Source organism: Peromyscus leucopus, chromosome 7, assembly GCF_004664715.2.
Source record: "Peromyscus leucopus breed LL Stock chromosome 7, UCI_PerLeu_2.1, whole genome shotgun sequence".
Lineage (NCBI taxonomy): Eukaryota > Metazoa > Chordata > Mammalia > Rodentia > Cricetidae > Peromyscus > Peromyscus leucopus.
In genome coordinates this window covers 87,023,436-87,095,279 of record NC_051069.1, presented here as the reverse complement: position 1 = coordinate 87,095,279, position 71,844 = coordinate 87,023,436, and the positions used below count along the sequence as shown (strand labels likewise).

The 71,844-nt window shown below is 44.0% G+C and overlaps 2 protein-coding genes across 2 annotated transcripts; one reads left to right on the top strand and one right to left on the bottom strand.

Annotated features, from left to right (window-relative positions):
* Positions 1–27,263: 27,263 nt before the first annotated feature.
* On the top strand, positions 27,264–39,770 carry Mrps22 (mitochondrial ribosomal protein S22). Its single transcript, XM_028866054.1, has 8 exons — positions 27,264–27,461; positions 30,013–30,176; positions 31,354–31,518; positions 32,077–32,220; positions 33,102–33,185; positions 35,050–35,195; positions 38,266–38,374; positions 39,517–39,770. Exons 1-8 carry the CDS (start codon positions 27,272–27,274, stop codon positions 39,610–39,612), a joined length of 1,098 nt encoding a protein of 365 aa, XP_028721887.1. The 5' UTR covers positions 27,264–27,271; the 3' UTR covers positions 39,613–39,770.
* A 222-nt stretch (positions 39,771–39,992) lies between these two features.
* Positions 39,993–63,244, bottom strand: Copb2 (COPI coat complex subunit beta 2). The gene is made up of 22 exons (XM_028866053.2): positions 63,121–63,244; positions 58,388–58,525; positions 55,987–56,073; positions 55,658–55,784; positions 54,787–54,935; positions 52,816–52,962; positions 51,697–51,796; positions 50,904–51,046; positions 50,466–50,665; positions 49,500–49,610; positions 48,382–48,470; positions 48,192–48,298; positions 47,427–47,570; positions 46,676–46,806; positions 46,225–46,432; positions 43,304–43,414; positions 42,230–42,444; positions 41,247–41,339; positions 40,977–41,157; positions 40,740–40,808; positions 40,531–40,599; positions 39,993–40,338 (listed from the first exon to the last, which is right to left on the bottom strand). Exons 1-22 carry the CDS (start codon positions 63,121–63,123, stop codon positions 40,243–40,245), a joined length of 2,718 nt encoding a protein of 905 aa, XP_028721886.1. The 5' UTR covers positions 63,124–63,244; the 3' UTR covers positions 39,993–40,242.
* Positions 63,245–71,844: the final 8,600 nt, after the last annotated feature.

Sequence of the window (71,844 nt, the reverse complement as noted above, 5' to 3'; positions counted from 1 at the left end):
TGAGACAAACTTGTAGGAGCCGCCTGAACAGATGAGCTTTGAAGAGATAGATAGTGCCATTAACTGAGTACTTATAATGTGCTGAGTGCCCTGCAGACATGAAAGCAAGCAACCCTCAGACCACTGCAAGGACAGGCTGTGACATTCTTGCATGTTGAATGGGGAACATGGCTCAGAGAGGTTCTGGAGCTTGCCAAGGCCACCCAGCAGATTGGTGAATGTGGTTACCGTGAATCAGGACAAGCTGGATTTGCTCTCCAGTGACCAGGCTAAGACCTTCTGGAGGTGTGCAGTCAGCAACCTGAAGCCGGAAGGATGAATTCCAGAGAGCTAGCTGCAGGGGAGCAGCTGAGGGGGAAGCTCGGCCAGAAAACAGGTCTATTGAAATGGAGAAGGCAGGGAAGAGAAGGAAAGACCGTTGCTATCCACTGGTAAGACAGCAGGGGGCGCTATTTGTGGCTTCCGGTGGCGTATCGAACAGCTGGAGTTGGAAGACAGTCCTGGCAACTGGTGGGCACATCTTTGTAATAGCTAAGAGGGTGCCTGAAGAGCCTGCAGATGCAGATCTAACTGGAAGGCTATGTGTGAATGCCTCTCAACATATATCCCAACACCAGGACCCAGCTGCTTCATTTGACCCCTCCCATTGGAAAGTCAGAGTCAGATAGTTGGTGCTGCAGGATGAAGAGCGGGTACAGACCAGAAGACTGACAGCCTGGGAATCCCATCAGACAACAGGGGAGAAAAATAAGTCGTATCACCCAGATTCCCCACTGTCCCTCAGGAATCCTAAGAGAGACCTGGTATAAGGACACACAGGTAAGCCCGAGGGTGAGTCTGATTTCAGGGCTTATCATTATTACCATGGAAACAGATGAACTTTCTCAGAGAAATATAGCCACCAGAGAAAACAGCCTCAGGGCTGGACCAGGAGACCACAACCCCAGTGATGGTCTTGTCCTGGAGCCGTCCACAAGTCCTACCAAACAATGTGAGAAGTGGGAGGTAGGGCTGTGTGGGGCTGCCACCGTGAGGGTAAAGATGGTCCCACAGAACAGGGTAGACTGAGAGGGTCAGTTGGTGCACATGAGGAAGGATGGACCAAGACAGTCCAGAGATTCCAGAGGGCAGATCTTCTCAGACCCAAGTATGAGAGGCAGGTGAGAGGGGCAAGGAAACAACCAGGCCTCTGCCTCACTTTTCACAAGCCTCTCTTTTCTTTTCTTTCTTTCTTTTTTTTTTTAAAGATTTATTTATTATGTATACAGTGTTCTGCCTGCACATATGTCTGTAGGCCAGAAGAGGGTGCCAGATATCATTACAGATGGTTGTGAGCCACCATGTGGTTGCTGGGAATTGAACTCAGGACCTCTGGAAGAACAGCCAGTGCTCTTAACTGCTGAGCCATCTCTCCAGCCCGACAAGCCTCTCTTTTCACCAGAGGAGAATCATCACCTTCTCTCAACTCATCATCTACGTGCTGTCCCTAAGGACCATTGCTGTAAACACCCAAGACAGCAGCCCTTTAAAGACAGTCTGTCCTACTTCTTCCTTCAAGTGGGGAGTGTTCTAGCGATGCCCTTATCTTTTCATTCAAACCCCAGCACACCTTCTAGGGGCAGGTGGGAGAGAATGAAAGAATGTGGTGGCTTTTCCAGCTCTCCTGGCTTAGCTGCTGTCCCCATAGGGCAGGAGCACAGACTGTCGTCAGCATGTTGGTCAGAGCCTTGTAGATAGTCTGAAATAGTTTTTGTTGTCTTAGCTTTAGGGCTGCAAGTAACTAAGAGAGATTTGGAAAACCTGACTGTGTAGCAAGAAGATGAATCCAAAGCCAGTTTAATGACACAGAGGTCCCATTAAGGATCAAAGCTCTTTTGGTGGCATTAACGCCCCATGCATGTTGCCTCATGGCTACAATATGGCAGCCACAACTCTAGACATCACGTTCTCATACAGCCGTGTTCAAGCCTGCATCCTGTGCTTCTCTCTTCTGAGAAGAACATTTCTCCCAAAAGGTTAGCTAGGACCACTTTCTCTAAAATCAAGACACCAGTCATGGAACCAGTGAGGCAGGTTAGGGTAACTTCAGGTCAGGAAACCAACGGTGTGAAACATGGCAGAGAGGGACACCAGAGCGAGGCGCTTCCTGTGGCAGACATGAAAGCCAGACCAGAAAGAACATCCCAGGTGGCCGCTGCTGAGCTGAGCGGATGGTGCTGAGGGTGCCCGCCGCAGTGATGGTTGTTGACGGTGGAAACAGTGGTGGAGGAGAAGTTTCGACAGAAGAAACTGAAGGAGGATGTGTTTACGTTGGCTCGTAGTTTGGGGACACAGTCTCCATGGTAGGAAGGCATGGTGGCAGGATCACGTAGAGGTGGCTGGCCACATTGCATCTGCAGTCAGGAAGCAGGGAGAGATGAATGCCGGTGCTTACTCAGCTCGTGTTCTCTGTTTTATACAGACCAAGAACTCAGCACAGGGAATGGTGCCACCCACGTCCAGGGTGGGTCTCGCCTGCTCCGTTAAACCTTCCTAGAAACACCCTCATAGACACGCCCAGGGTATGTTTCCATGGTGATTATAAGTCCCATCAAGTACACGATCAAGAACAACCATGACACCGAGGATGGATGGTCATAGCAGTGGAAGTGAGGGAGATGATAGAGCTGGGAGCTACAAGTTATAGGACACAAAACTTTACGTCACACTCAATCCTCCTGATAGTCCCACTGCCTCCTTTAGAAGGGAGCTGAGGCTTGGTCTCAAGTGTTAGCAGGTGATGGAGCTGAGATCTTTTCTGTGTCGTACTGGCTGCTGCTGCAGGCTATAGGGAGCACTCCGAGGCACTGCCATGCACAGGTGCACAGACGCCTTCTTTCTTCTGTCATAGACGTAACCAGTCTCCAATGTCTTTCCTGTTAGGCTCATCCAACACACCGGCATTCTTGGGGACAGAGGAGAGGGAAAACACAAGGATCCTTCTCCCACAGAGCTACCTTCCAGCAGGATGCAGGCATGATAATAATTAACTAATCAATAAATGGAAACAGATCATAATAAGGGTGATGAGGACATTGTGACCAGTTAGTGCCACCAGAGTGCTTGGGGACACAGCCTTGTTTATGAGTCTGGGAAAGAGTGTCTGAGATGGTACTGGCTGGAGCTTCATGGTGAGATGGGCAGCATGGGAGACCCAAGGGAAGGGAATTCCAGGCCCAGGGATCTTCAAGGGCACAGGAAGGTGGGAACAAAAGAGAAAGAACTTTTGAAAACCAAAAGAAACCACCCTGGCTTTGCAGACCAGGAACTGGTGTGTGCTGGCGTGGAGCCTGGGTTTTTATTTCTAGTGATAGGAAATGCAGTAGAGACTCCAACCGTAGAATGCATGGTTTGCTTCATGCTTCTAGAAGAGTTCCCCTGGGCACAGCATGGCCCTTTTGAATGGCACATGCTCATGCTCCTTGCCCCATGCTTCTATCCTGCCTCCCTAGGGCTGCATGTTCATGAGGCAAGAGCTGAACTTCCCTCCCTTTGTACCTGTCTGAGGCCATCAGCAGTGAGCCTACAGAAGGGGCGCTGAGTGCCCAAGTGTTGGACGCCCCCGTGGTTCCCTGGAGGAACCTGAAAGCAATGGCCCTCTGCAGAAAGTGGAAGGTACCTGCTTTTCAGAAGCTCCTGGGCCTACAAAAGTAGCAAAGCAGACTTGGAAACCTTTCTGCAGGTCTCAGGGTTCCTCTCTGCCCTGTCTTCTGTATCAGCAGCACTGGGTCTCATTAGGAGGGGGGTGTCAGTGGGGGAAGCTCAGTGTCCGCCGGGTCATTCCTCCAATGATACCTGATAGGTAGCAGACGTGTGTGCTGGGGGTGACCTGGCATGCAGTCATCCCTCTGCCCCTGCCTGCCAACCAAGGGGCTCCCCTGCCCCTACAAGGTGCTCTGCAGAACTCAGCTCCAAATACATGAAACATGAGGCCATCCTCATAATCAGAGCTGACTTGTGGGAAAATTAAACACAGAAGGGCACGCCAGGCCCGAGCAGCCTCCCTCTCTGCCTTCCTGGAGGCACAGTCTAGGGCTGGGCACCTTGAGGAAGAGAGGCTGACCGGCTGTCAGCCAGAGAGCTGTGACCTCGGGTGGCAGTTGCATCTAGATGACATGTTTGTATCAACTAGGACAGGGAGACTAATAACAAAAGGAGAATGAAAGGGTGAGATCTTTTTTGTTGTTGTTTAGAATGCCCGTCCACTCTCCTTGTTCTTGTGGTTGGATATCATTTGTTTCCATTAAGTTTTACCAGGTGAGTCCGTTGCAAATTACATAATTCCTTCTGAACCCGCTGGAAGGAATGCAGGGTTTGTGGAAGACACCATGTGAGCTTTGGTGGAGAACTTCAGAGTCAACACAGTCGGGGCAGAAAGCTCTAGATGAAGGTTTCAGAGGACAGGCCCTGGGGCGGTAGGGGGGGGGCACATTTAAGGCAGGGCTGGTTTAAGGCAGCTCGACTCCACTGACACCTGTGTGGGTTGAAGGACATCCCAGGAGTCTTCTTTTTTGGGTGTCGTTGACCTTGTCCCCAGAGTCCCAGGATGACACTGAGCTAGAGGTCGTCTTCATGTGTCCTCACTTGTCCAGAAAGCCCTTTGAAGGCTGCTGTGGGCTCCCTTTCCACTTAGAAAGATCCGTTCTCATTAGGATTTAAAGCATATGCTTGGCTGAGGCTGTCAAAATGCATCACAGAGATGGTCCCAAACCGACCACGGAGCACCCCCTGTCCTGATCAAAGCAGAGGAGGCATCCTCCTGCTCACAGGGGTTGGAGCAGAGTATGGGAGAGCAGGTGGGGACTTGAGTCTGACAGGCCTGCCAGCTAAAGGCCAGGGGCCCTGTCCCCAGGATGTGGAACATTACAACTGGATAGGTCCAGTATGGAAGGTCTCTTTCTAAAACCAGAGCCTAGGGAATCAGTCAGGCACACACTGTTAGGATGATGGGCTAGGGATATAGATGAGTACCTATGGGCCTGGTGTGGGAGGCTGTGTGTTTATGTCCAGGAGGTTGGTGAAGGGCCAAAGGAAAGAAGATGAATCAGAACTGAGGACAGCAGCTCTGTTGCTGGAGTACTTACACTACTTAATCTTTTAATTAAATATTTTATTTAATATTCATACTTGCATATAATGTGCTTGGATCCCTCCAACTCCTCCGTTTTCCACTAGCTTTTCCCTCCCAACTTCATGCTTCTCTCTCTCTTTTTCTCTCTCATTTAATACCCCCTGAGGCCATTTAGCGCACCCTGTATGTGGCCTTCTCTGTAGGTTGCTCCTTAAGCTCTCTCTCTGCTCCAAACCCACCCATCATCACTGCACTATGATACCCTGGGATAGCTGAAGCCACATTTTCCCTTTCCCACAGTAAATTCCACCTGCCTGTCAGGCTGTGCCGAGAGTTGCCAGAGGAACCTGCAAGGCTGGAGGCAGAAGGGACCTGTGAGGCTGGAGCAGAAGGGACCTGTGAGGCTGGAGGCAGAAGGGACCTGTGAGGCTGGAAGCAGAAGGACTGGGGGGGGGGGGGGGGGGGGGGGGGAGGGGGAGAAGGGACCTGTGAGGCTGGAGGCAGAAGGGACCTGTGAGGCTGGAGGCAGAAGGGTACTGCAAGGCTGTTCCTTCTCTGTGCTTTGTGTTCCTCCCTAATGTGCATCAACTGAACTCTGCACCCCCTACCCCTGGCAGCAAGTGCTGGTTCTGCACAGTCCCACAGGCAGCCCAAGGGACCCTTTCAGAGGTCCCCCGGAAGCCTTACAGCCCCCTCTTACAAGTGTGCAGACTTTCAACCCCCAACTCTCATCTTTGCTGCTGCAGCCCCAGGGATTGCTGCTGACCTGAGCATTCCTTCTATGCTCGTGTCTTTGAAGCATCTGCTCAAGCCATTTGCCCAGTTTTTAAGAACCTGAACTGATTTCTCACGGCAGAGTTGCAGGAATCCTTTCCTTACGTATCTGTGCTGTCGTTTCCACGGTGAAGCCTCAGCTCTGTGGCTCCTGGGCAACTGCCTTGCATGAAATTTGCTGTCGGAAGGATGCATTGTCTCCTGATGGACATACCTGTCCATGCCTCCGATTTCCTAGTCATCTAAAGGGACAGGGATGTCACTACACAGCCAGCCAAGGAGATGCTTGTGAAAAGTGCATCCCAGGCCTGGCACTGAAGAAGTTCGGTAAAGGCTCAGCAGCTCCAACACAGGCTTCTTCAAGCACAGTGGTCTCTCGGGTTGCTGCAGATCGAGGGGAAACTGAAGTGTTCTTCTGGGGCCAGTTGTCTCATCTAGAAATATTTTGTTATTTTGACTGGAAAAATCTACTTTGCACTCACCAAGGCAGAGAAGAACAGACCAAAGCAGTTATTCCGCCCAACTCTGGCTTGAACCAGTGACTTGTCTGGGGTCACCTGAGAAGAGCATGGGTGAGGGGTGAGGCCTGGATGCCCCACAGGCAGCTGCATCACCAAAACACCCAAGATAGTGTGGGTGAACGCTGTGTTCGGGGAAGTTACCTACACAGTCCACCCCATAGTGCCCTCTCCCCAGGCAGCTGCCTGCTGCTCGCATAGCATGGGGGCAGGACTCCTGAGTCATGAAGCCTTTTCCTCAGCGGTGGGAGCCTCCTCCCCACCCTGCAGGACGGAACATTTCTATGGGAGGAAACAGCAACAGGACAGAAGGCAATTTTTTAAAAGAACCGAGAACCAACGCCCTGAAGGGAAAATAGTCCTTTTTTGCTTGCACAGCCTAATCGTAGAAGAGCCTTAATGAGAAATGTTGAAAACTCTCTGATCTTCCAGCTACACTGTTTAGAAATGAAAAAAGGTAAATCATAGACTTGTAGGAAACAACTCAACAATTTGATTATCAGCGATTAAAACAATTAAGCAAAAGATCTGAGCAGAGTGTTTGGGAATGAAGAGGTCGAAATTACTAGCAGGCACATGAGAAAATGCTCAGTGCATTTAATTAATCATAGGGAAATTCGAATTAATTTGAATGCAACCCCATCTCCACCTGCTAGTCTGACTGGAGAGACCGAGTGTTGGCCAACACGCGGCGCGGCCGGAACTGTAACACGTTGCTGGTGGGTTGCAAAAGTAATAATAATAATAATATAGCTGCCTCAGAAAATGGTCAGTTTCTTATAAAGTTAAACATACTTCTAATACGACCCAGCAATACCATTCGGAGCTATTTACCTGAGGGAAGTGAAAACATATGTCTACCAAGCTTTGTATGCAAATGTTCATTGATGTTTTATTCACTATGGCCAAAATCTAAAACAATCCACATGTCCAACCATTGTGACACATTAGCCCAGTGGAATATTAACTCAGCAATGAAGCCGGTGAACACAGTGACGGGGTGGATCTCGGAGCAATGCAGGGAGGATGAAAACACGCAGCAGAGAACATGTGCCATGTCTAGGAGTCTGTAGAAAAAGAATGATGGAATCTACAATGACAGGAAGTTATCCTGTGTGTGCTTGGAACCAGGGCTGGTGTGACTCTAATAGGGAAGAGCACTGGTTACTCTAGACTGAGGGTGATATTCTATACATTGTGTCAGTATGTATGTGGGTGTGTATACTTGCCACTAAAGTCTGACTAACACAGATGCATTTTATGATGTGTTAGCTGAACCTCAATAAGATTAATTTGAAAAAAAAATATCACTTTAGCATGAAGCAGTCTTCGCAAGACTGACATATGAGACAGGGACTTGTCGCCAATGAGAGGCTCCAAATGACCCCTGTTAATATGAATCCCCATTACACACACCTGTGCTGGGCACTGTTTGTACATGTCCTGCTTTGTGTCCAGGAGCCTGCCAAGAAAGGATGCCATGAACAGTCCTTACCTGTTGTTAGATGGACTGAATTGGAGTACCAGCAGGAGCTCCGAGAGGAAGGTGAGGGTGAATGTTTATTCCTCTAGCCAGCCCTGCAAGGGTGCTCCAGGCTTCCCATGTCCCTGGACTGAAGGCCCCAGATCCCTCTAGGCAGCCTGTCTAAACTATTCGAGCTTTCCAGGGTCTGGTAAGCCTGGCAAGCTCCCATTTTTCAGAATCTGTGCTGTCAGGGAGGCTGCCCGACAGCTTCCTCACACTGCCGGGCTTGTGGCTAGTTTGCTAGTTAAACCATCCTCAAATGATGCTTATCAGAATGCCATCTCTCACTTCCGGGGACACAGTTGACACTGTGTCACAGGATCTTGGTAGAATAAAACTGAGGCTTGGACTATGGCAGGAGAACCAGGGTGCAAATGCAAAGGTCGACAGCAGGACCGACCGGGAGGCCCCATCTCTCCTGTTGATATGTGAATTTTCACTCCACTGCCTATGCCAGAGGAGCTCCGGTCCCTTTTCCGGTCCTTGGCTTTATCCCAGCCCCAGACCCAAGTTCTTTCCCTGGAATCCATAAGGAGTTTATCTTTTTTTAAGTTATTTTTTTTTTAATTAGTCAACACTAATACGCATTATTGGGACCATGGATGGAGAGAAGGCTAGAGGCCCGGAGCATTGTCATTGGTGTGGGCCAGGGACGAGCGTCCAAGGCGGCCACTCCCACAAAAACCACTTTCCCCAGCGAGTGGTGGTTTCCACAGCTGTAACGATGCCCACAGTTGAAGCTGCTGATTAGTGGTAGCTACTGTGCCCTGGGTGTGAGAATGCCCCTGCTGCAACAGATTACTTCATCTTTCCTCATGCCAGCCTTGATATGTCCTCCTGATACAGACTTTGGTTTTTTAGGCATGATGCAATTAGGGATCATCTAGGCCAAGTAACTTGTCCAAGACCTCAGGGTTTACAAGAAGCAGGCCAAGATGCAAACTCCTCTGAGTGTCAGTTCAGACTCCTTGCCCTATGAATTTTGAGGTACAAATGAGTCTGTTTTGGAGGTGTGCCCATAACTGGAAGCCAAGAAAAAAAAATTACTTCCAGGAACTGCCCAGAATGCCACAATGAAACCTTAGAAACCTACACCTTACTAAGCAGTGTGTTGGGGGGAGGCGGTTCCACATCCCCATCTGGCCTCTGGGGCCTTTCATTGTGCCCTTCACTGTGCCCTGCACCTTTTCCTGTGCTCTGTAGTGGAATAGAGAGCAGAGAACTCATATCCCTGGACAAGGCACTCAGCACTGGCATAGAGAGACCGGCCATACTATTCTTTCATTTAAAACTGAACAACCAGATTTCTGATGTCTTTTAAAAGCTTTCCTGGGCATCCCCAGCAGCTGGATGCCAAGATTGGCTTCACCTGCCCCTCTCCTAGCCTCCACCTCTGTTAATTCTTCCAAATGCACAATTGCACTCTTTATTCTTAGTTTTGGAGTATATAAAGTATTTACATACAGTTTAAAGGATATAACACACACACACACACACACACACACACACACACACACACACACACACATTTTTGTATTAAACAGATCTTAGATGACCCATGTAAGCATCTGCCTACTTTCTCCCTGGGAAGGTGTCTCAAGATCAACACTATGGCATTTTGGGAAGAATGACTCTTTGGTGAATGGCAGGTGCAAAGCTGTCCCATGTTGTGGAATTCTTGGCAGCCTCCCTCATAGCATTCAGCAGATGTTAGTGGTATTCTTTTCTCTTTCCCCCTGGCCCTGGGTATCACAAATATAGCTCCGACACTGCCCAATACATCTCACATGGTAGTTAGCTGTCTGTCACTATGAGAAAATGTCTGAGAAAAGCACGGTTTATTTTGGTTCCTAGTTTCAGCTCATCATCATCGGCCAACTGCTTTGGGTATGTGGAGAAAGCACATGGTTGTAAGACTACTCGCCTTATGGTGGCCAGGAAGCCAAGAGGATGAAAGGAGAGAGAAGTGGGAACTAGTATCCCCAAATCTTCTTTAGGGATATGTCCCAGACGCCCAGTTTCTTCCCACTAGATCCCATCTCCTGCAAGTCCCCCCATTTCTCAACAGCACCACGGGCTGATGACCAAGTCTTTCTCACAAGAGCCTTTGAGGGAAACCCTGTGGGGGGAGTTAAAATCATCCCCAGCCGAGACTCTGTCCTGGAGGAAACCACCAAACAGGTAAACCATTCTTCTGATTCAGGGAGTATCCTGGCTTTGATGTGTAGATTTATGATTCTCCCCTCCCCAGGCAAATATCCAAAAAAGCAGCATGGTTTTGCCTGACGTGCTTTGAAACTTCATAAAAATGGGGAGTCCTACATCTTCCTTGTGCCTAGCTTCTTTGGCTTGTTGCTGTGACTCCTTGGGGGCCATCTTTCTTATTGTGTGACTCCTTGGCAGCCATCTTTCTTATTGCCTGTAGCTGCCTTGGTGCGTTTGCATTGCTCTGTAGCCTTCTATGGCGTGAACTTGCCACTGTTTATTCACTCACATTCTAGTATCTAGGTGTTTCTGGTTCACAGCTGTTGAGAGTGGTGCCTGGATGCAAAGGTACAGTTCTCCTGGGGCACGTGAAGGTGTTGTCCTGGGTCACACACCCAGGGGTGGAATCCTTGGGACACAGGGATGGGCCTCTCCAGAAAACATTCTGGAGTCATTGCACTGAACTGGCCTTTCAATGGCAGGATGTGACATCCTGATTGAACAATACCTTTTCCAACATTTGAGATGGCCAGATTTTAAACTTGCCGGATATGTCTATGCATACAATATGCGTGTGCGTATATGTAAAATAATACTGATTATTATTCACAATCTCTTTTTTCCCTTTCCCCCCACATACCCTTGGGCCCTTGCCTACTCCTGAATAGTACCCCAGGGAACTCAAGCTTCCTCTGTCCAACTCTCTTTACTCAGTCATGACTACTTCATCTCTCTCCTACCCTCTGTGCGCCCTGGGCCCGAGACAGCTATGCAAGGAAAGTTGTCAATCACAGAGGCAGTCTGTGCATGGGCTGTCTCCCTATGACAAGCCAGAGAACTGCAAGATATCGGGCCAGAGGGAGGAGCTCAGGACTCCTGGGGAAGCAGGGCAGAGGCTCCTGTTTCTCAACTGTATCCTCCCCAGTGTGATACGTGTGACCTTTCCATGGGCTGATGGGACACAAGCCAAAACCCCAGACTCTGCTTCCTTATCCCTTCTCTGAGGAGCTTGGGTATCCTGCAGGCCTTGGTTGAGGATGAGCAACAATGGACTGCTAGTGTGAGCTCCTCTAGTTCCTACTGTCTGGGGAACAATGACTATCTATGACTATCGAAGGAGAGCATATCAGTGAGGTTTGGGGAGGGGAAAGCAGGCAGACACTGAGGAGGCAAGACCATGGACTTGGAATGCTGAGAGCACTAGAGACGAGTGTGGAGACCCAGTGTGAGGGTGACCCTTCCTCTCAGATAGACCTAGTGGCTGCCAGGAGGCCATCTGGCATATCAGAGCAGATAAGAGGTAGTGAGAATAGCAGGTGCCTTCAGTCAGGGCATGAGGCCTTTTTCCCCCCCCCATCGGTTCACTTTCCACTCAGAAGCCTCTTTGAAATAATGCAGACATCATTCCTGGGGAGCGGGGAGGATGCCAAGGCTCCAAGCTGGCAAGCTGTCTTTCTTCGGCCTTGCCTCTCTAGCAGAACACACCCCCTACTACAGCTGTTAAACGGACGCATGAGCCCATCTCCACTGTCCTACGAACTCCCCTTGATGACTACAGTCACAAGTCCAGGCCACAGTGACAACAGGGTTGGGGTGGGGTGTTATGGATAGAATAGTCTTCCCCCCAAAACTCACACGCTGAGAACCTAAGCTGCAGTATGAATAAGGATAAGATCTTTAAGAGGTAGTAAAGGGCTGGTGAGGGCCTAGAGTCTCCACGATTGTGTGGCCTCATAAAAAGAAGAAGAGAAGGGACCATGGAGATAGCTCAGTTGGTAAAATGCTTACTATGCAAGCATAAGGACCTGAGTTCGATCCCCAGAACCCACGTAAAAAGGTGTACCTGTCGTCCCAACACCAAGGAGATAAGAAGGCAGATCCCTGGAGCTCACTGGCCAGGTGACAGAGCTTAGCTGGTAAGTCCCACTCCCTAATGAGAAACACTGTCAAGGTGGAGGGTTCCTGGGAAATGACACCTGATGTTAACCTCTGGCTCCACATGCACACATATGAACACACATGCGCACATATGAACACTCATGCATACATATGTGCACGTACACCCATAGAAAAGAGGAAGATAATATTCCTGTTCCTCCATGAGCACTCGTCAAGGAAGGCCACAGGAGCACACAGAGAAAAGGCCCTGTCTTTGAAGAGGACTAGATTCTTTCCAGACCTCATGCTGGACCCTGACCCCGGATATCTGACTTGCAGAACTGTGAGGAGCAGATTTCTGTTGTTTAAGCTGCCAGGCCATAATAATCTGTCAGAGCAGCTCATAATGACAAGAAACCAGGAAGTGGCAGGGTAGAGAATGGCTTCAGCAGCTTCTGAGCACCCACATGGGCTTCTCCAGACTTCTGGATGGGTGTGTGTGTGTGTGAAAGTCAGAGGGAGACAGGCATGGGGAGGACAGGGGAGCCCATCAGAAAGGAAGGGATCCCAGAGGAGTGGAATAAAGAGAGGGGCTGGGGACTTAGAATGAAAGGAGCAACCCTTGACTTGCTGTAGAGTTATATTATATTATATTCTCCCGTGTTACATTCTCAAAGCGCTTTGCAGTGTCAAAGCCCCGCCCCCTCGTGACTGCTTACGAAAGAAATCTCTTGAAAGAATAAGTGTGCCAAATAAAATACAGCATGACCAGTCAAATTTGAATCCCAAATAAACGCTAGTATTTTTTAGTACAGGTATGTACTTATAGGTTACATGGGATGCATGTGGGCTGCGAGATTATTTGCTGATTATTTGAGGTTCACATGATTTGGACACATGAATCTTTCTTTGCTCAACCTGGCTCCCCTGAAAGGAAGCCTGTGCTGGCGTCATCTCCAGGTTCCTGGGAACACTGGACAGTTCCCCAGAGGGGAGTGTGGGGTACGGCTGGCACCCGGACCTGGGCCTCCTCGCTGCACACAGCTGCCACCTCTGAGAGCTAATTGTTGAACCGAGTTGCAACCTGACATCTGGGGCATGTGTCAAACCACAACAGAGCCCTTCTTCTCTTTCATCAGGCCGGGCTGCGGGAGCTGCCAGAGCCGGGGAGGGCGGGGGAGCCGTCACTTCAAAGGCCTCCTCCGCAGAATCCCAGCCTCAGCGCTCAGGTTTGCTTTGGGCCCAGCTCTTGAACTCACTTGGCTTTGGGGGCGGAGGTTTGGCTTGTGTATCCTAAGAACACATTGCTTCTTTTTTCCACTGAGGCACAGCTGAATGGCGCTGCCCTTTCCCAGATCCCCTTACATCAACCCACTAATCCTATGACAGCCCCGAACACTGCTTTGAGTGCTGCTCGCCCCATACTGCAGGTGGAAAGACAGACTGACAAAGTGTGCTTCGGGGAACACATTATTTGAGGGACACATATATCTGTCCAGGAGACCAAGAAGGGGGACAGGGAACACAGAAGGGGGCTTTTGACATTTTCCTGACTCAGAGTCTTGCCAGGCTCTAACATTAAAAACAAAAACAAAAACAAAAAAACAAAAAAAAATCACAGGACATGTCAAATTGCGCCTGAATCTCAGAATATACATCTTAAGCCTCAACTGCATAAGCCGAGTGTCCCTCAGCTTCTGCCATCAGCATGTAGGAGGTAGGAGCACCAGGCACCAACAGAGACTCCACCTTTCTTCCGGAGGCTTCCCGCACATGGATGCGTCTACAGGCCTACTCAGTTCTCCCCAGCATCATATTCTTCTCTTTTCTGTTGCTGAGCTCAGAGTCATAGTCAAGGGACCTGTCATCCAAAGCTATCCAAGGCCCTGGCCACTGTGAGCGTGGATAATCAGGAGATTATCAGCTGTGGGCAGATAAAGCGATTTCAGGTTCTTCTCCACTCCACCACTTCCCCAAACCTCCCAGCAACAGCCAAGGCCTCCGGGGGACAGTTCCAAGGACTAATGACAAGGTTGTGGTACAGGGAGACAGTGAGGCCAGGCTGGCATGTGGACATAGAATGTGTCCTTATGGCTTTGTGTGACTCCCCTTGTAGACTCTTCATTCCATGCCTGAGTATGTGTTCATGTGTGTTGGGGCTGCCCTGGGTTCCACAAACCAAACTTTCTCTTGAAATTTCTCAGGTGGACGTTGGGCTTGATTTCCTGCCTTTCTTGGGGCCAGGAGCCGAAACGTCGGGGACCCTTTATGGTGCCAGTGCAGACGGGAGCATGCATGTGAACAGCGCTGGGCTGTGTAAATGCTGTGCCTGGGCAGTCCTCCCCCTGGAGACAGAAGCATGAGGTCATCCTGACTCTTCACTCTTTCCAAGGGTCAAGAAGAGCTGGAGGAGGCGCCGTGACTCAGTCCCATCAAGGGCAGGGTGAAACAGTGGTTTCGGGAGCCTGCAGGCTGCTTCATCTCTGTCCTTCTCAGCTGCTGCAGGGTCCTTGCACAGGCTGCCTCGTTTGTTATTGAGACTGGGAATCACGGAAGTCCCTGATGGTGTCGGTACTGGGTTTGCGTTCGGATCCTGGCACCGATGACACCCCCAATTGGGCTCTGCCAGCTCCTTTCAGCCATGAAGGCTGGGTCCCACTCACCTGCATCGTTACAGTCATGGTTTGGCTCGTGGGGGTCCACTCTCCCTGCACTCCATTCTAACTTCCCGTGTCCTCCTCTGACCTCTCAGCACGCAATGTCTACCCAGCCACAGGGTGCTTTTCCCAAGCCTGCTGGAGTTGGGTATTGTGTGTGTGTGTGTGTGTGTGTGTGTGTGTGTGTGCGCGCGCACGCTCTTGCTGACCATATGAACACAGATGCCCTCAGCTCGAAAACTGGCCCAAGACTTCCACGAGACCCACTCACCTATTCACTGATCTCAGAGTTTGTGGAGCCTGAGCTCTGGTAGACTCCTGATGCCCATTCTCCCTCTCCTCCACTCTACTTTTAAGAGACCTATGACAAATCCTCTCAAATAGATGCAGTAGCAAAGGAAGTCCCAAAAGATGCAGACCATGGAGATTCATCATTAAACTTCAAAACCAGAGAGTCTATGAATTTTTGGTGTTTAGGAGATTTAAAAACAAACAAACAAACAAACAAAAAGTTGTTGCAGTTAGGCCACCCTCTCTCCGAGAAGTATGTCCTTGTGCCCTCCAGTTCTGACACTGGGACACACCTGGCCTCCGCCTGGAAGGAGGGAAGAGTTAGTTGTCTGTCCTCCGGGCCAGTGGAGAAGGTAATACGAGACTGAATATAAAAGGATGCTCCATGTCCCTAGGGAAGATGCCGAACTTGGAACTTAGAGCAAGCAGGCCTGCTGAGGCCTTGCCTGGAAGGGTGCCCACGGCTGAAGCCTCCTGGGAGGCCCCTTGGGCCAGCCTAGGTACCCACAGCGGTCCCACAGCGCCACCTAGCGACACTTTGGGAGAACACGGCTGAGCACTGAGGAGTGAAACTGATCTGCCCCGTGCAGTCCCTCCTAAGGGGAGGACCACAACATTCTCCGCCCACCTCTAGCATTGCTCCTTTGTGCCTCTCTGTCCCCCACCTGTGTCCGTGCCCTTTCCCACTATAAAGTTCTTTGAGGGAGGCAAACGAAGGCTGTAGTGAAAACGGGTAAAGTACCCTATTCTACTGGACAGTACTAAGTGCCATTCGCTAGAACCTTCCCTGCACCCAACAAAGGCTAATCCCTTCAGGAGGGTTATCGCTTAAGCCTCAAGCGACGCTGAAAGGTGAACATTATCAAACTCACTTTATGGGAGAGAAACTGACTTTCAGAAAAATGAAGTCACTTCAAAGTCACCTTGCTGGTATCAGACAGAGCCGGTGGGTGCCTGGCTCCGTGATGAGAACCAAGGTTCTCATCATCTTTCTGGAGCTACTGTGGAGGAAAAGAACATGGGTTCTCTTACCACCCACATATGGGCGCTAAGCCACTCTGTCACTCAACAGCCTTGGCATGCAAGGACCCACCTCCATAGCTTTAACTTGGGCTCAGGTCCTTCCCCAGAAAGGTCTCCCTAGAGACCTCCAGTTCCCAAAGTGAGGGACTTGCCATTCCCTGCTACATTCCTTACAGTCCTCTAGCCATCTGACTTGAGAATGAGGTGCTGTCTGTAGTCCTGTTCATGTACTCTGCAGGGTGCACAAACCTGCTGCCTGCAATGCCTTGATATACCTTCAAACGTGGAACCCAAGTTCGCCTCTTGGGGAATCCAGGTTGATCTGGCTATCTGCTTTTAATGAATAAAGTGACTTAGAAACATAGTGTGGGCCTCTGAAGGCAGAATTAGAAATGGTAGTATAGTTTTGACTGCGTCTGTCCTTCTGGATGTTCCTGTTGGGATGCCGGTTCCAGAATGCTCAGGTTGAGCACCCACAGGAAGGTTTGCTGACTTACACTTCTGCTGAGATCCCTATCAAAGCCAGCATCAACTGGTAGGTGCAGAGAATGAGCCTTCAGCTGACCCTAGTCACAGTCTTAGAGCCACCCTAGCTAGTATAAGAGAGAGCAGAGATGAGCTGCCCCTCCCCCAAGCTCTGCCCGGATTGTAGAGTTGTTAGCAAAATAAATATCAGTAAGTTTTGGGGGCGAGGGGGGATCAATTACTCTGTTGTACATAACTAGGGCACGTACCTAACTTAAATGGACAATTACAAACCCCCACTGAGAACTGATCACTCACTAGGGTGAAAGGGGTATGAATGTTGAGCAGGCAGGTGGGGGAGGACACACTTTGGATACATCAGACTATCTTGCTAGAGAGGCCAGGCAAAGAAAAGAACCGTGTGTGTGTGTGTGTGTGTGTGTGTGTGTGTGTGAGAGAGAGAGAGAGAGAGAGAGAGAGAGAAGAGAAGAGAAGAGAGAGAGAGAGAGAGAGAGAGAGAGAGAGAGAGAGAGAGGCAGGGTGCTACAAAATTGCACTGATCTCTCCAGCCACTGCATTCGTACCCGCACCTGACATACAGCATGTTCCCTGACTGCCCAAGAGTGGGCATCACTGTGGTATCTTTTCTCAGCAAAGAATTTTGCTAAGCACACAGGATACTGATGGGCCCTGGGCAGGTACCTCTTCAAAGGTACAACAGTAACTGCAGATGGAGATGCTAGCAGCCAAGGGTATCCAAAAATCTGACCCTAGGCTGCAGGTGGAGCTCAATGGAGGTTCATATGAATGAAACACAGAGAACAGATTTTAAAGAATGAAAGATGGTCTATTGGCTGTGTATTAACTTCAAGAAACTTGATATACATGTAATGGAGTCACTGAAGGAGAGAGCAGGAATGAGGAACTAGGAACTATTTGAATATATTGGACAGATACATTGAGAAATTATTTTAAGATAGTAAATACAAGCTTTCCAAATGCACTGAAAGCTATAATCTACTGTTATGAAATATTACTTTAACTGGGCAAATATGTGTTACATTTGTTTATACTGCATTTGTTGAACTATGTAAAGATATGTTACTTTGCCTGCTTAAGGCACCTAACTGGTCTAATAAAAATCTGAACAACCAATTGCTAGGCAGAGGAGGGATATGTGGGGCTGGACAGGTAGAGAGAATAAGTAGGAGGAGGAATCTAGGCTTGGAAGAGAAGAGAAAAGAGAGAACTAGAGAGAAAGAGACTGAGAGCTAGGAGAGCAGGCAGTAGGACATACAGAATGAGAGAAGAAAAGCCTGAAAAACTAGATGAAGAGAATGCTAATAAGTAAGAGACATACAAGCATTAATTAAGAGCGAGCATTCATAACTAATAAGAAGTCTCTGCATTATGATTTTGGGGTTGTTACATCTGCAGATTCTGGAAAGCCAGAAAACCTCAGTGAAAGAAATATGAAGGGATATCATAAGCCAAATACTCAATGCCAGTGATAATGTGAAAACACTTTAAATAATGGTTCAGAGAAAAGACAAATTATGTACAGAACAGGAGTAAAGGTGGCAGATTTAGCATCAGAAATGGAGTGTGCACAAAGACATTGAAATAACTTCCTTAAAGTACAGAAAGAAAAAAAAACATCATGCTGGGGAAAGTATCTCCCACAAGAAGAAGGATAAATATTTTTTTCTCAGCTAAACAAAAGCTGGGAAAATTTAGCACTAGCAAACTCACATAGAAATAAATGTTGTGGGACTTTCCAGGCAGAGGCTATGATACTAGCTTTTAAAATCTGGATCAACAGAAAAAGATGAAGATCATTAGAAATGGTATCTATGTTTTCAGTTTGCTTTGGTCCAGTATTTTCTCACTATGATCCCTTCCCTCCCTTTTGGAAGGGTAATGCATATCCTGTGCCATTGTATATTGGAAGTATATGGTCTGGGTTTTTTATTTTTATTTTATAGGGGATTGCAGTTAAGAGATTGTAGTTAGAGTTTTTCTGCCTTGCCCACAGTCAGGACAAATCTCTTTCACCTGCCAGTCCCACAACCTGTCAGACCCAACCAAGTAAACACAGAGACTTATATTGCTTACAAACCGTATGGCCATGGCAGGCTTCTTGCTAACTGTTCTTATATCTTAAATTAATCCATTTCCATAAATCTATACCTTGCCATGTGGCTTGTGGCTTTCTGGCGTCTTCACATGTTTCTTGTCATGGTGGCAGCTGGCAGTTTCTCTCTGCCTCAGCCTTTCACTTCCCAGAATTCTCCTCTCTCCTTCTTTTTGCATGAGTCTCAGAAGAGACTTCAAATTTGGATTTTTAAACATTGATGAGATTGTGATAGACTTTGGGGACTTATGGTGTTGGCCTGAAAGCATTTCTGCATTATGATATAGCTGTAAGCCTATGAGGACCAGGCAGTAGAATGTGGTGGTTTAAATAAGAATGGTCCCCATAGGCTCATATATTTGAATGCTTAGGGAGTGGCATTAGGAGCTGTGGCCTTGTTGGAGTAGGTATGGCCCTATGGGGATCAGTGTGGCCTTGTTGGAGGAAGTGTGTCACTGGGGTGGGATTTGGGGTTTCAAAAGCCCAAGCCAGTCCCGGTGTCTCTCTCTTCCTGCTGCCTTCAGATCTGGATGTAGAGCTCTCGGCTGCCATGTCTGCCCATGTGACACAATCCTTCCCAAAATGAGGATAACGGACGAAACCTCAGAACTGTAAGCCAGCCCCAGTTAAATGTTTTTCTTTATAAGAGTTGCCATGGTCATGGTGTCTCTTCACAGCAATAGAACCGTGGCTAAGACAAATGTCTTTGGTGAACATAGGTAAGTGTAGAGAAAAGCCTTGTTCGTGGGTTAAAAGGCCCATTTTTACTACTAAAGCACAATTTCTCTCCAGACTGGTCTGTAGATTTGACACATTTTCATTAAAAATTCTAGGAGGAGTTTTGTAGACATCTAAAAACAGATTCTAGAACTTACATGGAAATGCAAAGGACATAAACAGATTGCAATGGCTTTAGGGAAGAGAAAGAGAATGGAGGTGGAGGAGTATTACCTGATTCTAAGAGTTACTCTAAAACCATGGTAGCTGAAACTGCACAATTGGCATAAAAATACAAAAATGGGACAATGTAGTGGAACGGAACCTCCACGAAGCCCCACACATCAACAGCCAACTGATTTTTTGGTAAAGGCAGAACACAGTTTGGCAAAGAAATGACCATCTTTTTGACAAGTGATTCTATAACAGTTGGTACACACAGGTGTATAAAACACACACAGACACACACACACACACTAATATAAAAATTTTATAAATAACTCAAAATGGACAATAGGCTGAAATAGGAAATGTAAATGTACTGGTAAGGATGCTGAGGGGACAAAACCAATTTAAAGGAAATGCAAAGAAGTCTGTGTTAAGAATCTGGAAGTAAAACCTATCACTACACACATCTGGGGATTTACCAAAGAGAAAGGAAAATACGGGTTCCAAGAACAGAAACATCCATAGGGGCAGATTATAAACAACCACAAATATGCTCAATAAGTGAAGACGTAACCATATACGGTACATCCATATGGTGGACTATTTCTCAACAATAAAAAGGAGAACAATAGGTACATGTGACTATTGGTGAAATTACTAAGGCCACTCCATTTAGTAAAAAGGAAGATTTATTTAGTGGGTAACTTACAAATGAAGGGATTAGGTAGGTCTCGCAGGGTCTGGGGAAGGTGTATTGCAGTCCAGCAGTGTTCTCTGAAGCTCTGCTCTGTCAGCCTCCACTGTCCAGGGTCCAGGAACAGAGAGAGCTCACTCATCTGGATCTCGGGTCTCTAGGGTCCTCCCTTGGCCCCTCCTTGTAGGTGTGACAGTTGCCGAAGCCTCAATGGGGGTTGGAATTTCCAGATCAAAGCTGGAATGGCTACCAACTACATGTGACTACTGGGTAAGTTTTAAAATAACTGTGCTAGGTGAAGGAAGCCAGACCAAAAGCAGAGTCCAAACCACTAGTGATGCCTTTTCTATACAACTCCAGACAATGCAAAATATCTAGAATGAAAGCGGGGGGCGGGGAGGAGTGTTATGCAGAAAGAGGATGAGATTGCAAAGGATCACGAGGAGGGCTAAAGATGGCTCAGTTAGTAAAGAGTTTCTCACACAAGCACAAGGACCTGAGTTCAAATCCCCAGCATCCACACACCAGTGCAGGCATGTAATCCCAGCTCTGGGGAGGTAGAGACAGGAAGGTCTCTTGGGCTTGCTGCTCAGCTAGATGTGGTGGTATTGTGTTCCCCAAAATATTGTGCACCCTAATAAACTTATCTGGGGTCAGAGACAGAACAGCCACAATATTAAACATAGAGGATAGGCAGTGGTAGCACACGCCTCTAATCCCAGCACTTGGGAGTCAGAGCTAGGCAGAAATCCATGTGTTCAAGGATACAGCCAAGCATGGTGACTCTCACACCATTAATCCCAGAAAGCAAGCCTTTAATCCCAGGGAGTGATGATAGAAGGCAGAAAGATATATAAAGTGTGAGGATCAGGAACTAGAAGCATTTGGCCTGGTTAAGCATTCAGGCTTTTGAGCAGCAATTCAGCTGAGACCCATTCTGGATGAGGACTCAGAGGCCTCCAGTCTGAGGAAACAAGACCAGCTGAGGATCCGGCAAGATGAGGTAGCTGTGGCTTGTTCTGGTTCTCTGATCTTCCAGTTCACCCCAATAACTGGTCTCAGGTTTGATTTTATTAATAAGACTCTTTAAGATTCATGCTACAGCTAGTCTTCCCAATATTGGTGAGCTCCAGGTTGATTGAGAGACCACATCTCAAAAAATAGGGTGGAAAGAGAGAGAGAGGAAGACTCCTGAAGTCAACCTCTGGACTCCACCCACATGCACATGAACATGCGCACATCCACTATACCCCTGACAGCCTCCAAACAAAGACAGAAACACAAGGAAGCTTTTAGGATGGTGGTTATGATCATTGCTTTGACTCTAGCTGCAGTTATATGGCATATATGTGTCAAAACTTAGCAAATTATATGCTTTAAATATGTGCAGTTTATTATATGCTAGTTTATCTGAATAATCCTGGTTGTTTGTCTGCTTGTGTATTAATTTATATAAGAAAATCTATCAGCTCCATTGAGTAATCGTGGGTATGTGTGTGTTCTATCCTTTCCTTTCCTGGGCCTGTGTGTGTTGACTAGAGCTAAGAAGGGTTGATTTCTGGCATCACTCTAAGGCACACCCACACAGAAGCAGCTCATTGGACAAGGATGCTTCCTGTGGTCATTTAATAGATGGGAACTGACTTACTAAAGCAGCCAGAGACATGTGGGTGATAGCACTTATCTGGTCATTCATTTCCCTGGAGTATAAGTTCAGATAAATTCATCTCAATATGAAGCATTTGCAGTCTTGGGCATTTTCAAAAGGAGGTGGAGTAAACGCCACCCATTAAGTTGAGAAGGAAAGAGGACAATGGTGACCGTGGTGTTGACGACTGTGATGACAGTCAGAACAGCCTTTGCTGCTTGATGGCCACTGATACATGGGTCTGTAATCCCAGCTCCTGAGGCAAAAGGAGAGACAGAGACAGGAGAATCCCTAGAAGCTTATGGACCAGCCTGCCTGGTGTACACAGAATTAAATACCAAGAGACTGTATTTCAACAGGTGGAAAGTGGAAACTGACACTGAGATTGTCCTCTGACCTCCACAAACAGGCAAGTACCTGTAGTCACACACACACACACACACACACACACACACACACACACACACACACACCCTGCACATGAGCAAACCCAGAATAGTCACACATGCTCACAATGCATGTTCACAAGTGTCCCTTGAACATGCATGTACATGTGCATATACCACCCAGCCTAATATACACACAGGCTTACATTTGGGACACTCTGAGGACATACATTTTGCCCTTCTTGTTCTGGTTCCCACAGGCAGCAGTCAAGGCACACCACTTCCAGCCTCCCTGAGACTTGGCCTTGGGAACCTTCAGAACACTGAATTCTGAAGTCTAAAGAAATCATGCACAGATCTCTGCTTTGGGAACTAGATAGAAGTCAGAGCCATCAAATGTATCAGCTTCCCATGAAAGAAATTGCCAATGGGCTTATTAACCTTTAAAAATCCCAGATCTCAGTCCAAATGACTTCCTGAGTCCAGAGAGAATTGAAAAATAGCCACATGACAGACCACCCGGTTCTGAGATGACGGGAGTTACTTTCAACCCAGGCCAAAATGTCCCTCAGACAAAATGTTCCACATACCAAACCTGACAACAGCCAGCTCTTGGGATCAGAGGAACCAAGCATCATCTATTAGAGATTATGTTCATGACGGGCGTGACATTCATGGATGGTTCTCTAGGCTTAAGTCACCTGCACCCAAGTGGCCAGAAGGATCTGGCTTTGGTACCTTTGTCATGTATGCCCCAGGACTATAGGACAGAGTGTGTGTCTGTCACCACAGACAGATGTAGCCTTGGCTGGCAAATGTGGAAATGTAGTTCAGTGGATGCTGGTAGAACAGACAGGGTTTCCTGTGGAAAACTAGAGATAGGCAGATAACGCCAGGGGGATGGGAAGTGGCTCCACCAACCCTACATTCTCACAGACACTCTTCTCTGCTTCTCCCTTCCCAGAAGAGTCTGTGCCATTTCTAGAAGACTCTGTGTCCTCCTTCACCCCATGAAACACAGAGGGAGCAGAGATTTCCTACCATAACAGCCGGAGCCCCAGATTTTTGGGGGCAGGTGCTCTCTGGGCAGGGCAGCACCTTTCCCATCCATTCCCAATCTCCCTCTCTGCTTCGGAGATCTGTTTCCTTCTCTGCAGACTGGCTTTCTCTACCGACTCGTCACTGAGCACATTGCTGGAAAAGGCTGACATTTCCCAAGTTCTATTTACTTCAAGTTTCTACCGTCGACTATAGTTTCTGTGTCTCTTCATTTGGATTAATGAGAGAAAATCTTGGTGCATGCTTAGTTTAGTAGGCTAAAAACAATCTCTCTTACTTACCCATGCCCCCATCAAAGATAAGTGCTTCCTAATCCCTGGAGTTTGCGACTGTAGTATGAAAATAGAGCATTTGTGGGAGTGGTTAAGTTAAAGATCTCAAAATGGGGAGATTATTTTGGACCATCAGCATGGGATTCAAAGGCAATTGTATATATCCTTAGAGAGGGGCAAAGAGAAATTAGGTATTGATACAACCAAAGGGGCAAAGGTTAAGTTAGAGGTAGAAACAGGAGTGATACAGCCACAAATCAAGAATACTTGCAGTCATGAACAGATTCTACCCGATGTCCCCTGAGAAGAGCAGGGATCTGCTATGCTTTGATTTCAGCCATTGAATACTGACATTGGATTTCTGACATGCATAATTTTGATAGAGCATATTTCTGCTATTCTAACCCACCAAATGTGTTCTAATCTATTACAGTGCCATGTGCAGTTAATACAGCAACTACGGGACTCATTTCCTCTTGCATTAGTGTCCACCTATTGTCCATTCATAGGGTTCCCCAGGTATGTTGGTTTGAATGAGAATGGCCCCCATAGGCTCATATGTTTGAATGCTTGGTCCCCAGTTAGTGGAACTGTTTGAGAAGGATTAGGAGGTGTGGCCATGTTGGAGAAGGTTTATCACTAGTGGTGGGCTTTGAGGTTTTAAAAGCCCACACCAAGTCCATGCCTATCTCTTTTCTCTGCCCACAGAGGCTTCCTAGTGAGACCTTTCTCAGGGTCAGAGAATCTAAGCTTGCTTTAGCAGCAGGGCTGCATAGAGAGATGATTTGGCCATGGGCGTGTTTACCAGGTGTTTGGAAGGGTCTACTCTTGACTGTATGGTGTGCTTTGATCTTGCAAGGGGGAGGTCTTTGGCCTCCCCCTTGGCATATTATAAAAATCCCTTTTTAATAAAGGACTGGGTGGCTGGGTATCAACCCAGGCCCTCCCGCAGTCATCTTGTGTCTTTGTCTTTCTTATCTTCTCTTTCTATCTTTCTATCTATCATTTTCTCATTCCTCTCTCCTCCACCCAAGAACCCTTCAAGAGGTGGGAGCAGGTTGGAGTTGGACTCTCACACCTGCTGTCTTCAGATCAGGATACAAAGCTTTCAGCTACTGCTCCAGCACCATGCCTGTCTGCTTCATGTTATAATGATCAAGGTCTAATCCCCTAAAACTGTAAGCAAGTCCCCAATAAAAACATTTTATTTTATAGGAGTTGCCTTGGTCATTGTATCTCTTCACAGCAATAGAATGGTAATGAAGACACCAGGATATAGAAAAAATAACCACTTTGGCCTTTCTCTTATCAGTGCCTATGGGAAGGAAGCAGGGGGTCAATTCACTGAGAAAAGACTTGAGATGGGAGCCCCCTGCATGCCTTCAGTCTCACTCTCTTGACACTTTTTACTACATTCAAGAGTGTTGGGGGAGATAAGCAGCTCTTACCTGAATCAAGGTCATGCCTAGGGCTTTCTTCCTCCCCTATTCAAATAGCAGAGCTCATAATGCTGTCAACTTCAGAGGGCTGGAGAGATGGCTCAGGAGTTAAGGGCACTTGCTGTACAAACATGAGGACCAGAATTCAGATTCCAGCATCCGTGTAACAAGGTGGACATCCATGTGTGCCCCTCAGCAAAGGTGGAAAAGGGTGGAGACAAGAGTATCACTGGGCCTTCCTGGCTTCCAGGCTATCCATGAAAGCATGAGCCCAGGTGTAAGAGAGACTCTGCTGCAAAATGAATAGGCAAATGGGGAATAGAGGAGGGCACACAGACATCCACATAAACTCACATTTACAAATAAATAATCTTTTAAAACTCAAACAGAATACAGGCATGAATTTCCAAAAAAAAAAAAAGGAACTTTTATTTGGGAACAAACCAAGATTAGGATGAGAAGAAACTGGGGCATACCAGCATAAACTATGATGATCTCTGACAAGTTCAACAGCAAAGAAAAAGTCATGCATTTTACTTAGACAATCAATCTCAATCACTTTGAAATGTAGGGAGGTGGTTTCTTTTGGGGGGGGCGTTATTGCTTAAGAAAGCTGGCAAGAAGCGGGAATAACTATGTACAGCCAGTCTAATGGTCACAGCAGCTCTGTTATTAGTTGCTAAGTAAAGTTTTTCTTAAAGACAGGACAGCCTTTGTGAGTGGATTGGTTTTGTGAAACATCTCTTGAGGTGTGCATGACTATAGTGTTTTCTGTGGTCCTAGACCCCTTTATGGTGGGGTATGCTAGGAATGACTCCATATTGTATAATGAATTTTCACAATGGTGAGTGGGGAAGAAAAGAGGCAAGGGTAGGAGTTAGGTCTCTCTATCCAGATAATTCGAACACATGTTTACTCAACAACTTCCTTTTGCCAGGTCTTGGGCAAAGTTCTTAGTCAGCATAATCTAGGGAAGGAGAAGACTTGCACTCCCTAGGCAGCTGGGAAAGAGCAGAATGAAATTATTCACACATCTACCCATCTATCCATCCATCCACCCACTAATCCATCCATTTATCCATCCATCCATCCACCCACCCACCCATCATCCATCCATCCATCCATCCATCCATCCATCCATCCATCCATCCATCCACTCACCCACCAATCCATCCATTCATCTATCCATCCATCCACCCATCCATCCATCCATCCATCCATCCATCCATCCATCCATTCATCTATTCTTCCACTCAACAAATGTTTGCTCTGCATATAAGCTGTACTAGGTCGGATTAAATACTATAATAAAATATGTAAAGGCATTACCACCATGTGGTGAGAAAAATAAGCAGATAATAAGCAAAATGATCAGAAAATATGGCTTATAAAGGGAAGGAATAATGTGTATAATGTGGTAGTGGTTATGGACTCAAAATGAAGATTTAATATCGGGGGTGTATATGACAGGTTTGAAAGAAGATTCACAAGCAATTGGATTTAAACCTGCAGGTGGGAGAAAAGATCTAGGCAGGCAATGCAAATCTATTATTTAGAATCATAAAAACATAAAAAGAAAAGGAGCATATAGCAAAAACCTTTAACTCTACACATAGCAAGAAACTCAAACATCTACTTTTGTGAATAAGCAGTTTGTGGCGGTTTTGCACGCGAGTGTGTGTGTGTGTGTGTGTGTGTGTGTGTGTGTGTGTGTCTCGCCTTGTATGTATGTTGCTGGGAACTGAACTTGGGGCTTCACACATGCTGGGCAAGTACTCTACTACTGCTGAGTGATATTCCAAACCCTTGCTTTTTAATGTATGTACTCTTAACATTTCTCTTAATATTTCTCATATACAAATGAGAAAACTAAGATTAAACACACAATAAGCAAATAGGGACCAGTGAGATGGCTCAGCCGGCACAGAATCTGCTACCAAGCCTAACTGGAGTTTCATCTCTGGAAGGAGAGAAGCGACTCTCCCAGGTTATCCTCTGACCTCCACATGCACACGTTCACCCGCACGCACACACAAAATTAATAAAAAGGTAATTTTAAAACTTCAGTCCCCACATCTGTAACCAGAGGGCAGATTGCTGTGGGTTCGAGGCCAACCTGGGCTACATAATTATTTCTAGGCCAGCTTACACTGCAGTGTGAGACTGTCAAAGCTCATCCCATATAGCGATCCTCTTGCTTGTAGTTATATCAGTTTCAAAACTGCTCTTTGCCTCCACCCAGACTACATTTCCCAGCATGCTGTACGAAGGCTAGCGAGCCGGAAGTCGACCTAATCGATTCCGGCGCATGGAGCGGCGGGTAATGATGGCTGCTCTCAGAAGTCCGCTGTCGCTGTGGAGGTTCCAGTTGGGCTGTCGGCGAGCGCAGAGGGTCTGTACTCGGGCCGCAGCCCAGCGCCACCCCGATGCTCTGCTCGCGACGCGGCCCCAGCCCTTCGAGGTGGGGCAGCCCTGCCGCCCGCTCAGCTCCGAGGCCGGTGAGTGACCGCTAGAGCTCCGCCGGGCGTCTGGGAGACCCAGCGCTTGCTGCAGTCGGGGAATACGGCGCGGCGGGTTCTTAGACCCAGTCGGTTTCCGTCTGTCCTTGCAGAGCTTCTCTGAGCCTTCTTCCTTTATTCATTCATTCACTCAGCCAGTTGTGCTTGCGGTGCGCTCATTGCAAAGCGCTGCACTAGCTTGGGACAGACTATAAGACTGATGGATTCTCTCCTAGTCCAGGGGCGAATGACAGCGCGGTGATCCCGGCTGCGTCCGGGGCTCACCTAAGAGACTTTCAAACTAGGTTGGACGCACAGGGATGGGTTACAGGGAAAATACAGCCAAAGCGGATCTGGCTGGCCGTACTAAAAGGTGAAAATAAGCGTTCCAAACGGAGAGACGGCATAATAAGCAGAAGAAAGTGAACGCAGGTATTTTGGGGAACCTATTTTGGAGTTAGGATTCATAATGCCTGAGCAAGTTTACAGGTTTCGATGGTAAGCAGTTGAATGGAGAGCAGTGCCAAGCTAGAGAATATTAATGGTAGGAGCAGAGTTTATTTGTTTGAGTTGGGATTGGTAAGTAGGTCAAATGAAAACAAAAACCGCAAAGAAGGCAGAATTATGCTTGTTTTGTATTGAATTTGGGGTGCCTTTGTTATTCCAGGTTTAATACACAGTTAGATACAAATTGAAGAGCATCAGAGTAAAACTAAGAGTTGGGCAGGTGAGTGAGATTGTCTGGAGAGAGTGTGGGGCTGAGCACCTGTTGTTACTGGACACTCTTGAGAGCTTGTGGGTGCCCGTAAGAATAAAACGGGATTTTGGTCTTCAGAGAATGTGCTGGCTAGTCTTATGTCAACTTGACACCAGCTAGAGTTATCTGAAAGGAGGGAACCTCAGTTGAAAAAAATGCCTCCATAAGCTCCAGCTGTAAGGCATTTTTTTAATTAGTGATTGATGGGGGAGGGCCCAGTCAATTGTGGGTGGGTCTATCTGTGGGCTGATGGTCCTGGGTTCTATAAAAAAGCAGGCTGAGCTAGCCAGTGGACAGCACCCCTCCATGGCCCATCGGGTCCTGCCCTATTTGAGTTCCTGTCTTGACTTCCTTCCATGATGAACAGTGATGATGAAACATAAGCCAGATAAACCTTTCTCTCCCCAACTTGGTTTTGTTCATAGTGTTTATCGCAGCAATAGAAACCCTAACTAAGACAGAGAATAAATCTCCTAGTGGAGGACACAGTTAAACAGTCACTGAGTTTTAAACATGAATGTCATCTTGATTGCATTTTTAGAAGGTTACCCTCAAGTAATCTTTTTGTAGGAATGGTTTATAGTGAAGTCAGAAAAGAGGCAGGGAAGCCAAGATAAGGGATAAGAATGGCCTTGACCAGAGTAGTGACCGTGGGAAACAGAGCTAAGAAGAGACATATGATGGTTAACTCAAATGCTGTATTCATGTTCCTCTTTGTAAAAGGGGGATATTGTAGTATTACTTTATAGGTGAGTTTAGTGTGAGGGTTGACTATGCTGAGTATGGTATATATTTAGCTCAGTAAGTACTGCACAGTAAATATCTCATATGTTAATACTAATCACTCCTGTCATTTGAATTGCTTTTTTTTGTCTGGGTGTGGTGGGTATGGAAGAAGGCAGGAATAATTTTAAGGTTCTGGACTGAATGACCCGATGGATGGTGCTGTGATGGGGGAACAGTAGGGAATGCAGGAATGAGACAAGAAAAAGTTGGGGTGGGTTATGGTTTGGTGGTATTGCAGTACAGACCAGATATCCATTGAGTAGTGGATGTAGATGATATTGGCTAGAGATTGGGATTTTAGAGTAGTTAGATATAAGCCACAGGAAGCTAGGAAAGCACCCAGTGAGAATATGAATAGGGAGAAAAGGAAATAGATCAGGACTCTACAAGACACCAGCATCTGTAGGACTGATGGCCAAGAGGAGCCTAGGAACAGATGGCCCTTTGTGAGGCAAAGGAAGAGGTAAACTGCATGAGCCAGCTGAACTTAGATTGGAAGTGCTTGAGGCTCTAGAACCAGTGAACTCTGCTCAGTCCTTCCTCTGTTCTTAATGGCTAGTTATCTTTATGTTAGGCTTGGTGCACTCCTTTATACCATTGGAGTGTTAGGACTTTCGTGGGGGGGGGCTGTGTCTGGCTTTTAGGAAGCGGGTCTGAGGGCCGAAGTGTAGCTTACTGATAGTGCTGTGTGCCAGGTCCTGGGTTCTGTTTGCATCATCTCCAAAATACCAACTAAAAAAGGAAGAGACAAGTCTGTGAAAGGTAGCAGTTCTTGTCATCTTCATTTTTCAGGTGGTTTCTGTAGTAGAGCATCTTCTTGGCAGACTGCTGTTGTGGTGAATGTTCAGGGAATTTGAAGTGCAAGTTGACTAAATGGGAGGATCACAGCTCACAGCGTCATGTAATTCTGAGGTGTAACCTGTACAAACAGTTTTTATTGTTCACTTCCCGTTCAGAAGTCTCAGCTTGCCATTGTCGTCTTCTTATTACTGAAATCTTTTTTAACAGAATCTGGTAGCTCAGAAGTCAAGAAACCTACATTTATGGATGAGGAAGTCCAGAATATCCTCACCAAGATGACAGGCCTGGACTTGAAGAAGACTTTCAAGCCTGCTGTCCAACCACTGAAGCCACCGACCTATAAGTTAATGACCCAGGCCCAGTTGGAAGAGGTGTGTCCTCCCCAGGGTACTGGCAGAGTACCATTCTTTCCGAGTTCAGTAAAACTCAGAGTCCCCTGCAGATGTCAGTGCCGTTCCTCCATAGGCAGGGGCGAGAGGGTGAAGCAGGCCCAGAATTGAGGAATGTGAGTAGGGAGGCAGAGAGGAGCAGGGATCTGACCATAATTGAGCAGACTGGGGTCAAGTCTAGTGTCTAGGCTGAAGCTCCTCCCTGCCCTAAACCAGCATGCTCATCTTTCATCTTGCCCGATCCAGCTCCCTTCCTTGAAAAACTTCTGCTATGAACTGCTCTGGAGCTGCAGGTGTGGTGAAATTAGAAAGCTGCTGAACAGCACCCTCTTCCAGGTAGCAGTCTGAGTCCTCTGTGGAGTGAATACACTGCCGTATGACTGTGTGAGACATGGACATACTTCTGACTCCGCAGTAACTTCACTACCCAATAGCGTATTGGAAGGAGGGTGAAACGCCATTTCCTCCTCAAAGGTCATCACTGCAGTAATGTGACTAACGCAGGGTAGCTGAGAGTGGAGCTGTGGCGCTCAGTTTGGACTCCAGGGCTGCAGCTCCTAGTACTTCCTGTCTGTAACTCTTGTTCCCGTCAGATAGAGATGTTAATAACAGCACCAGGCCCTGTAGGTTTGGAGCATCGAGTGAAGCCAGTACTTTTGATTTCCTCTGTTTTATGTGCGTGGGTTGTGCCTGTATGGATGTAGGTGCGCCATATGCATGCCTGGTGCCCATGGAAGTCAGAAGTGGGCACTGGACCTTTGGAACTGGAGTTACAAATGGTCATGAGCCACCAGGGAGGTGTTGGGGACTGAATCCAGGTCCTCTGAGCCATCTCTCCAGCACCCAGTTGGAGTATGTGAATGATGTCTGGCACATAGTGAACACTGAATAAATACAGGCTCGCTGTCTTCCAAGAATCTCTTACAGCCTGGCTGTCAGCATTCCTGTGCTGCTTGGATAGTGGGTAAGTGGGAGCTGGTGTCCTGTCACACCACAGCAAAGGCCAGGCCCCACCAGTCCAAGTTTGGCTTTCACTCTCGGATTCATGGCTGCAGCTGCTTTTCTTGGTAATCATCAGCATTTTTGATGAGTGCCTGCTTTTATCAGATGTTCCTTTTGGACACTACTGCTTTCCGTAAGACATATTTTATTTCTGTAGGCGACTAGACTGGCAATTGAAGCAGCTAAAGTACGATTAAAGATGCCACCAGTTCTGGAAGAACGAACGCCAATAAATGACGTGTTAGCTGAGGATAAGATTTTGGAAGGAACAGAAACAAACAAATACGTGTTTACTGATATATCATATGACGTTCCACATCGGGTGAGTATATGCTAGATTACAGAATAATCTTTGAAATACCACATGGAGATGGATCTGAGGGATGATTTGACATCCCTCTCTGAAGCTTCTAAAGCAGAGTATCTCTAAGAGGCAAGAAATGCTGGATGTGTCAAGGGTAAGAGTGCTGTAGAGTTGGGCCAACAGACTACAGTAGAGTGCTGCCGAATGTGGAGGTTAGAAAAGTGACCCACATTTCTCATTCTGGTCATCCATGTTTATGGTTAGAAGACAGGAGTTAGTTGTGACTGTATCTGTGGGCCAACTTCTAATCACATTGCATCCACAGTCAGGAAGCAGAGGGATGAATGCTGGAGCTCACTCACTCACTTTTCCCTGATGCAGCCAGGACTCAGCTCATGTATGATGCTGCCCATTACGGTGGGTTTCCTGTCTCAGCCTAATCTACATAATGCCTCAGACACACCCCTGCAAATTGTCTCCACAGTGATTTTAAATCCTTCCAAGTTGGTCATATTAGCTATCACAAGAGATGAACAGAAGTCTTCACAACTCACCTCTGGTTGCTTTCTGTTTCAGGAACGTTTTATTGTTGTTAGAGAACCAAGTGGCACACTACGCAAAGCTTCTTGGGAAGAACGGGACCGGGTGATACAAATTTATTTTCCGAAAGAAGGTCGTAGAGTTTTGCCACCAGTAATTTTCAAAGATGAAAACCTTAAGGTATGGTGGATTCCATTTCTGTGATGATCCTTTGTTTGTTGAAGCAGTGGGCTCCGGTGCTGCTAGCAGTTCATCATGGTGAACACAGGTACTAACGTCAACAGTAACTTGACAGGGTTCATCATGGTGAGCACAGGTACTAATGTACAGTAACTTGACAGGGTTCATCATGTGAACACAGGTACTAACGTACAGTAACTTGACAGGGTTCATCATGGTGAACACAGGTACTAATGTAGTAGTAACTTGATAGGGTTCATCATGGTGAACACAGGTACTAACGTACAGTAACTTGACGGGTTCATCATGGTGAACACAGGTACTAATGTACAGTAACTTGACAGGGTTCATCATGTGAACACAGGTACTAACGTACAGTAACTTGACAGGGTTCATCATGGTGAACACAGGTACTAACGTCATAGTAACTTGACAGGGTTCATCATGGTAACAGTACTAACGTCATAGTACTTGACAGGGTATCATGTGAACACAGGTACTAACGTACAGTAACTTGACAGGGTTCATCATGCAGCTAATTTAGTTGGGATTTGAATCCAAGTGTGGCATTTACAAAGCCTGTGCTGTTTCTGTATGCTTTTTAAAATTTATTTACTTTTTTTTTTTGAGTCAGGGTCTCACTGTGTAGCTTTGTCTGTTCTAGAACTCACTATAGAGACCAGGCTGGCCTCGAATTCACAAAGATCTGCCTGCCTCTATCTCCCCAATGCTGGGATTAAAACCTTGTGCCACCACTTCCAGCTCCCTTTGTGCTCTTGGTAGGCACATAGGTGGCCTGTGTGTGGACAGGCCTGACAAGGTGTCAGGACAAATGGTAAACTTATGTCTTGTCTGACTCCCATTTTGCTTTGTGGTTTTAGACCATGTACAGCCAAGACCGGCATGCTGATGTCCTCAATCTCTGTGTTGCCCAGTTTGAGCCAGATTCCACTGAGTATATCAAGGTAAGTGTATTTAATAGTTTCCAAAATGGGATTTAAATATAGGTATGCAAAAGGTTTTGTTTGTTTGTTTGTTTCTTTTCCGAGACATGGTTTCTCTAGGTAGCCATGGCTATCCCTGGAACGTACTCTGTAAACCAGGCTGGCCTCAAACTCAGATCTGCCTGTCTCTTCCTCCTAAGTGCTGGGATTAAAGGTGTGCGCCACTATTGTCCAGCCTCTGAAGGTTTTTTAATGTAGCACTTGATTTCGGCTACTGGCTTTGCTGAAGGTTATAGGAAAGGGACTTACCTGGAAATTCATTGAGTATAGACACATATTTTATGCTCTCAGCCACCTTTAAGAATGAGGGAAGTGAGGCTTGGAGAGTGAAGTAGCTTGTTCTGAGTTGCACTGCTGTTATGGTTGGTTGGGACCCATGATGGCAAAGCCTTTTCTCTTTTCCATTCTCCTTACAGGAACAGTTAGTTATCCACTAACATTTGTCAGAGTGCGGTATGTGGGGTGCTGTGTGTAAAGTACAGCTCAGTTAGGATGTGTTCATTAGAACCTGGTTTGGTGGGCAGTGTTACTGTGGGGAGCATAGCTGATGCCAGGAACTAGGATTGCCTGACAGCAGCAAGGCCTGCACTCCAGCAGCGATGTGCTGGAGTAAGACAGGGTGCAGATAACTGTCGATTCTAGCCGGAAATGTTAAGTATAAGAGTGCTCTCAGGAAAGGCTTCATAGGGGTCTTGAAAAGAGTTCTAGAAGGGCCAGGAACAGTGTGAGAGAGGGATGTTTGGAGAATAGGGCTGTTTCAGAGAGAATAGACTAAGCAGTAGGGAGAAAATAACCAAGTAAGCTTGAGATGTGGCCAAACATCTGGTTTGTACATATAGTGGATTTGTAGGGGAATGATTCAAGGTGGATGGGCTGTATCACATGTGACCTCAGTGCTGGGTGAGGAACATGGTCTTCAAGCAGTTTTAAAACCTTTGGACAGGGCTGAAAAGAGGTCTTAGTAGGTGAAGCGCTTGCTCTGCAAGCCTGAGGACCTGAGTGCAGATTCCCAGCACCCATGTAAAAGCCAGGTGAGTTGGTGCACATCTGTAACCCCTGTTGGAGGGGTTAGAGACTGGGGGACCCTGGGGACCTTGTTGTTCACAAGAAGACACAACAAAAAACAAAGTTTTGGACAGAAATGCCCTCATTTAGGAAGATTTGTCTGGAAGGAAAACTGACAGACTGTCAGATGTCATGGATGAGCTGGTAGGGTAGGGGAGTTGAGATAGGGAAAGAGCAGTTTAAAAAACCCTGACTTCTTCCCAGAGGTAAGAGACTTTTTTGGTCGTTACTAGTGGTTATAGTATATTGGATTGGTGCTTGCTTAAGATTGCTAGGCTGCTCAAGAGTAATTGACAAAGTTTTTTTAGTATTTGCCATTATTTGCTCTAGGCTGCCACACTCTGTAGTAGGGAAGGCACAGATTTGCTGTCATGTAGACAAATGCTCTTTTCCTGTGTACAGGTCAGAGGACAACCTTGGGTTCTTCATGTACTCTCTCTGTTTTGAGATGGGGTCTCTCATGGGCCTGCAACTTAGCTTGGTTGGCTAGGCTAGCTGGCTATTGCAGTAGCTTCCAGGGATCCATCTTGCCCTCACTGGGAATATAGCTGTGCCCACCACACATGGTTTTTATGTGGGTTCTGGGGATCATACTCATGTCCTGCACAGTGGGCAAAGGCTTGACTGAGGGAGGCTGGGGAGGCAGCGTGCAGCTTTTCAGGCAGCCCTGGTTGCCCTGACTTGTGGCAGCGTTCCTGCTAGATCTCTGAACCATGGATGCTGCTCACTTTTGATCTTCCTGTGCATTTTATGTGGATAGGTTCATCATCAGACCTATGAAGATATAGACAGACATGGAAAGTATGAGCTTTTACGGTCAACAAGACACTTTGGTGGAATGGCTTGGTATTTTGTAAATAAAAAAAAGATTGACGGTTTGCTCATCGATCAGATCCAGAGAGACTTGTAAGTATGATCTGAATAATTAAAATAATTGTTTATTGCCCAACAGTAATTACATAAATCAGTATTTTCCCAATGGCAATGTATTGCCCAGTGATAAATGGAAGTTTGCACTCATCTACATTTAGATTTGTTTTTCTAGGCTTTGTTTTTATTATATGATCAGAGTTAGATTGTTAGAAAAAAATTGTGACTTTGAATCTTAATAGATTGTTTTTTTTTTTTTACCCTTTCTTGCCAGTGTTCCTGGATATCAGGTTTTCCAGGCACTAGAGGATATTACATGGGAATTGTAAAGAAGTAGATATAAGATCTGGTGGGTGCTTATTTTCTGGCAGAACTACCCTACCCATGGGGCTTCCAGTAGACGTGTTTAACTTACAAAAATAACAGTTTTTTTTAAATGGCCCATGCCTTTGAGAGGTTTCTAAGGTTTCAAAAGTTATTTTCAAGTGGTGTGAAAAAATGTCATATTTTTAGCATCAAGTTGATGTGTTTCCAAGTTTCTAGCTGAAAAATAACAAACATAATTTATCATGCTGTGCTGTGTAGGTATGCACGTCTTTACAATTTGAGGTCTGCCTGGGTGTAGTGGTGCATGGGTACAAAGTAGGAGAATCTCTGAGTTTGAGGGCAGACTGGTCTTTTTAGTCAGACCCTGTCTAAAAACAAAAACAAAAGCAAATTGATGGTTGGTACCTTTAGTTGAGCAAGTTTCTTTTTCTTTCTTTTTTTTTTTTTTAAAGATTTATTTATTATGTATACAGTCTGTCTGTATACCAGAAGAGGGCACCAGATCTCATTACAGATGGCTATGAGGCACCATGTGGTTGCTGGAAATTGAACTCAGGACCTCTGGAAGAACAGCCAGTGCTCTTAACCTCTGAGCCATCTCTCCAGCCCCTTGAGCGAGTTTCTTGATATTTTTTAAAGAGTATTAACATTTTGTAAAAAATATTTCAAATATATTATACATATATATTGTATACATATATTGTACAGTTAATAGACTACTGTATAGTATAAAAATAACTATACTGGTAAACTTAAAAGGTCATATGACTAGTTTATTGCTGTGGTTAGAACTAATTTCAGTATTTTGGAGATATACGTGTAGTATGCTATTTGAGATAAAACTGGAAAGAAAATAGCTTTGCACATGACGTGAAAAAGATCCAAAGTCACAGGGAAAGAAGCCAGCATGGCTTAGTCCTTGCTGGAATCTAAGATTGACTAGGAAGAGGCGTCAGTAGTCTTCCATCCTCAGACTGTAGAAGTAGCTTACTTGCAATTTGAACATCACACACGAAAGTTACCCTAGTGTTGCTTAAGATGCAGCATCATTTCTCATCAGGACAGATTTCCTACAATTTCCTGGCTGGCTTGCTTCTCAGCACATACAGTTGATTCAGTTCAGAAGGCAGCAGTATTCCCTCATTCCCACCAGCTGGCCTAGTTGGGGATGAACAGAGTACTGTGCCTTTCTATGGTACATGACCTATGAACTGTTTGCTCAGGCTTCTCAAATGCAGACATCCTGAACTTAGTATGATAGCATAGTTTTAGATATTGAAGCCACAGTATGTAGTAACATGTGGTATTCTCTTATTACTCTTTATTGTGTAAGAGTTTCATATCTGAAGTTGTTCATGCCTGCAGGGAGAGCTTTTTACCTCAACGATCTGGACAGTGAACTGACTGTAAAGTCCAGGCTGGACAGTAGAGGGTGCACTTTTCACTGGATAGAGACCAAGTTGACCAGTTCACTATTAGGATTCTGCACAGACTTCACAATCCTTTTAAGTTATTTTCGAACCTTTACTGAGTGTAGAGTGGTTATAAAGCTACATTTAAATTACTGAGACAGGCACAGGCATTAACTTCAGCATGAACCTCATGAAGTCCTAAAACTAATTCTGACACATAGAAACCATAGAACCAGCATGCCTATGTTTTAAACAGAAATGTTTTCATCTTTTATTGGGGAGAGACATTTTGTTGCTCCCTTTTATTGAACTGTTAGAGATTATAGTAAGCATGATAGACAGGTAATGGCCATTTCAACTTTTTGTCCCAGAAAAGCTTGTTCCTTGTGAGCGGCTATTTACTTCCTTGTCTTGAGACAGCCTTTTCAGTGAATGGGGTGAGCCTAGAGCATGTCACTAGGTCATCATGGCTTCAGGCATTCTGTACTCCTACCATCTCTCAGCTCAGGTGTTTAGAAAGTGGGGCTGGTCAGCCAGGTGGTGATGGCACACACCTTTAATCCCAGTACTCCGGAGGAAGAGCCAGGCAGACCTCTGTGAGTTCGAGGCCGGCCTGATCTACAGAGCGAGATCCAGGACAGACATCAAAACTACACAGAGAAACCATGTCTCAAAACTCCCCCCCACCCAAAAAAAAAAATAGAAATAAAGTGGGGCTGGTGAAAGTGACAGCTTTGGCATACAATGAATTATGGTGCCCTTGCCTCTCCCTCCTCACCTGGAAGTGTCAAAATGTGAACACTTGGGGTTATTTTTATGTCCTCCCCAACCCTCAGTTTTGAGGTGCAAGTGGGCAGAAGGCACGGACTATGTGGGAAGATTGTGACTGTTTGCTTTGGGGACAGCCAAGAGATTTTTCATGCTGATAGAAATTGTCTAGAAATGATCTCAAAAGTATAAAGCAGAATTTGTATCCTGAATTGAATCAACCTATTTCGTGTTGGCTAAGTAGGCTGGCCTGGAAATCCTCTGCCACTAGGAATGCTGTTCCTGTGGGAAGGGATGTTCCATTTCCCAAAGAACACAGCCATATTTTCATAAAGTGGGCGGGCGCTTCCTGTGTTGCCTCTTACCTTACCTGTGTCATAGGTCAGAGGATAGCTTTGTGGACTTGGTTTTGTGCAACAAGTACCTTATGCTCACTGAGCCATCCCGCTGGCCCCTTCAAATGCTTTTGGAATTAGAGAACTACCCTCTCCTTTACCAGAGTTAAGTCTGAAGTGTCAGCTAGTTTGGAGTTGGCAAACACTGTGGGACTGTGAGGCTATTGGGAACCTCTTGGTAATGTCAAGTCCTTTCACTCTCAGGATTGAGGACGCCACCAGCCTGGTCCAGCTGTATCACATGCTCCATCCAGATGGCCAGTCGGCTCAAGAGGCCAAAGAGCAGGCTGCTAAGGGAGTAAATTTAATTAAGGTATGGTCTTTTTTTGTCAGTTCTGTGGTGATATTAAGAGGAAAGATCGAGAAATGGGTCATATTTAATAATACACAGTTGTGAATATGGGACATTTTTGGTCTTGAAAACATTAATGTGACTATAAACCCTGTTTTTCTTCTACTTGGACTGGGGGCATTGGGAGAATCATGCAGCACTCTAGATGGTGTGGTAGGCATGCTGGCATCTGTAGTTGAAGTGGAGTTGTAGGAGCAGTGGAAGGCCATGCTACACTGAGGTAGCCAAGGCCCCCAGGTGCCCAGCAGCCTCCCTCCCGTCCGTGGTGTAGGCACGTTCTAATTAGGCTGGCAAAGGGCAGCCTCGGTTGTATGGTCATGTGGGAAATGCACACCCCTCAAACCAGACTTAGTGTCAGGTTGACATAGTATTTTCATTTGGGAAAGGAAGGTCACTGAAATTTGCCATATGAATTTTGCTTACTGCAAAGCAGTGAGGCTTCCTAAGGACAGAAGTGATATGCAATCCCCTAAGAGGAGCAAGAAACTGGTACTCACATTGACTCTCTGGAAAAGCAGTATTTTGGGGAAAACTTTTTGAGAGATGAACTCACAAACAAAACTTTTCATTTAAAAAAAAAAGTAAGCTTTCTAGCTCTTACTCTCTAGGTTTCTCGAGTGTAATGGTTTTTACTTTTTTCAAGCAGGAGATGCAATGTCAGGATCTTAATCTTTTTTTTTTTTTTTTTTTTTTTTTTGGTTTTTCGAGACAGGGTTTCTCTGTGTAGCTTTGCGCCTTTCCTGGAGCTCACTTGGTAGCCCAGGCTGGCCTCGAACTCACAGAGATCCGCCTGCCTCTGCCTCCCGAGTGCTGGGATTAAAGGCGTGCGCCACCACTGCCCGGCCAGGATCTTAATCTTTACTGAAAGTGGATTAACAGAGAGAGATGAGAGCCATTCTGGGGTTTAGAATTAGTATTGCTGCAGCTGTTGGATACTATACTTCTGTCTACATTCATTTATCACTTCTATTCAAGATTATTGTGACACTTAAAGACCTTATTGGGAATTGTGTTCCTACTGCAGAAATATTAATGATGTCTTAAAATTGACTTTATATGCTTGTATCCTGTTGCTCTAGAACTTTCTTTGTTTGTTTCAATAGGTCTTCGCAAAAACAGAAGCACAGAGAGGACCATATATAGAATTAGCACTCCAAACTTATCAAGAAGTAGTCATCAGTCATTCTGCAGCATCCTGAGAACAATTAAAAATGTCATTTGTTTTCTGCTTTTTAAATTCTCAAAAATTTCTTTCCTTACTCAATTTCTATGCACATGAAGATGACTGAAATTTCTATTTGAGTGCCTGGTTATGAACTCCTCTATTCACATTAATGAACAAACATAAACAAACAAACACCTCAGGATACAAAGAGGCCAACAGATATGTTGACAGCCCAGCTGGACTGGTTAGGAGGTATACCCACAAGCCAAACTATAGAGACTGAGATAGTGATACAAAGTCAGAACAAGGGTTGGAAAAATGCCCTTAGCTATTCAAAGAAAGCTGATTCCCAGTGAGATATTTGGCTTAGCCCTCTAAACTCCGTGTCCATTTTCATTAGGAAGGAAACTCAAGTTTTTCATTAGTTCAAAAGATTTTATGAGGTGGTCTAATGGCAATATGAAAAAAACAAAAGTGTATGTCTGTTTCAGTTAACAAGGAGAACATAGTAACTTAAACGCTGCCCATCAACTCCTCTGAAGATGAGGAAATGGCTGTGTGCCCCTTGTTTACATATGCAAATCAAGGAATTCCCATAGTTCCTGGTCAGGGTGGTTTGTGATCAATTTGTCTTCATCTGTTACTTAAGTAAATGGCAAACTGTTCAATCATCCAGAATATCTTCATCCAGATTGATGTCTGCTGCGTCAATATCATCTAATTCCAAATTATCCAAATCAACTTCTAGTTCTAGTAAGCTCTGCATGGAAAGGGAGAGGGCAGATGTTACACAGTTCTGTGTTAAATTACCTGTTCACAGTCTAAAGCCAGAATCAAATTTCCTTAACACTGACATGAACACCATCCCACTTGAAGCCTCTTCTCTGAAATATGGTACCAAAGCCATCAAAAGCCTGCCCTCCTGACTGGGGGTGAAGGATGTCTGACCCACCTTTTCTTCTTTCTGGGAGGTTTGGGAGGCCATGATAACTGGGCTAGAAGCAGGTTTCCCATCAGGTTCCTGAAAATTCAGTAAAAGGTAAACATGAAGCCAAAGGAACTTGCCCACAGATTTACATATTCCCCCATGCAAAGGAAGTTGCAGGGAGTGTTATAAATCAACAATGTCAATCATGCTGTCATATGCAGTTCTTCACGAACCTGCTGAGCTGTGGCTCTTGAGGGCTGAAAGCCTTTTGCCTCTTCCATGACATTTCTTTCTTCATTTGGCTGTCAGAATAAAACAATGATAAAATGAAATACTCTGAAATCAGAAATAATCTAGACACTTGGCCCAAATCCCAGACAGTAGCTCTTAATAACATTTTAAAGTTAGACTTGTGGATGTGTTTCCTCCTTGCAGTCACTCTAAACGAAGCCTGGCAGTCTGCCACTCACCGTGACAAGAGGGTACTGCTTGGCTGGCCACAAATCCACATGTGTCTCCTTGACCCATTCTTCAACAACAAAGGCTTCTTTTAATCCAGGGAAAAGGTTTTCATACTCTGTGGGGTCCGCAAGGGATTCTGCTGCTTTCTGGTTGACTTTTGAGAGATTCTCCCGCCACAGCTTCACTACCCTAATGAGAGAGACATCAGAGAACCAAACAGATGAAGCAACCTGGCCCTGGTTTTAGTTGAAACATATCTCCTTAAACTAAGTCCACACCTTGAGACCTGGCTGGGTAAGTAAGTGCGGGCCAGGAAGGCAGCTTCTGGGAGTCTTCCTGTTCTGATCAAGAGCTCTAGGCAAGCGTCAAGCCTGTAGAGGAAAGCAGAGGTATTGTTAAGTAAAAGCACATAGAGCCTAAAGTGTGGGCTTGTTACAGAGGCAGAATCCTCCAATGCCCTCACCCCACCCCTTACACATTCACTTCTGTTGCTAGCCTTATAAATAATTATCTTAAAGTTGAACAAAACCAGTGGATTTCAAGGGTGTGAGGGATAAGACGGCCGGCATTCATGACACTTTTAGCTTATTTGGACTGAATAACTTTAAGAATATAATGGGACTTTAAGGAGAGTTATGGCAAGCTTGTTATGCATTCTGAGTTTTATGACATGCCTGGAAGTGTAGCTCAATAATGGAGTTCAGTTCCTTAGCACAAACCTCAAAAACAAATGTTTGATGATTGATTGAGTCTAGGATTTTTAAGAACTGGTATGCAGAGCAAGGCTAATAAACACTTCTTTATTTCCAAAAGGCAGACTAATGTCCACATGACTTGGCTTACATTAACTCTGCTAGACTTAAAAATTGGTGACATTTTTAAAGTTGAGCTCAAACAGTAAATAGCATTTTTATCCCCCTTCCCTGCACAAAACAGATCAAAAACATCGCGGTGTAGACAATCTTCTGCCATTAGTCCTTTTGGAAGCGAACAGCCACCTCTTCCTATCCTTTAGTAAAATGGTCTTGGAGTAGGTAACTGGTGGGCTCATGCATAAAGATACAGATCCAAAGTCACTACAAGTGCCACCACGGTAGGTAGCACTATTCTCTGGCTGCCCCCACTATTCAACAACAGCCATCCCTCAGCTCTTTCCTAGGACTTGTGTTCCATATTCCTCTCAAACACCATCCTCACAGTCAGTGTAAAAATAACTGCTTACAGCTCCTTAAAGTCTTTTAGACTTTGAGATAATACTTACTTGCCCTGTAAAAAGTAGCTCATGAATGCCACATTATTTTTGCCATCTCTCTCTGCGCCTTCTGCTAACTTGTTCACCATATTAGCGTTTCCAGAAGCAGTGGCCAAGAGCAGCAGACCCCCATAGTCCTGGGCATGGTGCAGACACTCCTGGGCTAGACTGAACTGACATTTACTAATGGCGAGTTCGGCAAGCTGTTTCCACTTCTGCTCTGACTGTAAGAGTTCAAGATAAGACATCTTTGGAAATAAACATTTAAGCTTCCAATATCAGATCAGCATCATTCTATTTCTTTGAACATCACTGTGATGACAATTGAAGATATAAAGACAGACACACATATGTAATTTTTGAGTTACATTTGGTAAACACGTTCTGTCAGTCAAAGGCATGATAAAAATGTGTAATGAAATGAAAATCCTATGAACAAAATTAATTCAAATGGTACATGGATAATTAACTCATTTTCATTTTTAATTACCTAGTGAAACTGAATCTAAAACCATGTAAATGGAATTTAAACATCATTAGACTGCAATTATTTTAACAAGTAAATCAGTAACACTGTTTTAGGAAGAATAGAAAATTATGTCCTTAAATATTGAGTAATGAATATGGTCATTTGTAGCTTCCCAGAAATAAAATGTACATGTAAATGATCTTGATAGCTACAGTTTTTTTGTACAATCTGAAATTTACTTATAAATGCTGTACTTAACCCCTAATTACCAGTACACAGTATATACGAAGACCTACAAATTGTCAGAATTCTTCTTTAAAATCAGTGTCTCTCATAAGTTTGTAATATGGCAAATTGTTTTCATGTCTATACTGTGAGACCCAGACTAGACAGGAAAAAACTTCTCAAACAGATTACAGAACTAACAGTATATTGAATTTAACACATTTAATTTATACAAAGATTAACAATGCATCTTTGAAAAAGATCAAAGAGACAACAGCCTCACCAAATTGAGTCACTAATTTGTATTTGAAGAACATTAGTAACAAAATGTTTCAGCAAAAACATATAAGTACCTTCCGGGATTATGAAAGTCGTGGATTAGAACATACCTCTGCTTCCACTGCTAACTGGTAAGCAATTTTCAACTCTCCAAGTTGAAGAGCAAGCTCAAAACGATGTTCAGGATCTGTGGATACCGTTAGTGCTTGCTGCTTGAAGCCCTACACATTTTAAAAATGAAAAATGTGTGACTTAGAAATAATGTGCACATAGAGTATACACACAACAAATTATTTCTCAAAAGACCTTACTGACAGGAAAACCCCATAGTCCATAGTAGACCACATGGAATCTAAACTTCAAATAACTTGATATCCATTAGCAGTCAAGAATATACTATCAACAATGCAAAACAGCAGCCATTTTTGGCAAATGAAAAGTTTACATTCCCATTTCTTGTGCTTTTATTTCTAAAATGTCTACTTTGCATAATTTTATACTTCTATCTTTAAGATCATCCTGTAACAAGGATGCTACAGGAATAAATACTTCAATTTAAAAGATTTCTGGGAGAGCTGGGTGTGGGTCAGAACTAAAGAATTGATGTTTTCATGTATTTCTGTAAGTCCTAATCAAATACAAAATAAAATTTTATTGACTGCATCAGGGGCAGGGAGCACATGCATAGGTAAATTCAGCTGCTGGCAACCTCAGAAGCAGGCCTTAGAGGCCATCTAGTCCAGGATTCATTTTATAGGATTAATGACAGAAATGGGAAGAGGAAGCCGGGCAAAGGCAAAACTGTCCAACTTTCCATCATCTGTCGGTCATTTGGCTTCTAGCTGGGGTCCAGGCACCGATGAGCTGTCATCAGTGTGCTTTACTTTGGTCTCAGATTCAGCCTATCATGTATCCAAAGGAAGAAAGCCAAAGTCTCCTCATGCTCTACTAAGCCATCAGGACAGGGTTTTACAACAAATGATGTAATTACAAATTTAACTTCTGTAAGACAAAACCACTGATGGGCAAGGTTTTAGTTCTGGGAATGTGGCAGTGTCAGGGGGAAACAGGGTGGTGTACTTCTCAGCATACCAGAGGAAAATACTTAGTAGAGAATGGTCAGGACAGAAGAAGCCAGACAACTTTCAGAGTTCAATCTGGCTACATCTTCAGGATGGCTTTATGCCGGGGATGTGCTGCTCCACGTCCCCCACCTACCCATTGGTGCAGTGTAAACACTGGGTCTAAATAATCCAAGTTACTGCTTTTCTTCACTAGCACTGACACAAGAAAACCCCAGAACAAAGGGCAGATGTCTGGAACTGGTCAGGTAGGGACAGAGCAGAACAGAGGAGGGTGACAGGTGCTTGCTTTTGTTGTATTTCCAATCTCCATTAAGATACTTTTAGCATCATCTTAGTGGAGACTGGAAATACAACAAAACTCCTAAGGACATAAACTCCTAAGGACAGAGGGAGAGGAAATATGATTGTGAAGTAAAAATATAATTAACAAATATTAATATATTATTAGAATTAATTATTGATTAAAATACAAATTTTAAAGAGAACTTTTTAAGATTTATTTTTACTTTATGTGTATGAATGTTTGGCCTACATGTATGTAAGCACACTTATGTATGCCTAGTGCCTGCAGAAGCCAGAAAAGGGCCCTGGATTCCCCTGGTACTGGAGTTACTGACAGCTGTAAGCTGTAAGTACTTGCTGGGAACCAAACCTAGGTCCCCTGAAAGAGCAGCAAATACTCTTAACCACTGAGCCATCTCTCAAGCCATCTCCTTCCTAACCAAATTTGAAAGGTTGGAAGCTGGTGGAAGAGTAAAAACACTGAAGAAAACTCAGTAGGTCAGAAGTGAGGGCGGCAGAACACGACCTGGTTTACACCTCAGAACCCTACGGTAGCTCATAAGGACCAACACTAAAGATAAAACTTCCTAAATGCAGGCGGACAGAACAGACCCGCCACTGTCCCTCTAACCCTGCCATACAGCTCTGTTCTCTGAAGGTCTCCAGTCTAGGGAATACACAACCCCTGGAAAAGGGAGTATTGAGTATCGAGGGAAAACAATGTTAATAATGGAGAGAAACTACATGAAGTCCTAAACGTCCAGCCTCTGAGCTGGCTTCTACTCAGTCTACAGAATGATGGCGAATCGAGTCAACTCTAAGCAGCTCAAGAGGGGCTGCATTAGAATACTACAGTGTCACTTCCATCAGAGCTGTGTATAGGCTGAAATCCTACCTAGAAGGTTTTAAACAAAGTCCCTAGATTGACTAGGTGACTATCTGGACATGATGGCTTCCTATTGCACCCCTTCCTGTGATGTCCACACCTAAGAATCCCTACTCACAAGCTTCACTTCACATGAAATGCCTAAAGCTGAAAAATGAAGCATCAGTGTATCGCAGTATCCTTAGGCATGAAAACAGAGTAAATGCCTCGGGAAGGTAGGAGGGGACAGGACAGGAAGAACATCTCATTTATACCTTGCAGAACCTACTTTATATGCTGTGAATATGTAACTGAAGTAAAACAAAAAATGTTACATTAGGCAAAAGGTATATTGCTAATGATAAACTTTGTTATGGGCACTTTACAACATTTTTTTTTTTTTTTAAGTTAAAACAAAATTCAGTGTTTTTTGTTTTGTAGCCCTAGCTGGCCTGGAACTCAAAGATGTGCCTACTTCTGCCTCCCTAGTACTGGAATTAAAGGTGTACATCACCACACTTAACAAGAAATAAAGACATCAAGAACTTTAAAAAGGGGGGTGAATATAAGGCGACTGCTAAAATCAGCACCAACACTGACAGGCACGGAGGGTGCTGAGCTCTCAGTTCAAGTCAAGTGTGCCGCATGCTGCCACAGTACCTCAGCTGGGAAACCTGACTCAAGAGAATCAATGGTGAGGAATATGAGGCAACATTCTACAATCCATATCAACATTCTGTCAAATGCTAGTTTTAAAAATAAGGAAGAAAAAAAAAGGAAGACAGGCCAAACCTCTCACCTGTTTTTCCAGAAAGTGTGCAACTCTAGTCCTCTGTTCTTTGGGAATGGTGGGGAGGACCTTATCGGCCATGCTGAAATCCCTCCGCATGACAGCAGTCTGGTATTCTAGGACTGAAACCAGCAGGGAGTAGCTAACAATGTTCAATTCCTTATCCCCCAGATAAAGCCTATTGTCTTTAGGGATATAACCCAGAAGGTACATTGTCCTGAAAGAGAAACAGAAATAAAACTGAAGCCCAATTCTACAGTTACAATAACAACACACACACACCTCTCTTGCTCAATATCTTTACATTAGATGGATGTGGTTTTGGTTACCATCAGACAACCTACTAAAACTAATGTGGGGAAACTATCCCACCACTGTGACAAGTCAACACTACATTTGGTTCACAAAGCACTTTGAAATTTAGACTGCTTAAGACAAAAAGCAAAATGATACTCAGTACCTGTCCAAGTGAGCAATGGTGACGATTTCTCCTCCCACGTAATAGTTTAATCTGTTCACAGAACTTGTGTAAATGAAGCAATCACCTACCCACAGCCCAGTTTTCACAATTTCCTGAATTTCACCAAGAACCTATAGAAAACAAAACAAACAAACAAAAAACAAAGACTATTGCTATCTTAGCCAACACCAGACATCTGTGAACAACAAGCTGGATATGATGAGAGTGGTAAGCTAACAAAAGGAATGCAAAGTAAAACTCATTTCGAGAACATTCTTCCTAGGAATTTTTGTCTTGGTTTAAAAACAGAGTTAGATGAATATTTATGTTGTGAAATCTCAGTTGTACATGACTGATTTAAGAGTATTAGTCTAAACTGTTTAACACACAAGAAGCTGGAATGTTAAGTATCTCAGAGTCCTTTAGGACATCTATCCCCACAGCGGATGGTTTGTTTTTCCCATTTCAGAGCCCGTTTGAATCACTCTGGCTCAATAGTCTTAGAACCAAACATCTTCAAGTTTCCTTAGTGAAGCAATCAAAGTAAGCCTGCAGATTTCCTAAAAGCACACATTTATTTCAAACACACTTACTTTCAGCTTCTGTTTGTGTCAAGATTTTAGTTTTTATATGTTATCAGAATTTACACTCTTCCCAAACCTAGTTTACACTAACATGTTAAAATCAGCACAGTCTGTTTTAAGGATATAAAATATTAAAAACAAACCCTAAGCTGAGCCGAGACACTTACCTCAAAGGCATCTTCAATGCCGTCTTCAGTAACTCCCTCATGTGTTTCCTGTGCAGCCAAGACTTTTTCTGACAGGTATTTAAGAATAAAAAATGACTCCTCAGTGGCAATACAGACCAGCTCTCCAGAATCAGACCAGAAAATCTGCAATCCAACAAAGAAAAAAACCACAGATGACTGATCTGCCTTTCTGAGCGGCCACCTCAAATGTACACACTTCGTTCACTACAGGTTCAGTCTTACAGGAAGGGAGTAATTGTGCACTTAGCAGTGAACTTCTCCACACATTTGGGAAGGTGACCGCACAGGGCTGCTGTACGCAGGCCAGCAATGGAAGCCAATGGGAGACCAGCGTGCTCTCTAACGACAATGTCCCAACAGTGAAAGCTGTCTAACCAACTGGCATCTCTAAGGTTGTTACTGAAGAAGGTCTCCTGACCATCATCACATCAAGTCTAGAAGGGCTTTTCCACATCAAGAATTCCCTAATTTCCTGTCTTCAACAAGCACATTCACTTTGTTAAGGCCATTTAAAATATGAATGGCACTTGGAATTTGTATAACATTCTCTATTCTTACAAATAGCCAATGTTTATTGTCTGATTCCAGTGCGGAACTGATATTCTGAGCGCTTCTTAGGTAAATGGCATGGTATTCAGCACAATGGGACCAGGAGAGCAGTGTGCAAAGGGTCCTTCTTGACCTGAGGAACTCAGACATTCCAAAGATAAACCTCCCAGAAGCAACCACAGAGGAGACACTCACATGCTTGGGCTGAATTTCAATCCTGCGGATGAGCTCTGTATTGTCCCAGTCGTAGAAGGCTAAGCCATTCACAGACCTGACTCCCAGCAAGAAGCCCCCGTAGATACCTTAAAAAGGACACAGATTCTGCTCACATATTCTGAGCCATTACAAAAATTCTCAAAATGTGTCATAAATAAATAGCACTCACTTTCAGCTCCAAAATCGGGTTTAAATGACTTTTTTTCCTTAAAGTTCTTAAATATCTTTACAACACTGTTGCTTTCTCTTATTGCATACCTGAAGAACAGAGGAAACAGCATATTACATACCAAACCAAATTCCATCAACTGTTAGAAGTATCTTCATATACTTCTGACTTAATATTAATTATTCAGAAATATAAAATGTATCTCCATTTGAAAATTCACTGACATGTTTTTTTGTCCTAAGAGATAGCGAAAACTTTAGTTAGACAAATAATGAATGGGTTTCATGCTATGTGTTATGCAAATTGCTAAAGCTTACAAACCATTTTAGAAACTAGAAATGGCACCAATATCCATCAAAAGGTGAATGCTTAAATTGTAAAACATCTATTCAATGGACTACCACTCCACACACAAAAGACCTACTTATTAATACAGATGAAAACATGGATGACCTCAAAAGCCAGATCCAAGAATGCATGCCTATAGTGCTCCAATTATATGAAGTGCTAAGAAGTCTAGAAGGAAATTCTGACTTACACAGTAACAAAAAGCAGATCAGTGTTTGTCTGGGACTGAGGAGTGAGGTGACTGGGATGGGATAATTTGACTGTGTTGGTGGCTATGGACTATATATACTAGAAAGAGTTCATGTGGCCTCTCCTGCTTTTAATGAGAGCATTCTATGAAAATTCTGAATTCAGATGGAAATCGGTTAAGAATGAGCAATGGGGAACATGCAGAAACAGAGTTCTTGTCCAGGTGACATGGCATAGCACCATCTCTCCAAATACTTTATAAAGGGCAGCCCCTTGGGAAGCCATGTCTGTGAGGGCTTCCTAAGGACTTGATGAAGGCCTACTCTGCCTTAAACCCCAAGCATCAAGTCCTGTCACAGGCTCCATCAGATATAGGTCCTGGATCACCAGCTGAATGAATTTATTACATCAGCCTGAGTGAGCCAGCTCAGTGGTAATTCAGACAGGTCAAGGGAAGTTTACACTCTCCAAATACCTCAATGAAGCAGCTGGGGTGGAACTGTCTTTTAACATGGAAAAGCATCAATCATATTGGCACCAATAACCTATCTGCAGTCAGGCATCACGCAACTCTAACTTACTCTGAAGAATCATGGGCCCATGCAAACTCCTGGGCAGACCCAAAGCTCTTGTTTCTCAGAGCCATTGCTGTGTAGATGATATACTCCCCATCACCACACACCACAACAAACCTAGAAAGGACAGAAGTCAGGGATGATGACAGATAGATGTCAGGAAACAGTAATCCACATTTATGATAAAATAATTCAGTAACAAATGCTACTTTAGTCAATTATTATAATTTAAAATGTTAGCGCTACACATTTCTTTGAATATGCTGTGCATAATATTCTAAGCAACAAGTCCAAAAGCAATTATCAATATAGGGTTACTGACAAAAACACTGTTGCAATGGCCTTCTCTGATGAATCCCAGAGCCAGGGGCAGAGTGGCAAGCACAGCTGAAGATGCAAAGCACTCCAATTATTCAGTAGTGCCTGCTGAGCACCAAGGTGCCTACCACCGTGCTCAAGGCAGTCACACCAACGAAGGCACTACTTTACAGCGAGTTTACCTGCGCACCGATGCGCATCATTTAGATGAACAAGAGATCTATTCAACTGCTAAATTTGTTAAAATAAACAGGATCATTAACATTTAAAAACAAAAATAGAATGTTACATACCCAAACATATTTCCCCAATAGACAAAATACCTCTCTTCAAATTTCATTTAGAAAATAATAATGTCTATTATTGGAGGACAGTCAAAGGTAAAATGAAAACCTTACAGCAAAAAAAGTTTGAAGATATTAAAAAAAATAAATAATATATATGCCTTAACTTTCATAAGATAATTAAAAATGCAGTTATCAGCGATTAAGCCTTGATGCCATACTTTGTCATTTATGATAGTGAAGATGGCTTAAGACATCCAAATATACTGTAAAATGACTTTTACTAAAGCTCTAGGGCACTGGTCCTCAACCTTCCTAACACTTCACCCCACATAAGCTCTGAGAGGGATGTTAGCGACAGACAGCTTACCTCCCATTAGGATTGTGCTGAATAGTCTGGGGATATATTTCACAGCTGCCCATATCCTTTACTGCCAGTGGCAATCTTTCTCCATCTTTAATTTCCGCGTCGCCCATTGCTTTTAGGTTGGCCTGCTGAACTTCTGAATGCTTGGCCCAGATTATCTTTCCATTGGCATCCATGGACATGGCAGGTTCCTCCCGACCGAGCTGGAACAATGACAACAGCTTTTAGTGACTAAAAGGAAATCAAAACCACGGAACAGACGGTTTTTTTTCTCTCATGGAGTCTTATCTCCTTTCTTCCACATTAAACTGTCATTGCCTAATCTCTTCTAGTTAACAAAAGAAATGCTAATTTTACAAAACTGGTGACTTGGAAGATGGCTGTACAAAAACCCAAGAACGGCTTTGCCTATGTCCACACATTAAAACAAAGTATAATTACCTTAACAATGATGCTCCCTTCATCATAGCCCAGAGCGACATTGTTGGACCCTCTCAGACTGGCCACACACCACACCCTCTCCATTCCATAATTCAGTGTACTCTCAAGCCGGTAGGTGCTAGAATGCCAGATTCTCACCGTTCCTAAAAAGCAACGTGAACATTCCCTTTGGATATGAACATCCAAGATAAACTCTTTGTGGTGAGTGAGCTGCATGGAAGCCTTTCTATTTCAATAAAAGTAGTTTATAGAGATTTTATGACATTTAGATCTATATTCTTTGGATGACTTTACAAAGCAACATAAATAAGAAATAGCAACAAATTTGCAAGTAGGAAACTAGGAAAAAGGAATTAAATTTAAGTGTAAAATCACAACAGGGTTTCCTGAGTAGAGTGCTTCCCATGTACCACATGTTTGCTGTGTGTGATTTCCTCTTCCCTCTTGCTATAATCCTATGAGTAGACTAGCATGTTCTCATCTCTTAATCTACCTAAAGCATACATTTGCAAAGTGGCAGGGCCTAAATTCAAACCCAGGTCTGTCAGACTCCAAAGCACAGGCTCTTCCAGTTCTTCTCTAGAATATCTGATGTACTTTTATTTAAATAACAGAGTAAAAGACACTAGAATGGTGATGATGATAAAGCCATTTTATTCTTCTATATTATAAGTCTAGAATCCTAATAAAGATATGGAAGTTGCTAGAAACAGCCCACTGAATGGAGGGCACCACTTGGTTTAAATATGCAGGGAGTCATGTCAAGCACACAAGTGACATGACTCTAACTTACCATCTTCTGATCCTGTGATGATGATGGGCAGCTCAGGATGGAAGCTTGCACATGACACGTTCTGGGCATGCCCCTCCAGGGTCTGCACACAAGTTTTATTCTGAAATCAAGACACAGGAAGCAGATTCAGTAGTGAAAGCAAATAACACATCCTTAATTTTCTCAGTGCACTTTCTTTTTGCCTGATAGGAGTTATGGCAAACTCAACAGACCTAATACTGACATTTTAAAAACATTACTCTTTTGTTGAATATAAGACTATTTTCTTCAATTATGTCATAGATAAAAGTAAATGTAATTATTACACTTAAAAAAAATCCCAAGAGATGGAGGTTTCGTCTGAATATTATTTTCCTGAAAACTACATTACTTTTATCTATGACATAGTCAATTTCTTCATTACACAGACTTCACCTGTGGCCTTAGGAAAACATACTGCTTTAGCCTTTAATTTTTTTCTAGATTAAACACAAATCTGAAAAAGTTTCAAAGTAATTTTTTTTTTTTTTTTGAGGCCTACTTTATTAACTACTTGCTTATAGAAACTTTTTCCCAGATAGTTTTGCTATGTAGTCCATGCTGTTCTGGCAGCAATCCACCTGCCTCAGCCTCTCAAATACTGGAATTATAGATGTGCACCACTATATTCTGCTATTGGGAAACTATTTATGCTGTTAGAAGTGGGGGGAGGAGGTGTGCAGCAACAAAACCTTCGAGACACAAAGCATGGCAATACGGGTGCATGACTAGGTTTATGACTGTTCCATGTGGTGAAATGTGTACCATGGCTACATCACAACATTCACTGTTGGGCTTGTTTTCATTCAGGTACAGAAGTCTGGGGATGAGGACACTTAGATATGTGTGGTGTAATATAACAATGTAAAAGCCTTTTTAAACAAACAATAAGCAAGCTGGCATTTCACTTTTAAAATCTTAAAATGCATTTGTATTTGTTTTTAATAAAGGGGAGAATTCTAGGACCACATTTTAGGTGCAAATACTGGGGCCTTAACTTACAATTCTCTAAAGACTTCTTCCATCCAAACCTCCGAGGTGCTTTAGGAAGCAGTAAAGACCACGTCCAGCGTATAGCAAGGAAGGGTAGAGGAACTGTACCTGATAATCCCATATTTTCACGAGCCGGTCATCTGCACCTGAAATGAGGTACGGCTTGTCGCCACCACTGTAGTAATCAATGCAATTCACGCCTTTCTCGTGTCCCTCCAGAGTGAAGTTTGGTGAAGAAGAGCCTAGCTGCCACACCTTCAGGGAACAGCAACATTGCCAGTCAGCACTTTCAGAGGCAGTTCCACCTGCTCCTCACACAAGACACCAAACACCACAGCCCAAGGCAGAGAGTGTTCAAGGGTGTCCTGCTGTTGTTCTCATGTTAATTTTCAAGGAGCAGAAACACGGCTCTCTGCAGATGTCAATTCCCAGGCTTCTCCATACAAATTATGGCTCAGCTGGTGTCCAGTTAGTTGTTTATCAACCTGATACAAGCTGGTTATCTGGGAAGAGGGGCTTCAAAGGAGAAAATGCCTCCATCAGAATGGCCTTTTCTTGGTTAATGATTGATGCTGGAGGACCCAGCACACTAAGGGTGGTGCCATCCCTGGGCAGGTGAGCCTAGGCGGCATAAGAAAGCAGGCTGAGCAAGTCATTAAGAGCAAGCCAATAAAGGGCATTCTTCCACAGTTCTGCTTCCATTATGCCTCCAGGTTCCTGCCTTGAGTTCCTGCTCTGACCTGGATGACAGACTACAAGCTATAATATGTAGTAAGAAGCCCTTTCTTCCCCACGGTGAGTTTGTCAGCGTTTTATCACAGCCACAGAAAGCAAACTAAGAAAACTGGTAACCAGGTAGAGTGTAGGAATCAGTGTATTCACATGCTGAGAACCTCTAAGGTAAGTAAGGATTTGATGGTGATTTAGTAGATTAGTAGCATGTACTAAAATGAAAGAAAACTTGTCAGGTAGAGAGGCACAGGTCTGTGTTCCCAGCATCTGGGAAGTTGAGAAAATTGAGAACGTGAGGCCAGTGTGGGCCACACAGTAAATTCTGGGCCCCCTTAGCATACACTGGAGACCCTGACTCAAAAATAAATAGATAAACCTAATTTAGTCAAGAAGTTAGAACTGATCTCAGTTTTCCACCAATGTCAAAAGCAAGGGCAATTCAACAAAAGGTAACAAGGTCAGGTAAAAACCTGAAGATCTTCACACACATAATAGCTTAGATGAGTTAAAGTAATAAAAATATTATACATATGTCAGCAAATGTATAAACAAAAATAATGTGATTTGAATTTTAAGTCAATGGACAGAGATAGTATGAAGAGAAACCTAACCACACTCACTGCTACATGTACTCAGTGTCCAGTACAGCCAAGGCACTGTACTGCTCTCTCAGAATGTCTTCTTGGGGTTGTGCAAGGGGAGACACAGCTCCTGCCCCAAACATCCAGCTTGTCATGAGGATAAAGGATTCCAGATTACATGAATTATAACTCAATGTAAGACTGTTAATAGAAGGAAAAGCTAAGAAGGAAAGTGGCACACACTCCAGAGCCATCAGGTGCTTGACTTGAGTTTCTCAGAATGACTATTTGTGCTAACCCTTAGAGAGCCACCAAGATGTCCAGACAAAAAGTAATCTAAATGGGAGAATGAAAAGACCTGCAGTCAGAGACAGAGCTGATGAAGGCAATGTTCTGTGAACACTCATGGCATTTCTAGAGGACACTGTTAGGTCTATAACATCAGCCCAGGCTAGCCCCGACAATCCTGTATCACCCTTAGGTATCTGCAGTTTACTCTGAGAGTGAATGGACAAGGCAGACTCTATAGGAAAGGCAGCCCGTAAAAAGGGGAAAACAGACAGAATTTAAATGTGAAACAGACAAATGATGAGGAGCAATAATGACTGAGGACACTAAACACAGTGACCTAGAAAATCATGGCACTGCTTCTTATTTTAAGATCCTATAGTGTGAACTAATTTACACCATGTTGCTTCCACATGGCAAATGTTCCTTCTGTAAGAGCAGACAGGCACAGTAAAGCACAGACAGAGTGGACACCTACCTTGATGGTCCTGTCCAGAGATGCACTGGCAAACTGATTGTTATCTTTGGGGTTTATCACAATCTGCATAACGTAATGTGTGTGTCCTTCAAACACTTGTGAACAAGACCACTTTTTATCCCAGTCCCAGAGCTTAATAAGCATGTCATCTACACCAAAAGAAAGTCAAGTCAGTTGCAATTTGTTTTTCATTTCTGTAGTAAGACAGTCTTGGTGTCTTTAAAGCAACAAATGTAGCAGAGTTTACACATCCCATTATCTAAGCCATAGAACCAATACTGGAAAAGACCTCCAAATCCCCATTTACCAACTCAGAGTAAACCTAACCACAGAACAGTGGTCACCGTCTAAGTCTGACTGAACAGCACTGACTATTGAAAGAGGTGGCATTTGCCTGATGAGATAGACTGCTTTTATAAAAGTTCTCACTTGTCAATTTAAAAACATTTCAAAGACTACTACTAACTCAGGGCTACCCAGAGTAGTTGTCCTCCCACAGGTCCACTGCTTTCCACTAATACCGGGGAGCTAGCTAATCTGAATATGCAGATAAGTCAACTAGTGTTGATGGCAATCTGCCAACAGCTCGCTCATCGGCATACTAACGAGCTTTCAGCTCCCCAGATAGTGAAGCATCTAGACCTTGGCATTTTCCCTGACAGGAATTGGAGCAATTGCAATATAATCCTAAATACAGTTATTTCATTAAAATACACAGGTGGGCCGCTTCAACAGCACAGTAATGGATTCCAATAGTTTAAAAGACACTTGGAGTAAGAGCTCCACTTGAAACAGCGGTTAAAGCCTAACATGTCTCACAGAAAGAAAATCATTACTCAGAGAGCACACGACTGAAACAGGTGTGTCTTACCACTGCTTGTGAGAATGAATGGCTGGGTGGGATGAACAGCAATACAGCGAATGTAATCTGAGTGGGCTTCAAACATATGCACTCTCTCCAGGGTGTTATAATTGAACACTCTAATCTGCATATCATCCTAGGAATGGAGGTTTTAAAACGTCACTATTATGAGGTAAACTGCATAAAAAACGAAACAGTATTACAGGCTCAAGGCACAATATCCATCCTTCACACACTACTTTTAATTAACTAAACAAATCAGGCATTACAGTTCTGCAGCTGGTATTCATAATTCCTGACCAATCAGAGGGTAGGGTCTGATACTCAGGATTACTTACTGCGCCTGTCACTACCCAGTTCTTCCTTGCGACAAACTTTGCAGCTCGAACAGGAAGGTCACATACTTCAAACGTCTTCACCAGTGTCTTGAAATTTTAACAAGAATAAACATGTTGAGTTATGAGGAAATAACTGAAGTCTTTCTCTGCTGTACTTAAAACATCAGACTAGAAAGCATTTCTAGTTTAAAATGTTGTTAAGCAAATGTATGACAGCCCAACATTAAAATGGGGAGAAAAAGAAAAGGACTAATTACCCTTTCCTTAGTAGATGTGAAAATCAAAAATTTAAAAGATAAAGCAGATGGTCACAGACCGGCATTCTAGACCTTCTGTGCTCTGGCCCTCCTCTCCTGTCCGGTGCTCCCTTTGGCTCCTCTGGAAAACCCTACCTAGGGAGACTTTTATTCCCTTCTTGTCCCACTGCTCAGGGAATCCATGCTCCCCTTCCATCTTCCCCACTGTGCTCTCCAAGGGCAGGAGTCATCACCACTGTACACCCTACTGACAGCTGCAGAATTCAGTCGCTGTGCAGTCCACTCCACTATCCGTTCAGTGAATTCTCTTAGCTTAAGTTTCCTTTAAAAATTGAGCCATCACGGGACAGGAGAGATCGCTCAGGGGTGAAGAGCACTGGCTGCTCTTCCAGAGGACTGGGTTCAGTTCCTAGCAACTACATGACTGCTCACAACTGTCTGTAATTCCAGTTGCAGGGGCCCTGACACTCTCACACAGACATGTGCAGGCAAAGCACCAATGCACATAAAAATAAATAGGTCTTAAAAACAATCGAGCCATAGATGGGGTGCAGTGGTGCAGTGGCGCACACCTTTAATCCCAGCATCTAGGAGGCAGAGGCAGGGGATCTCTGTGAGTTTGTTTTGAGGGATTACAGCCAGGGCTATGTAATTATACTGTCTCAAAAATAAGATAAAATAAAAAAATAAAAATTTTTTGAGCCCATAAAAATGACTCAAACAAGATATAACTGTTTTCTCACATCTTAGCAACACATTACTAGAAAAAAATGGCTGTGAGTTATTTGTAGTTCTTGTTCATTTGTTTCAGTAAGCATGAAAACTAAGGGTTTAGATGTCCCTTGGGTGCTCAGAGTAGATCATCTACATGAGTGGAAATTCAGACCTCCTAAAAAATCAGAGATGAACAGATTTCTTTGCTTTCCCATTTTAAATGCCTGCTCTTTTAAATTCTGAAAATTAAGCCATCATTTTGTTTGTTTGTTTCTAAGTTTTTTGAGACAGGATTTCTCTGAATAGTCCTGGCTGTCCTGGAACTCGCTCTGTAGACCAGGCTGACCTTGAACTCACAAAGATCCGCCTGCCTCTGCCTCCCAAATGCTATGATTATAGGTATGTGCTGCAACCACCCAGCAAAGCTATCATTTTTAATGCCTCTTTTTGTACCAAGAAAGCAATACTGAAATGTTTCTGGAACATAACACATCTTACTGGCTCATTAACCAAGATACACTGAAAATCCCAGAGTCTAGTTCACAGGAAGTGTTAAGGCTACCCTGACTTCCCAGGACAGAACTCAAAAGATTCTTAAGACAAAGCCTGAATGAGTGCCACACAGATACACAGAGCTAGCTACTGGGTGACTATGATATCAACAGAGCAGGCTGAATGTGCAGTCTGCAAGATGGCAGAAAAATGTACAAAATCTTTAAAATCATTAACAAATCCAAAGATGTGTGGAGAAGTGAAAGAGGCCAGCTGCAGAACCATCATGACCAGGTAACACATGAGGTGCTGTGGTGGCACAAATGGCGAGAAAAGCCAACTCACACTCCGGGAGCTGAACAATCTGAAGAGCAGACAAGGCTGCATTCTCAAGCCATGGAAGTGTTACATGTACGGTAAGAAAGCAACAGCTCACACGGAGATGGTTCTTTGTGAGTCATTGGATTCCAGGTGCTGACGGTTCTGACATGCAAAGGTCACAACTACTATCATCCATTCAGAGTAATAAATCAAGGCTCAGTGTGGTTATGAGCTGTGTGTAAAATAGCAGGAGGTGGGCATCAAATAACAAAACACCACCTCAAAAAGGGCACAACACTTCCTTATTTGAAATATAAGAACATCTGGATTCTAAAAATGCTGCTGCCACTCTCAATACACGGGAATGGCAACTACGGCCTGGCCATTGGTGACAGAGGCAGGGCAAGCAGAACAAAAGCTGGTGCAGCACTGCCTACACCAACGCTGCTGTATTTAAATACCACATACCATAAAGAGTTTCTTCCACAAGCCACCCCCACACAAACCCAGCTCCTGATCACACCTGAGAAGCAACGCACATACAGCTGTTGGACTATGGTGCTTCTTTCATTACTAGTGGCATTTTATTGCTAATAAAGGCCTTCCAAAAATCTTACCTGAGTCTCATGATTCCAAACACACACACTGCCATTGTAAAGACTAGCCAACATCCATGGCTCTGTAGGATGCAAATCCACACTCTTAACTCGATCAGATCTAGCAGTTAGCTTTCTCTTGATGTCAAGTCGAAGAGGCTAAGGGGAAAAGAAAATTCAATAATTAGATGGTTAAGCCAAATAAAATATTCTTGAAACAGTGTATCAAGAAGCTTATGAAACAATTTTGTTTTCACTTTCCTAAATTGTGAATAGAGTTAAGTAAGTATAACGCACCCATGTTAATCACTCTTATAAAAATGGGATATTTTTTTAAGTTTGTATTTATAGCAGTGGTTTTCAAATTTTACTTATCCAGACCTCTTTCTTTACATACTTAAAATTTATGAGGACTTCAAGTGATAATGTTTTATATTTTTGTAAAAATTTTCAATTTGACTTTCTAGAAAACTGTTTTTCATATCTGCTTTTGTCTCTAGTATGTTGTGGTATACCATTCTGGTTGATATGTAACAAAAACAACCACCATCTGGCCTCAAACATATATAGTCAGGAAGCAGAACATGTAAGCCATTTTTGGAGAATGGGATGTTCTACTTTGATGCTGCCTGATAAGCAGGGGTTCTTAAAAAACACTTGTATTGTAGGATCTGAAGCCATAGGAGTAACTGTTTATACTCCGCTAAATTAAAATCCACTGGTTTATATTACACTTTGAATAGATCTCAACTACTGCCAAGCTTTTCAGAGTAATACACAGGTTATTTGGGAAATGATGGTTCATTGAGTCACATAGATCCATAAATATGGCACATTTCATTACACTGAATCAAGTCACATTTATTAATACCACTATCTACTTCGACTGATAGGCCTTTGAATATGAGAAATATACAAAGTTCAGTCTCTAAAACTCTATCATCAGTAACAAACATGGTCAGGGACCAGCTACCTTCTTTCAGTTATCAGGCTATGTCTACTAAAATATGGCTAAATAAGCAGCACCATTCCAAGTAAAGCCTGCAGCCTGAATTTTTATCTGTATTAAAGTCCCTTTTGCACCAGACACATGCAATTTTACAAGTATTTTACACACCCTCATTTTGTCATACAAATACAGAAGATTTAGAAGAGGCCTTCTCAAGTGTTGAGGTTGACAGCATTAATAATATTTACTGTTTCATCAAGGGCATTCTGACATAAAATCTGGCTTTTAAAGCACTGTTTGACAATCAAGAATATATTGTCACGTTGGGTGTGGTGATGCACTCCTGTCCTCTCAGGACTCTAGGCCCTGGAAAAGAGGACTGTGAGTTCAAGGTCAGTCTGGGCTAGAAGTTAAACTCTTGTCTCAAAAAGGGTGTATCATCAGCATGTTCTGGTATTACTGCACCAGCATGGTTACCTCTTTCATTAGTGCAAATATAAACCTAGTAGAAAGGCCAATAGCATCTTACTACCAGGGACACTTCTCATCTGTGACTTCCTAAAACAGTGAGAGCCATCTAAGGAACCACAGATTACTTCTAGAACACCTAGTTTAGAGACAGGTAAATCGATTTAAACTAAACTAAATTTAAACATCATCAACTAAATCACAATTTCATGTCCATGCTATTAGCGTTGTGTTAGAAAATATTGTAAAGATGTGTCATCATGAAGTTATAGTAATCCTAAACCATATTAAATGAGTTCTTTGGAAATGATCAGAGGTGAGGGTGGGGGAGATATTTAAACTGTAGACAAGTAGTAATATCTGATCAATAGAGGTTTACTCATGTTCATGAAGGCCTTTTGAATTTACAGAAACATACTCAAAAATTAGAAGCATTTTAAACAAAACCAAGCCATAAAATAGTAATAGATTAAAACTGCCCTTTCCAGCCAGCCTCCTTATCTGGACCCTGGGACAGAAAATGATTTGATGATAGTTTTCTCTTTCTCCCAGGGATGCCATCACATTGAAAAGTAATCCATTAGACAATGATGCCCCGGAGCAGCAGGTTCCACTCTCTTCTATAGGCTAATTTAAAATTCATTTCCCTTTCAACAAGCCTAAAGCACAACCTAAAAGCCTTCTTGGCAGGAGGAGTTACTGTGCTTAATTCTTTGCGCTGTTCCATAACAATCATGAATGGGACAGAAATTTAGGGTTACTTTTCAACACATGAGGATCCCACGGAGTGGTACCCTGAAACAAACACCTAAGGAGGCCTGTATTCACCTCTTTTTGGATCACTGTCAAATGTAAGTCACTGTCGACTCTTCTTCAATGTATGCAGACCCATGGTCTAACTCTTCGGTTCCCTTGAGAACACTTCCACTGCCATGTGTTCCTATCCATCACAACCATCCTCAAGCCACCATCTTTAAACCACATGCTAATTCCAGAAGGCAGAATCTTTTCAGTGTCTTCTGAAGTTCTGCCCCAGTCACTACTGTCACAAATTTTAACTTCTTCCTCTCATCTTAAAGTCAGCAAACAGAAAGTATATTTACGCCAGGAGCCATAGTGGGATCTTTCACCTAAGTATATACTTACAAATACATACACTATTAATGCTTTAAAATTGATCAAAGTGGTCAATCGGTATAGCTGCACATACTCCCAAGTGCAGACACTACTTTAAAAATGTCCGTTACTGCAGGCAAGAGCTCCTGTAGTCATACTTATCATCCCAGTCACATTTTAAAAAGATACTGTAGCAAGTCCTAGATGGTTAAAATACTCACAATGCATCCTCAACTCCAGACTTAGTTTAAATGCCACTGCCACACCACCAATACACCCTTTCTGATTAGCCTAGCCAGGATTCTTCCCCAGTCACGGTACATCTGTGCACACAGCTCTTCTTGCTTACCGAGTGCATATTTCTTAAGGTCAGGATCATTACTTACAGAGGCCCTTCTCTTCACACTTTATTTATTCAGGAATGGGGGTTGGAACAGGTATCATAACTGAGGTCTACAGTCTTGCTACGTTCAAACCTCAGCTGCACCACTCAATTAGACATGCAGTAATAAGTTTACTTAACCTTCCAGGTTTGACTTGAATAAACAGGGATAATAATAATAATATCTACCTCTTGGTGTTTTGAGATGTAAATTCAGAGTTCAGTTAGAGCAGTGCAGGGCTTACAGTAACCATCTCATAAACATTAACTCATAACTATCGGCAGGCTGCTGTGACAATCAGCTAGCAAATGTTTGGCAAAATACAGGACAGTAAATACTCCGGTGGTAAGTACGCAAATGTATAAATTCACGTTTTGTGCTTTCTGTGAGACTTAAAACAGTCATCGTTTGGTGTCTGTGGATGGTCCCAGTACCCTCCACCAAACCAAAACCCACAGTTGCTCAATTCAAGTTAGATAAAATGGTGTGGTATTTGCTTATAATACACCCATTACTCCCTGTCATCTCTAGATTAGTTAGAACACCAAGACAAGATCAAAGAGTTGTTATACTATACTAGTAAAGGAAAAATCACAAGAAAAATGTCAATACATGTTCACACAGTATTTTTCCCCAAATGTTCCTTCCACCCAAAGCTGTTTCAATCTATGGGTGTGGAATTCACACACATCAAAGAATGAAAGCAACATATCACTATTTTTTTAAAAAAAAGTCTCAAAATGAAATTAGGCAGATCCAAGGGCCTTTTCCAAAAATGTGGTTCTCTATGAACACAGAAGGCTCCACCAACACCAGCTGTTTAATATAAAATGGTGTGGTTACCACACAAGGTCTGTTGAGGTGGCTCTCAACTTTGGAGACCTGATAAAGTGTACAAATGAGGATGGTGTGGGAGGAGCTGGAAACACTAAATTTTATGCCAAATTATTTCTTCAAGAGATTTTCTGGGCATGGCCATGCCCTTCACCAGCCAATTCTTGTTCTAATTTCAACTTTTCTATAATCTGCTTTGTGCAAACTTGTCTTAAGTGTTTTTTAAACGGTCAGGTAAGAGACTTGGAATTATTTCCCCTACAGTCTTCAACCACCAAAATATTTGATGTGATCCACAACAAATAAAATAGGCAAGAAAATGTTTAAGAATACAAATACTGATTTTCTTATTTTTTTTTTCCCAGAAAAGGATATTATCACACTTTTTTCATTGTAACAATCCTGTACAAAGGCATTTTGGGTCAAGTTTGAGCGTGACAGTGATGATAAAAACAAAGTGCAGAAAATCACATCAGCTAGTTTCATAAACAATCCCCCAGTCTGTCTTTGCTCCTAGAAAACGAAGAACTGGGCTGCCAAAGCATTTGAAATGCCACTTATGACTCCATACACATTTGACTTTTTTTCCCCTCTGTTTAAGTTTGCAATTTGGGGTCTGCACACTACCAAACACCGCGTGTAACCTGGACGCTGGATTAGCAGACACCAGCTTAATGGGAGAATGACATGATTTTTTGTCAAAGTTGCCTTTGCTGTCCGTTTTCTGCCTCTGGCGTTGACTTGCGCTACCGGACCCTGTGCAGACGGCGGTGCACCGACAGGCTCCATGACAGCCAGCAGAGTCAGCAGCCGCTCACTCGCAGGCACCCAAACCATCACCCCAGCCTCCAGGCACGGCCTTCTGCCTAGCGGGGCTCCAGTAGGACCCCTCCAGGCCGCAGCAGAAGCGCAGACCGCGTCTCACCACGGTCCCCAGCCCGGGAGTCCCGGGAACCCGCCGCAGCCGGTGAGCTTCGCTCTCGGTCCCGCGGGACCCGACCTACCATGGCTCCGACTGTCCGAGCCCGAGCCTCTCACAGGCTCCCGGCGACACTAATCCTGAGGAACCCACCGACCCGCGGACCGGCCGACCCACTGACGTGGAACTTCCGGGAGCCGGTTCTCGCGATACTCGCAGCCAGGCTGTGCGCCTGCGCAAATCCCCCCGTAAGGCGGTCGGTGCCAGGCCCCGCCCCAGTTTCCTAGGTAACGCGGCCTTCCGCGCCTCCCGCTGCTGAGCTGGCCGAAGTGTGTGGCGCTGAGGCCCCGGCTGGGCGGTGGCTCTCAGCGGCTGTGGCTGAACCTTCGGTCAGGTTCAGAAAGCCAGGAAGACGGAGCCCTGTGCTGGATTTCTGCGAATGCCGGCGGCAGCGGAAGAGCCCGGAAGCCCTGTCCGACCAGCTTGGGCCTCTGGCAGAGAAAACAGGGCTCTAAACAGTGTTCTCAGATGGGCTCCGGAACGAGGTCCAGAGCTGTCAACGACCCAAGGCCCAAGGGTGACAACCACTGAGGCCGAGAAGATGTGGCCCGGACTCCGGCATCTGAAGTCCGAGGCGCCCTGGGACCTTGGTTCTGGAACCTCCTGGAGTCAGCTGCATCCGCCCTGCGTTTGTTTGGCTATATACCTTCAGCTAATTGTAGCTTTAGATGCTTTCCTTTCCGATCTTCAGATCAGACTCGACTTGTCTCCGTTTTATTGAGTAGGAAACTGGGCAAAATGGCCTAGTAAGCAGTGTTAGGATCTGGGCCCAAAGGAATATACCCTAAGAGCTCTGTGCTCTATCTACTACGCCAAAGTAGCTCTGTATTAAGATAGCTGAATTTTAGAAGGTACCATGCCCTAGGGGTTGCCAAGAAAAGTGCAAAAGCATTGTCTCCCAATCTCTCTCTCTCTCTCTCTCTCTCTCTCTCTCTCTCTCTCTCTCTCTCTCTCTCTCTCTCTCTCTCTCACACACACACACACACACACACACACACACACCTTTTAATAATAACACTGTGGAACAAATGGAACTTGCCCCTGGATACTTAGAAAAAGTCTAGGTTTCCAGAAAGGAAGTGTGTAGACAGAGAGGGAAGCCAAAATTTTCATCAGGTAGTTCCTGGTTCTTTTGAGATTTACGGGGCCTCAATTTTCCTTTACCAAAAAGTCACTTAGTTTCCAAAGATCCATTTTTACTATTCTGTGTTTCAGTAAAAAGAAATTTTCTCTCAATGATGAGATCTTACATAATCGAGACGAATAATCACATACATTGCATACTGTACAGGAACCAATTGCAAAAATTAGTTTCAAATTTCTTTTAAATGTGAACTATATCTAGTGTGGTAGACTAGTGTGGCTTTCTATTTGCATTTGATCTGAACACCGTCATCCATGCCGGTGGTGGCGCACGTTTTAATCGAGCAGGCGTGCGATCTTGTGAGTTCGAGCAGCCTTTCAAGCAGTTACAGAAAGGCAAAGTACAAGAAATTCGAAAAACAACATCTCCATTCCCCAGGATCTCAGTTGACAATACTTAAATATATATAACACCAGGGCACCAAAGATTTATGTAGTTTACCTTGTTGGAGAGTTAAGCCCCTGAGTGTGTTCATTTTGTATCTTAACGCCTTTTTCTGCCACAGTTCACCAACATTCAGTTCTGCAATAGTGACCTATAATCACCTCTTAGCCCAGTCGTGATGGCATGCCCTTGTAACCACAGCACCTGGGAGACTGAGGAGGAGACTTGGGAATTCAATACCAGTTTGAGCAAGACTGTCTTCTCTCTCTCTCTCTTTTTTTTCTTTTAAAACTTATATGCTGAACTTGCACTATATGAAACGTTATACTAGGTACTGTCTTCAAATAATGCCTCTAAAACTCTGGACTTGGGTTTTGGTTGAAAGAATTTTCAAGAACATAATCAAATACTAACACAAACATATGCATACACACACACACACATTTCTTAAGGGTTCAATTGTGGACTTAAAACAAAATCTTTTGTTTACTCTGGTAGAGGAGACTGGAAGGTTAGGAAAATAGCTCTGGGGAAGAAAAGAAATATGGTCAAGCTTAGCAAATTGGTAGAGGGTTTCCCAAGGGCTTGATTGCAGTTGATAACAGAGCTTAAAGTCTTACCTGGTCAATTTCTGGGATGGCTGTCTTAACCCAATGGGGAATTCTCCAGCAGTGCTTTTAGCAGGACTGTCTATACACTCTTCCCTCCCTATCTTCCTAGTCTGACGTCTGTTGCTTTGATAAAATACTGAAAACCAACCTGGGGAGGAAAGGGTTTCTTTCATCTTACAAGTTACAGTCCATCACTGAGGAACGCTAAGGCAAGAACTCAAAACGGGACCCTAGGTTGAATCTGGAGAGAACAGAAGCACAGTCCATGGAGAAATGCTGCTTACTGGCTTACTCTCCACAGTTTGCTAGGCTTTTTTATACAATCCAGGGCCATCTGCCCACAGTGGCACTGTCTACAGTGGGCTGGGCCCTTGCACAGCAATCATTAATCAAGAAAACACCACTCCCAAGACTTGCCTACAGTGTGATGGAGGCGTTTTCTCCACCAAGATTCCCTTTTCCTAGATGACTGAGCTTGTGACAAGTTGACAAGAAAATTAACTAGTCCACCATCCCATTTCCACTTCTTTTTAAGAGGCTGAGGCAATGAAAAGTCTTTGAAGAGATGTCTAGGTTTGTTTGTTTGTTGTTGTTGTTTAGTACATAGGTATCAGCAGAGAAATAGATGAGAGCATGAAGCAGCAGCCAGTTGCTCCTCTGGAAGGGCTCCAGTCTATAGGCAGGAAGGCTCAGTTATGCACAAAACATTGCATGCTGGGCAGAGAGGGAGTGCCTGAGGGAGGAGAGATGACAAAGTCCAGCTGAGAGGATAACAAGCTTCATTACACACGCAGAATTGGAAGCAAACCTCAATTTGTAAAGAGGATATGGTATGTTTGTGGATCATAATATTTCATGTTTGCTTGGAAAATGGTATTCATTTACAAGAACAGTGAGGGAGAAGGAAGGAGAGGGGACTGAAGTTGGAACCCGAACATAGGGAGAATTAGGGCTTTGATTCAGTGCGGGGCGTTTACCCACCAACCCCACAGCTCGCCAGAGTTTTCTTGAGTGCGAGCAGCAGGAAATATTAGATAGGAGGTTGTAGATTGTGGAGACAAACAGAAAATAAAGGATAACCTCGAGAGAGCCTGGAACCTATTCCAATGAGCCCTGACTGTCTCTGACCAAGAGTATTTATAGAAACACCAAGGGGTGGAGCAAAAGCCCTTCCCCCAACAAAGCCAAGTGCAGACCATTTCAGAGACCTGCACTCAGGCCCGTGGACCAATAATCATAAGGACCTGCTGGGTAAAGCCAGGAGGAGCCCGAAAACGGGCTCCCATAATTCAGTAAACACTGAAGCAGACAATATACTTGTTCACATGTGTACCTGTGCTGATGTATATGACACAATTGAAGAAATGAATTGGGAAAAATAGACTATAAAAATATGAGGTAAGTGGATGTGAAAATGATGGTAAAGTTTTTATTGAGTGCCCACAATTGGGATTCATAGGGTAAATCTAAAAGATATGCATTATTTTGTCTAATTTATAGGGGAGAAACTGAGACCCAAATGGGATGTGTGTAGTATGTTTCATGCCACATTGCTCAAGATGAAAGACAGACTGACATTTGTAACTCAGTCATCCCAATTCTGATTGTAGTTTCTCATCCCTCTCTTCCACTCTGATGTCCAAGAAACTAGAATAAACTAGGTACATGAAGAGTTTGTAGAGTTGATGGAGAAGGAAGAGTTTAAGTGCTGTTTTAATCTAATAGCCACCCCCAATTTTTTAACTAGAGGAAGATGGGGAGTCTTTGAAAGATTGTGGGGCCAGTGGAAAAAAATCAGAGAAAGACCTTGGAAAGAGTAAAAAGTGAGAGAAAGAACAGGGCACTCTGAAAGATGTCAGTATAAGAAACAAGGCAGCAGGATGCACAGACGAGAACACGGGAAGGGGGGGGTGCAGTCTTGCTGGCTTTAAGAATCTAGGGAAAATTAGTATTTGCAAAATCTACTGTGATGATGAGGATCTTCAAAATAGGATGTTTATTTTAATCTAAGGGGTTTTAATCTAAAAAAAAATACAAAACATACTTGAGTAGTGCTAAGAGAAGCAAGTTTGTAAAAGGCTTTGAATGATGGCATAACAGTGAAATGGGAGTGGTGGATACTGTTTGCCAGGAGATTAGTGATGCAAAGACACACGTTGGTTTGTAACATGTAACACTGAACATGGGTTGACTCTTTCTGCACGCAGGGTGTAGTTTATATAAATTATAACATTCCAAATGAATACTTGTGAGCTAATGGCCCTTTGCAGTCTGGGTAGAAAGTAGCTAGGCACACACTAGGAGACTGTGTGCAGAAACGTATTTTCCCATAAAACTAAGAATAGATTAGCACACTTGGGCCATGGGTAAGGGAGAGAATTGGGAAGTGGTACTGGAAAGACAGACGAGGCTCAGCTCTGAAGATGTGTAATTGTCAGTTTAAGGAGTCTGGACTTTATCCTGCAGACTCTGGGGAATGGTGGAGGAATGTTAAGTAGGGTAATCTTCAGGCTTCTTTATTGATTCATTGCTGCACATCAGCTACTTTCTCTATTAAAGGAAATGTTAGAAATTATTACCTGGATTTCAGCTTAAAGTGAATGGAAGTGAGACTTTGACCACGTGGTTCCACTACTATCCATCACCAGTCTAAATTGAATTGGAGAACCATCATGCTGTTTCCTAAGAAGAATGGAAATATGGCTGCATAATACTTATGGGCAGAGTCTTGACTAAAAAAGTTTTTGGCTTTTGTTGAGACAGGGTCTCATGTAGACAAGGCTAGTTTCTGAACTTGATATGTAGCTGAGGATAGCTTTGAACTACTAATCTTCTTGCTCCAGCCTCCTGAGTACTGCTATTACAGGCAATCCTGATCTTATTGTAAAAATTAAAAAATACTTGTATTAGTCCTTTTTGTTTAACTTTTCCAAGACAGAGTCTTGCTGTGTAGCCCAGCCTTAAACTCACCATGTAGCCTAACTCCTGCCTTAGCCTCTCAAGTGCTGGAATTAGAGGTGTGTGCCACCAAACCTGACCAACTGTAGAAGTTTTGATTGATCTCAATGTGACCCTTCATATGGCATCATAAGAACTTAAAATTTGTTCAAACAAATTTTCTCCATGTGAATTTGATATAGAATTTGTGATGGACAGAGAATACTTACTCTTTTTTAGCTGAAGACTGCAAACACTAGATTGTTGATCATAGTTTTGAAAATTCTTTTTAAATACTTATTTTCAGTCCCCTCTCCCTTGTCTGTGTGTGTGTGTGTGTGTGTGTGTGTGTGTGTGTGTGTGTGTGTGTGTACGCACATGAGTTTGGGTGTCAGCAGAGGCCAGAATTGGCCATCAGCTCTCCTGGAGCTAGAGTTACAGATGGTTGAAAGCCACCAGACATGGATGCTGGGAACTAAAGTCTGGTCCTCTTCAAGAGCAACAAGTGTTCTTAACCCATGAGCCATTTCTTCAGCCCCTGATGGTCACATTTTTGACTTGTATATAATTTTTCAACTAGCTTCATGTCTTTTAGTCATTGTTTAGAAAGAGTGGAGTGGGCTTTGAATGGAAATCAGGAGGTAACTTCATAGATCAGGGCTGCTTTTCTCTGTAAATATGACTGTAGAGTTTTAGGAGTCTGGCATGTAGTCACTCCCATAGTGGAAAACCTGCCCAGGCATTCTGTGCCTTGTTCTTCATACATGGGGTGCTAAGAGCACTCTGGGGTACCTACTTGAGAACAGACAGCTCTGGGTGCTTCTCTACCTCAGGGTTGTCTTGTGGAGTGACCTGTATGACTCTGGGTTTTGTGGCCTACATGATGATGCTGTATAACATGAGTTCTTGTGTCCCATCCCACTCCAAGCTCTTTTAGACTCTGGGTCTGTGGTTCTGTGCTCTCGTCAACTTACACATTTGACCAGAGGAGCTGCAGATCTAGAAACAGATGTCTGTTTTTACATCACATGCTGTGTAGCTCTTTCCATGGGTTTCAGAGGATGGCTTGTTCCTTTTCTCTGGAAGACACACTCCACCAGTGAATTTTGTTGTTGACTCCATCATGTTTGGAACACTGTTCTACAGAAGACTGTTCTACTTGAGGGTCCTGGGAACCTGGGTAAGAAGTCAGCAGACAAGGACTGGGAAGGCCCAGCAATGCATGCTGTACGGTGGTCCCCAGTTCCTGGCAAGCTCTCTCCTAATTGGCCTTGAACTTCCTTCCAGGGAAAAGAGTCACAAAGTTTTTTATAACCAAGTTGGTAAGTTTGGAGCAATTATGTTTCCTTAAGAATTATGTCCTTGTAAGTGGCAGTCCTGCATAAAAATAAATGAATAATAATGACAAATAGCCTGGCTATCTGGCATATAGCAGTTACCTTTAAATTAATTGGAAAAAATTGAATGTAAAAGTGAAATATCTAGAGTGACAAGGCCCTGCACAGTATAATTCCCATCAAATTGCTTTATTCTACTTTCTTCTAAAGAATTTGTCAGCTCAAGTTGATCTAAAGACATTACTGAATTTGAATTCAAATGTAGTGCTGACCCTAAGATTTAAAAGTGAAATCCTTGGGCTGAGCGCCTGATGTATTTGTGTATGAATATGATAATCTGAGTCATGCCCTACTGTGAACCTTTCTATTGGATGTCAAAGCACGTCAGTGGATAGTCCATGGTAAGTTCACTAAAACCCAAATGATGCTTGAGAAGGGATAAACTGCTTCTTTTGATGAACAGGGTGGCATGTGGCTATAGGTGTACATTCATCTTGAAAGATGTCTATGTAAACTCAGTGTTACGTTTCACATTATCTGCCTTCATACCAACAGCAAAGTCTGTGGGGGGGTGGGGAGTGAGAAGGTTACTGGTGATTTTATTTGTGCTCTCTGATTTTCATAATGTATATACTATGTAAAAAGAAAAGGTTACCCAAAGTGAATATGAAATGTTTCTAAGGAGTTTGCTACGTTTCCTTCCTTCCTTCCTTCCTTTCTTTTTTTTCTTTTTGAGATAGAATCTCCTATAGCCAGGGCTCACCTCAAACTTGCTAAGTAGCCAGGGATGACCTTGAACTCCTGACTTTACTGCCTCAGTCTCCTGAAGTGATATTACAGGCATGCGCCACCATGCTGAGAATCTGCCATTTTGAAGGAAGACTAATTTGAATCTGAATAACAATTTTCATTTTCTTATTTCATTTTATAAAACCCACTTTTGGTGTGTCAGGATAATATAGTCACATTCAAAATGAATAGTTTGCAAGAAAGAGACTATATATACAATCCCCTCTGATTGTCTCAAGGGAACTGAGAGCAGGTTTTGAGAAAGGAATGGATTTATGTTAAGGAATATTCCCAAGGAAGCTACTCTGTTGGAAGGTTCAAAATTGCAAGGAGAAGAGTGAGGCAAGGGATAGACAGAGCCCAGAGGGTGTAGTCGATGAGGCGCATGAGCAGGAGGGCTCTAAGCAGGGCACATATTCACTTAGTATGTACTGGTTTTGTCAACATACATACATATTGAAACTCTGTTAGGTAGCCTTTGTCTTGAATGTCTTCATCACTCTAGCTGACTTAGGTTCCTTTCCAGGGAGCATCCACATCCCAGCTCTCCAGGGTAATAAGCTCATTCTACGAGGCTCCATCAGAATCCAGATCCCGTGCAACAGCCAGCATCAGGCTGATGGGAGGCTCTTTGTCACCTGAGTACCACAGCTAGCAGTGTTCAGTGTTCTGCGAGTCAACCTTCCTCCAGAAAAGGAATAAAGAACTGGTCCTGATGCGTGGAGTTTCTGAAAGGGGTTGCCAGCCAAAGGAGAAAGGGTTTCCCACAACAAACTTCACAGCGGCATCCGTGTTAACGTAGGCCTGCTTGGGTTTCAGCACCACTTCCAACCTTGCAGACAGCCCTCCTTCCCGTCTCAGTCAACTCTGCTTCATGGAAATGCCTTATTTTATAATTTCATTAGTCACCGGTCTGATGAATTCATCACTGGCTTATCACACTTACAGTGCAATCAATCACCCTGAGTTTTCCAAGCCTCTTCCAGAGTGCTCAGAATTCAGTAAGAGCCACAGACAAAGAACAGGACCCAATAGTGTTCTCAGGTCGTATTTTTGCTGTTGTGAATAGAATTCTAGATTCACAGTAATTTTCTGTGAGCCCATCCAAGTCCCTTCAGCCCATCTTTCTTTGACTTGCTGTCTACTGCTGTTCTCTCTTTGGAAGATGATCCAGCTTTTCCTGTAGTAGTTGTTAATTTTTTTCCAAGTGCTTTAGGTTTCTGAAGTTTTGTGGTGAATTTTCTAAGCATGAGTTCTATTTTATTTAGCTAGGAAGTCACTGAGTCTCTGTAAGTTTTATCTTCCATGAGTCCTGAAAACCCCTCAGTCTCTATTCTTGCGTTCATCTCCTCCAGAAAGCCCTGAGGAGGTTCCCAGCAGTCACTAGAGTCTCACATCAGAACATGATCTTCCACATTTTCTCCTGATAGCACCCTACTTCAAAGAAAGATTAATGACATCAAAGAAACTTCATATGGAGTTTGTTTTCTTTATGGCAAAAGCTAGCCATGTGGGCAAAGAAACTGCCCTTGCCTCAATTGCTGACA

Coding starts and splice junctions, on each gene's coding strand:
- Mrps22 (XM_028866054.1), top strand. CDS start 27,272: ATGGAGCGGCGGGTAATGATGGCTGCTCTCAGAAGTCCGCTGTCGCTG. Junction 33,186..35,049: donor ATTCCACTGAGTATATCAAG/GTAAGTGTATTT, acceptor TTATGTGGATAG/GTTCATCATCAGACCTATGA. Junction 35,196..38,265: donor GATCAGATCCAGAGAGACTT/GTAAGTATGATC, acceptor TTTCACTCTCAG/GATTGAGGACGCCACCAGCC.
- Copb2 (XM_028866053.2), bottom strand. Junction 50,666..50,903: donor AAGGGAGCATCATTGTTAAG/GTAATTATACTT, acceptor TCATTGTTCCAG/CTCGGTCGGGAGGAACCTGC. Junction 41,340..42,229: donor AGCTACTTTTTACAGGGCAA/GTAAGTATTATC, acceptor TTTCCTCTACAG/GCTTGACGCTTGCCTAGAGC.